General features: G+C 43.0%; 1 protein-coding gene across 1 annotated transcript; it reads left to right on the forward strand.

Annotated features, from left to right (window-relative positions):
• The first annotated feature begins 3,536 nt into the window (after positions 1–3,536).
• On the forward strand, positions 3,537–40,269 carry CYP17A1 (cytochrome P450 family 17 subfamily A member 1). Its single transcript, XM_077455294.1, has 8 exons — positions 3,537–3,889; positions 6,667–6,805; positions 24,515–24,744; positions 26,053–26,139; positions 28,083–28,295; positions 29,873–30,042; positions 32,108–32,211; positions 37,684–40,269. Exons 1-8 carry the CDS (start codon positions 3,575–3,577, stop codon positions 37,959–37,961), a joined length of 1,536 nt encoding a protein of 511 aa, XP_077311420.1. The 5' UTR covers positions 3,537–3,574; the 3' UTR covers positions 37,962–40,269.
• Positions 40,270–72,089: the final 31,820 nt, after the last annotated feature.

Genomic DNA, 72,089 nt, shown 5'->3' on the forward strand with positions numbered 1-72,089 from the left:
CATGCTCTGACCACCTCTGTACCATGTCCGCATGCTCTGACCACCCCTGTACCATGTCCGCATGCTCTGACCACCTCTGTACCATGTCCGCATGCTTTGACCACCTCTGTACCATGTCTGCATGCTCTGACCACCTCTGTATCATGTCTGCATGACCACCTCTTTACCATGTCTGCATGCTCTGGCCACCTCTGTACCATGTCCGCATGCTCTGACCACCTCTGTACCATGTCCGCATGCTCTAACCACCTCTGTACCATGTCCGCATGCTCTGACCCCCCCTGTACCATGTCCGCATGCTCTGGCCACCTCTGTATCATGTCTGCATGACCACCTCTGTACCATGTCTGCATGACCAACTCTGTACCATGTCCGCATACTCTGACCACCTCTGTACCATGTTTGCATGCTCTGACCACCTCTGCACCATGTCCGCATGCTCTGACCAGCTCTGTACTATGTCCGCATGCTCTGACCAGCTCTGTACTATGTCCGCATGCTCTGACCAGCTCTGTACCATGTCCACATGTTCTGGCCACCTCTGTACCATGTCTGCATGACCACCTCTGTACCATGTCCGCATGCTCTGACCACCTCTGTACCATGTTTGCATGTTCTGACCACCTCTGCACCATGTCCGCATACTCTGACCACCTCTGTATCATGTCCGCATGCTCTGACCACCTCTGTACCATGTCCACATGCTCTGACCACCTCTGTACCATGTCCACATGCTCTGACCACCTCTGCACCATGTCCGCATGCTCTGACAAGCTCTGTACTATGTCCACATGCTCTGACCACCTCTGCACCATGTCCGCATACTCTGACCACCACTGTATCATGTCCGCATACTCTGACCACCTCTGTATCATGTCCGCATGCTTTGACCAGCTCTGTACCATACCATGTCTGCATGCTCTGACCACCTCTGTACCATACTGTGTCCCCATGCTCTGACCACCTCTGTACCATACTGTGTCCTCATGCTCTGACCACCTCTGTACCATGTCCCCATGCTCTGACCACCTCTGTAACATGTCCCCATGCTCTGACCACCTTTGTACCATATCCCCATGCTCTGACCACCTCTGTACCATGTCCACATGCTCTGACCACCTCTGTACCATGTCCACATGCTCTGACCACCTCTGTACCATGTCCACATGCTCTGACCACCTCTGTACCATGTTCACTGTCAGAAACCATGAATCAGACTGAGACAGAAGTACAATTAAATCACACTTGTTTATTAATAAAAATAAAAAAGGTAAATAGAAAAGCGTAGTCAAGCATAGCCAGAGTCCAGTAACCAGATTGTGTAATCAGCCAGGCCAAAGTTCAATAACCAGATCGGGTAATCAGCCAGGCCTGAAGTCAGGGCTCCAAGTAGAGCAACTGCAAGCAGGATAAGGAGCCAGGAGGGATGTCAGCAAGCCAGTCTTGAAACAAACCGCAGGAGATGGTTCCTTGTGATGTGACCAAAGCGAAGGCAGATGAGAAGTGAGCAGGGAGGCTTTAACTAGGCAGGTCAGACGAGCATCATCGGGAACAGCTGGTAACTTTGGAGAGAGATGAGAGCTGGCAATTAGCCGACAGCTGAGCGGCCAGTCCAGAGAAGGAAGGGCTAAGCCAGCCCTGACAGTCCACATGCTCTGACCACCCCTGTACCATGTCCACATGCTCTGACCACCCCTGTACCATGTCCACATGCTCTGACCACCTCTGAACCATGTCCGCATGCTCTGACCACCTCTGTACCATGTCCACATGCTCTGACCACCTCTGAACCATGTCCCCATGCTCTGACCACCTCTGTACCATGTCCCCATGCTCTGTCCACCTCTGTACCATACCATGTCCGCATTGTTTGACCACCTCTGTACCATGTCTGCACATTCTACAGTGCAAGGGGGAATTATGCAGACCCTGATGTAATTGCAAACTCTGGTGTAAAGGGCAATGTAGTGGACTCTGAGAAAAGGTGGTCTCTGGTGACCAGAGCCCCCCTTTTTACATCACAGTTCCCCCTTAGATCATGATCTGCAGAGTCCCCTTGCACTGTAAGGAGGAAGCCTGTACACTGATGTATGGAGGAACTCTGTGCTGGCTGGGTTATATTAAAGCGGAGGGCCACCCTAAACAAAAAAAAATTACATAAAATTGTTCCTAAAAATCTGAAAAAAAAATGTTTTTTTTTAACTTACCAGAAATGGCTGTTGCTAGGCAGATCGTCCTAATCTGCCACTTCCTATACCACAGTGATCTTCGAGAGGAAGTTAACCCTGATGAGTTTACTTCCTCTTTCATTCCCTGCAAAGGCAAAGCATAATGGGCTACTATGCATCGAAGTCACCGCTGTCCCCTGTAGTCCTCCGCATCCATCTTCTCGGTGGGTCTCGCAGCTCCGCCGCTGTCATACGGCGAAGCCGCAATGACGTCACTCCCGCGCATGCACACGGGAGCCGAGACGCGTGGCATTGAGCGGCATCTTCGTTATCGAAGATGCCATGCACAGTGCGCCTGCGCGCCGCTGTCTACGGCGCATTGCGCCGTAGACAGTGGTGCCCGTCTTCGGGTAAATATCTCCTAAACCGCATAGGTTTGGGAGATATTTCTTGGACCTACAAGTAAGCCTTAATCTAGGCTTACCTGTAGGTCAAAGTGGTTTGTAAGGGTTTACAACCACTTTCAGTCTTCTCTTCCTCGCGTTGTCTTCTGGGGAATGGGGCGCGCTGTGTTCTGGGAGCTGTGTGTGTCCCAGAACACATCCAGCCATTCACAAAGTGCTGCGCGACTCGTGCATGAGCAGTAGGAAACGGGCAGTGAAGCCGCAAGGCTCCACTGAGCGTTTCCCTTAGAATGGCGGTGTCGGAACCCGAGAGCCGAGGGATGGATCGGTCTCAGGGAACCTGGACAGGTAGGTGTGCTTATTATCTCTGCTGGTCCCCGCTGTGTCCTGGGAACTGTGTGTTTCCCAGAACACAACGGGGGGGGGGGGGGGGGGCATCTGCAGCGGTCTTGTCCCGGAAGTGGGTGCAGATACCTGGATTATCCAGGTAACTGCACCCCCCTCACCCCTGAAAGGTGCCGATTGTGGCACCGGAGGGGGGGAGGGATCAGATGAGCGGAACTTCCACTTCAGGGTGGAGGACCGCTTTAAACACATTGCCAATAGCACTAGCTACATGTTTAGAGTTTAAATATTGATATTTGCACTGTTTAGCACTGAAAACAACCATTTTAGGTACTTATGCGATGTCAGTAAAAAAATTTGGCTCTGCAGGACATTTCATAAGTATTTTGCCAGTAAAACAATGGTGCTGTTTGTAAATTTTGTTGTCTTGCCAGTATATTTTAGTTTCGGGGGTTTGGCAACACTGATTTAGAACCTGGGATCTTGGAAAGTGCATAAGAAACACATTTGATTGATTACTGAATAAGGAGATAGAATACTTTGAGTAGTCAAGGGTTAATAACCAGTGGGTTCTGATTGGCTGCAGAGGAAATCCCCCATAATATTTATTTGGCAAGAACACTGTAGTGATCATTTCAAGGCAATTAAGACTCCAGCATGATCGTGTGGCTTGGCTGTGCTTTGCTTCTAGTCTCAGTGCTATTCCTCATCTCTGTCTGGAGAATGGGATCCAGGAGCCATGGATATGTAAAGTACCCCAAGAGCTTACCATCATTGCCTGTCATCGGAAGTTTACTTCACCTTGGAAATAAGCTGCCTCCACACATCCTGTTCTGTAACCTGCAGAAGAAGTATGGCAGCCTCTACTCCTTTATGATGGGTTCCCACTATGTGGTTGTAGTGAATAACCATGAGGACGCCAGAGAGGTCTTGCTGAAGAAGGGCAAAACATTTGGTGGGAGACCCCGCACAGTGAGTATCACAAAACCAAGAGGTGTGCAATTCATAGATCAGGATGTTAAATAGGATCACAGTGTTTATTTTTAGGTTTTGCAATTTCTTTAATACTATATACATTATGTTGGTCTGTGTTTAGTTTCTTAAAGATAAAGCATTAAAAGAAAAGTTCTGGGGCCACAGAACGTAAAGGCTGAGTGCCTTTAAAAGAAAAAAACACACACCACTAATGCCCTGTACACACGGTCGGACTTTCTGACGACAAAATCCCTCTGATTTTTTCCGAGGGATTTTGGCCCAAACTTGTCTAGCATACACGCGGCAGCACAAAGTTGTCAGAAAATCACGCGGTGACGTAGAACACGTAAGACGGGACTATACACGGGTCAATAGCTTTCATCTCGTAATTTATTCTGAGCATGTGTGCCACTTTGTCCGTCAGAATTTTCTACACACGATCAGAATTTAAACGATCGGATTTTGGTGTCGGAAAATTTTAGATCCAGCTCTCAAACTTTATGTGTCGGAAATTCAGATGGAAAAAGTCCAATGGAGCTCACACATGATCGGATTTTCCAACAACACAATCCGATCACACATTTTCCGTCGGAAAGTCCGAACGCGTGTACGGGGCATTAGACAAAAAATTGGCTAGTTTAATAAGATCCAAAGTTGAAGAGCCATGTTATAAATAGCAACCAGCCAGACCCCATCTCTCTTGACTACAGTAAACTGAATGTAGGTTGGTTGCTATAAGTTACCATATTCTACACCCCCTAGACTCTAGTAGGACTCATTTGCACTGGAATATGCTGCAACAACCTGCTTGAACACAGGGGAAAAAAAATGCTTCTGCCTCATTTGTCTTTAACACAATCCACATTTTGTGTTGTGTTGTGCTGCAGGGCCGAGTAGCAAAATGAATGTCACCTCAACACATTGCAACTGAGCTTCATATGCTACTATGCATTGCAGTAATCATAACAACCCGATGGTGTGAATGGACCCTAAGGATAAGTTTATATTACCAGCCCTTGTTCAGCAATGAGCCCCAGCATCCTCTACCTGTCGGCCATAAAACCACAAGACCCGATAACTCAGCTGGGAGAAAGTTATTTAACTAAAATAAGCTATTTAGTAACAGCCATTAATAGTAATAATAAAGAACCCCTGGACCTAAAACAGGACTGTATTTATTGAAACCTGAAATGGACAGTTGTTGAATACAATACAGACAGTTCTCCTGAAAGACGAGAATTAAAACTCCTTTTTGTGGCTACAATAGTGCCATTACATATTACTCATAAACTGTTTTATGGATCAGAGTTTTCTTTTTTTCTTTTATAATGACAATGAACAAGCACATAAAAGACTATTAGCGGATATTAAAGCTGACGTTTAGGTAAGGCAATTTATTACATAGTTACATTGATTTAGATTGGACCAATCTAAGTATACATGTGCCAAAACTGTGGAATCTTAATGGGGTAGGGAGGCACGGCACAATCTCCACCTCGTCCAGTTAAAGAACTCTGCATTAATTGAGAAAATGCAAAGTGTTCTCTGAATGGTGCCCATGCTGAGCAGGTGCCCTTCTGTGTTTAGTGAGCAGCAGGGCAGCCATTCAGATTGGACCAGCGGCAATCACTTCAGGCATGAGCAATGTAACTGCCACAGTTCCCAACTCTGTTTCTGTCCACCTGAGAGTTTTGGGTGCCCCTACCCAACTTTGCATTTTATTTTTTTTATTATCAATTGTTATTAATATTTATCATTACAAGAAAAAGACAGAAACAAAACAAAAAACAATTGTTCTACTTCCATCAATATTCTAATGCATAGTATCCCAGTTTATATATATATATATATATATATATATATATATATATATATATACATATAGATATATATAAAGGGAGGGGGGGGGGCATGGCAAGGTGAAACGGACAGGGACTACTTTTCATCTCTGCAACAAATATTCCTTTCCCATAGAGTGGTAAACCATTTATGGAAAGGAAAGTATTGAGGAGTAAAAGTCAACATTTGAGTCCATACATAATCCGTACAGTCTGATAAATTAAAAAAATTAAGTAGTCCAGTATACAGCAGAAAGGGAAAACATTTTGACTTACAAAGGTCTACCCATAGCTGGCTGAGTAAGTTTTTTATAAGTTGAAATGCATTATCTATATTCTATTAGTTGTTCATTTTAACTTGTAGCACTTTGAGATCTTTTTGATGTAAAGTGCATTATAAATAAAATCTATTATTATTATTATTATTATCAAATGTATGGGAAAGACAGGAGACCAGTACTGGCTCATTTGTTTGGTGTATTGATGAGGGTTTTCAGTGGGATGTAAAGCTTGGTATAGACTATTGTTGTTTCCCGTTCAACTCAGCGGGTTTAACGAAAAAAAAAAAATGTCAGCTCCGGACGGAGCCGCTTTACTCACTAGGCAAAGTAAGTACAGCGATCTCCCCCCTGAGCTGTTGAGTTCTGACAGGTGGACAGTCCTCCACCAGAACACTCCAATCAGTGCTCTCTGCCATTGACTGAGAGTGCTGATTGGGAGTCGGTTGGCTGCTGGTTTTCCAGCATGCTTATCAGACACATGACGGCCGGCTGGCTTCTGCTGGACAGACCGAAATACACACAGGCCGAATGTTGGTCTTATTTTTTTTTTAACTGGCAAATGTCTGCCGACATTCTGCCTGTGTGTACCTGGCTTAAGAGTTACAGAAATGTGATAGTCACTGTGTAATATGCCTAATGTTTCTTTAATTTTAAGTTGACAACAGATATATTGACAAGAGATGGCAAGGACATTGCATTTGCTGACTATAGCCCAACCTGGAAGTTTCACCGCAAAATGGTCCATTCAGCGCTGTGTATGTTCGGTGAAGGGACAGTTGCCATTGAGAAGATCAGTGAGTATGCAGACATCACGACAGCTTTGAGACATGACTGCAAATATGAACTAAGGCAGGCAGTGGCATTGCTAGGAGGTGGCTTTTGGGGCTATAGTCCCGAATCTGGAGCCCATAGCCCAGAGTATCTGAAGGGGGAGGGGAGGCTCTCTGGGGACCCTGATGCAAGTGGGGGGCTCTCTGGGGACCCTGATTTTAAGGGGGGCTCTCTGAGGAAACTGATTTTAAGGGGGAGGCTCTCCAGGGACCCCCGATTTAAGGGGGAGGCTCTCTGGGGGCCATAATGTAAGGTGAGGCTCTCTGGGAACCCTGGCGTAAGTGGGGGGGCTCTCTGGGGACCCTGATGCAATGGAAGGGGGCTCTCTCGGGACCCTGATGCAAGGGGGAGGCTCTCTGGGGACCCTGATGTAAGGGGGAGGCTCTCTGGGGACCCTAATGTAAGTGGGGGGCTCTCTGGAGATATATACACACGTATATTACTTGATATATATATGTACGCTCGCCCAAGCATATGACTTTCTTTACTACACTGCCATGAGCTCTAGCCCCAGATCTTTTGTAGACCTAGCTCCTGAAGGCAAGCCTTAGTTTCATGAACAAGCAAAATCATTGGATGAACTCCTTGAGGCGAGATTCACATGTGGGTGATAAAATTACGCCACACCAAAAGCAGGGTACTTTCATTTTACAGGTGGAAGTTGTGTCCAATCATAACACAGATTGCTAAAATGCCTGCATTTGGATTCAAATTAAATACAGTAATGAGTTACTGCTTTGTAAATTCTCTGTTTATCCCAAAGTGAAGCTCAGATAGAGGAGACCGACTGCCACATTCTAGATTAATCATAAAATAGCTAGTAGTTAGACATAGGCCCTACACCTAGGTTATCTCAGCCATGGAACTGTCAAGTGAGGTCATACTTTGGTGTTTATATGTACTGTACATACCATATGGTACTAAATGTGGGAATTTCAGTGCTGGATGACATTATCCTTTCATTTATAGTAGCCGATGCTAGGCATTTGCATGGGTATCGGTACTTGTGCAAATGTACTGATACATGAAACCGATACCATCTGACTTTTTTTTCTTTCAAGCTGTCAGCGAGATTTGCCAGTTAACAGCTGAAATGTAAAGAAAAGAATGTTGGCAATTATTGGTTGTTAAGAAACAGAGCCGCCGCATTAGGTAGCACTGTGGTAGGTTTAGAGGGGGGAAGCCGTACCGATGCTCTTAGACCGGCCGTACACTAACAGGCAGCAGAGTACTACAGCTCCCACCATGCAGTGTGGGCCTCATGCTGGGAGCGAGTTTCCTAGTTATTGAGCAGGCAGGCGGGTGGCCCCTTCTTGGAGCTTTGTCATTGCTGGCTATGACTGCTGTAGCAGGGCTATGTAAGTGAGCCGGGAGTGTGGTTCGGAGTGAGGGCAGAGCTGGCATAAATGGGGCAGTACAGGACAGCAATGTCTTCCCAGACTCTAGAGCTCTTCTAGCATTAAGGTGCGCTGGAGCTGTTGGTGTTCAACTTTTCTGCTCATCCTCACATCTGGCTCTGCAGGCTTCTGTATGAGAATGGAAGGGCCATGGTGTATGGTGAGTGAAGGAGCCGGCACCTTAAGGATTAAACCTGGGGGGGGGGGGGGGGGCAGATTACATAGACAGGAAAGAGAAGTCCTCTGCTGCATACTCATCAACCTTGCGCTTCTTCATCCTAATTACCCCTGTGCATCTTCATCCTCACTTATCCCCCTACAAGCCCCCACCCTGCTCTCACCCCCCTACTCCCCCCCACCCTACCCTCACCCCAACCCCCAACCAAACCCCTCCCCTCACCTTGCCCTCAACCCAGTCTCACCTAATTCCCTACCCCCTCCCCACCTCCAAAACCACCCCTCGACCTACTCTTCCTAGGCGATGGGTGTCAGGAATTGGTATCGGCGAGTACTTAAATAAAAGTATCAGTACTCGTGTTAAAAAAATGGTGCATCCCTAATTTATAGAAGCACTGTCCATAGCAAAATTCATAACAAAATTATAAAAACTTTTCTCCTGATAGTCATCTCACAGATGAGCAAATCTAAATGATCTTCCTGAGGCCAATAGTGTTTTTCCTGTTCTCCTCCTGTACAGAATGTACTGCCAGAGAGCAGAATCTACTGTAAGTTGGTAGGCACATGCAAGTAGTCTATGAGGGTATCATGCACTGGACACCATATTAAATTATCTACCATTGCAGTAAATGCATGTAACATGCTGATTGTTTATATTTAGTCCTCCCATTGTAATGGCCATAGTGACAAATAATAACATTTGCATATTGATGACATTTGTTCTATTTTAAAGAAAACCTTTACTGAGAGCGTATAGGGGCTTCCAATGATGACCTCTCCTTCTGAAGATGCTAGTTGACTGGCTGTCATGCTGCTGCAAACTGCTGTAATTTTGTAATTTTCACTGTGCTGGAATAAGAAAACAAATGTGGAGCCTTGACTTTCCAGATATGTATTCATATCAGGGACTCTGAAAGTTCTGAAGTAACTTGTGGCCAAGTATTTTTAAAGGCCAGCAATGGCTGCTTCCATATTTCTCTCAGCACAGTTACTTGAGTACAACTCTTAAAGCGGAACTAAAGTTCCAATGTTGTTTTCTGCAAACAGGAAGGTTCTTTATTGTAGAAGAGACATGTAATGTCTCTTCTGCAATAAAATACACTTACCTGCCTGTTTGCAGCATCCCACAGCATGTAAATTGAGCTGCACATGTGCAGCTCAGCTTACATTGGCTGGCCCTATCTCTGTGTGTCAGAGAGTGGTCTCCTGTTTATGTGCAGGAGTGATGTCACCCCTTGTCACCCAATGAAGATGGCTGAAAACCGGCACACAGGAGAAGATGCCAGCGCTGTCAAGGGACAGGACCATTGGAGAAAAGCTAAATATAAACTGCCTTTAGTTCCAATTTACAAACATAAGATTCTTATGTTTTACAGTCCTGGCCTTGTCTCCCAACAGGGACATCACATTTAGTGTTCTTACTTGAAAAATGTTTAGATTATTCACCTGATATGGTGTACGTATTTGTCTGTTAGCTAGTAGCATTTAGTTACATTCAACAGGGCATGTTCTGGGCACACAGCCACACAGCATTGTGGTAAGAGCTCTTCTGACATCTAGTGGTCAAGTTGTTCATGACATACAGAGTAAGGCCACCCCAACTGCTACAGATATTCATGTTCACAGCTCAAGCAACAGGTTGTCTCCCAAATATTAATCAATCTTATAGTTACATAAGAGGGGTCATCCAAAGGGACTAGTTTGGCTGACACAGAGGGAGCCTTATACCGAAGAGTTGGAACTACAGGAGGGATTAAGATACCGAATATCTGGAGTCCGGCGTTCTCCCTATATTGAACTGTATATTGAATGTGTTCTTAGGAGTCTGGAGTTCCCCTTTTAATATGTTCTCAACTACTTCAGTATTAGGCAATGTTGTGAAATTATGTGCGAGATGTGCTGCCAAGTGACGTCTTGACTAGTTTGTATGAATAATTAGTTAAAGGGATTGTAAAGTGAATTTTTTATTTTTTTTAAATAACAAACATGTTATACTTACCTCCACTGTGCAGCTCGTTTTGCACAGAGTGGCCCCGAACCTGCTCTTCTGGGGTCCCTCGGCGGCTGTCTCGGCTTCCTCCCGCAGGTGCTTCTCACGTTCATGCGAGCTCCCTCGCATGGTGAAAAGCATCTGCGGGCGCGCTCCCGTGATACAGCTGGCGGCCATAGCCGCTCGCTGTATCACACGGCCCCGCCCCTCGGCGCTCCGCGTCAGTGGATGTGATTGACAGCAGCGCGAGCCAATGGCTGCGCTGCTTTACATCCATCCACTCCAGCCAATCAGCGGCCAGGCTGAACGGTGGAAAGGACGTCGGGGGACGAGCACGGGACTTTCGAGGGGTCAGGTAAGTAAAACGGGGGGGCTGGGGGCACAGGCACTGTCAGATGTTTTTTCACCTTAATGCATAGAATGCATTAAGGTGAAAAAACATTTACATTTACAACCCCTTTAAAGATGACTTGTGCTTTGGTATCATGCCATACATAGACAAACGTTCTGCAATCTTTGTATAAAAGCTGAAGTTATATTTGTATCAGTGCCATGCCCAATTGAGCTGTGGACCAGCTACGCTGCAGCTGTATCTGTTATCCTTATGTATAATTGTAATTCCGCGTACACACAGTCAGATTTTCAGACGGGAAATGTTGGATGTGAGCTTGTTGGCTGAAAGTCCGACCGTGTGTATGCTCCATCGAACATTTGTTGTCGGACTTTCTGCCAACAAATGTTTGCTAGCAGGTTCTCAAATTTTCCGCCAACAAAATTTTGTTGTCGGACTTTCCGATTGTATATACACAAGTCCATCGCACAAAAGTTCACGCATGTTCGGAATCAAGTACGAGCCACGCTCGGTCTTGTAAAACTAGCATTCATAATGGAGATATCACATTCGTCACGCAGCAAATTATGAAATCTCTCAATGCAGCGCATTCTCTTCTTTATAATGCTAAAATAATGAAGTTGCTTTGATGCTGATATTCACAGAGTTATGACAAATGTGTTTTTTATTAATTCTTTTGATTTCCTGAATAATATTTGTTTTTGTTGGGGTTTTTTTCTCGTGATCTCCAGAATAATATTTTTATTTTTTTTCTTGTGATCTCCATGTTGGTGTCCCTTGTTAATTTGACATTGTATTTTTGAAAATGTACCTGCCTACTCACAAACAAACTGTCCTTTTTGAAGTAAAACACATATCCAAGTATTTGTCAAAACCAAAATTTAAAATTTAATAGGGAGCACAAGGTCATAACAAAATAAAGAGGAAGGCAACTGGAGAAACAGTTGGAATTGGTGAAGTCTTTGTACCCCAGGGCAGACATCCATTATTTTACTGTCAAAATTGGTAACCTGAGGAGTACATTTAATAGGGAGCGCAATACGGTCCAGGAGATCGGGAGCAGCAGTGGATGACATATATTTCCCGAGGCTGTGGTCTTACAACAGTCTGCGTTTTTTGCCAGACCACACCAAACCCAAGCAATCACTCTCAACACTTCCTTCACGCTTCCTTCCATGCTGCTGTGGTGGGTTAGGTGGCTGTGGTGTTGGTGGTGTTACTGGAGGAGTATGGTCCAACTCACACAGGTGGGTTTGAGTTGTGAGTTTGCCCCTCGTCCCCTTGTTTAGGGCCTTCAAAATTATTTCTTCACAGATTGTGCTTTGACCCTCCCCCATGTGTCCTAGTTTGCTTGCAGTGACACATCCAAATGCTCTGTGGACATCAGGGGTTGTGGTAAGTGCCACAGTAGCCTATTTTAAGAAAACAGCCAAGGACTCCTCAAGATTCCATGCCTTCTTGGTCCTTTTGGTTGGAGGTCGGAGGGGGGGAACCTGGGATTCTGTTGGGCTGCTTGCCACGGCCTCCTCCTGACTGAGACTTTCCTGTGTATGAAAATGCACAGTGTTTTCCATGTATTCTAATTGCTCTAGTTCACACCATGCAGTCAGTTTCTGGTCAGTTTACGGTCAGTTTCTGCACCAGAACTGACTGTATTGGTGCAGAAAAAAATGTAACTGCACAGAACTGCATCTGGTGTGAACTGGCCTATACAGTCAGTTCCGGTCAGTTTCTGCACCAGAAACGGACTGCATGGTGTGAACTAGAGCCATTGGAATACATGGAAAACACTGTGCATGCATTTTTAGTGCAGAAAAAAAGCACACGGAACTAAACAGAACTGTGTCTGGTGTGAACTAGCCCATAGTGCAGAAAAAAATTGCATGGAACTGCTCCTGGTGTGAACTGGCCCTAATACAATACAATAAACATTAAGGACCAGTTCACACCAGATGCAGTTCCATGCAGTTCTGTGCAGTTCCGTTTTTTTCTGCACAAATACAGTCAGTTCCGGTCAGTTTCTGCACCAGAAATTGACCGGAAACTGGGCAGAAACCGACTGCATGGTGTGAACTAGAGCCACTGGAATACATGAAAAACACTGTGCATGCATTTTTAGTGCAGAAAAAAAGCGCACGGAGCTGCATCTGGTATGAACTGGCCCTAATACAATTTAGTGTGTCAGATATTGTATATAATAATTTTCCAAAACTCTGAGATATTCATATGAAAAATATTTAACTATTTCATTACATTGAGAAAAAAATATACATTGTTATATTATTTATTGATTTTAATGAATTCTCCATCTAAATCATGTAATATTAAAGATTTTCTTCTTTCAACTTCATAAATGTATTTAACTTCTTGTGAAACTCTTATAACTTTAACCATATAATTTAACTATTTTAGTATAAAGAAGAAACAAATATCAAATTATATTGCTTTGTAATATAAATTAATAAATACAATTTCTTCCATTCCTGGAAATTTCAATAACTAAATAACTTCTACAATGTAAGTTTTTATACATTATCCTTGACACTGAAAAATTATAAACATAATAAATAATCTTCTCATCTGTAGATACATAAAAAAAACATAACTTTCCCATTATTTGATTGTCATATTTTTATATATTCTATCTTTCTATTTTTCTATTTATCTATCTAATAATTTTCTTTAAATTTAAAAAAAGACATATCTACAAAAGAAAATTAGAACAAGTATCAAATTCTTATAAAAAAATATGTTTTCCTAAGAAATTTTAATTGTTCAATGTAAACCATTCTAGACTGATAATCCTTTCTGTGTTTACCCATCTTATTCTTATTTATTACCAATTATTTATATTTTTTACCAATTCTTTTGAAACAAAAAACTATAATTCGGGGGTCAAATCCTGGGGAAAAAAGTGTGGCAACTCTCACCCAAGGTCCACTCCCCCACCAAAAAAAAAATGCTAATCTCAAAAGACATCCTGTCATTAACTCAAAAAGTTAACAAACCCTATGTTTAGAAAATAATAGCGTTTCTAAACTAAAACTATAGCAGGTAAATAAGGCACCCAATCTTTACTTTTTTCTTGAATCATCTTACCCTATTTAGGCTTTATAATACTATTCATACGTTTTACAATACCTGAGAACAGCACTATTGCAGGCGGTTTTAACCCTCTCTCGGCTGCTAGCAGCCAAAATGCACTGCAAATCCGACGGTAAAACGCCGCTAAAAATATCGGCGTTTTACCGCCGATGCTATGGACTCGGCAATGTGAAAGGGGTCTGACTGTCAGTCTTAGCAACCATGCTTTGTATACCATTCACTGTACAATTTGGTAACAATTTTGTTTCTCGTTTTTTATAATGTTTAACCTTTTTACCACTTTTTAAACATATTTTATTTGTACATCTGCCAAAAGTCATGTGCACTACGTTATAATATGACTTTCCTGATTATAGTAATGACAAAAAATTTGTTTAGGGGACAGTCTTGTGAAACTCACAGATTGGGCCCTGCCCATGAACTGCGATTGGCCATTTCCCCAAGAAAAACTCCTCCCCCAACCAAAGTCCTTACTTTTACCAGAAATACTAATTTACAAAGACTTTTAACAATAGTTTTTTTTTTTTTTTTTTTTAGATTGAACAAAACTTTCATATTTTAATATTTTCTCTAGGTAGCCTTAAGTAAATTAGAACTATCTACTACTTTTAATTTCATCCAAGTTTGGAAATTTTTGTAAAAATTGCTCTATCCTTAACTTATTATTTCCTGCAACCAAAGCTGTAGGATTTTTGTAAAACACTAAACACCATGTTGTTTTCTATTATCTCAATTTCATACAGTTCTTTCCACAATCTTAATCAATAGTTTCTCTGAAAACTTGGTTCTGCCCCCATTTATGTGTTTTAGAATGACCACGTATAATAACATAGATTTTCTGTTGAAAATTTAAGCCCTGTTGTTCGGGGCCTAAATATTCATAAACATTTACATGCAGCATTAAACTTAGTTTCCTTATTAAAGAACTTATTTCCACTTTGGCATTAATTACCTTACTACTGCATGTATTCCCAATAGTACAGGGACAAACTTCTGAGCCTTCAGATGTTAACCATCCCATGTTATCCTTTTATATATTGTAGTCCTGTGTACACTTAAAAAAAAAAAAAACAAGAAATGAATAATGTCTTAGCTTTGTCTGTTGTTTGTTGCCTTTTCTTTCGCTCGTTGCTTTTTCTTTCATTTGTTGCTTTTTCTTTGAAGAATCATTTTCTTGTTGCCTTGTTCCTTGAATTGTGTGCCTTTCTTTGCCTTTGTCCTTGTACCTTCCATCTTCAAACATTAAAATCCGACTTTCATATTAGCTCACCCAAAGAGTACATCTGCCTGTTGTACCTACAATGGTGGCTTTTTCAAATGACGTGAAGTCTTAGTTCCTGTTTCAACACTTTTTTTCTTCTTGGGCAACAACCCAATATTCTCTTATGTGAGACTTTCTCACCTTCTTAGGAACTAACCTTGGCAGAAAACCTCACGTATGTAATGTTACATTTACACAAAGTCCTGGATTTCCAAAATAACTGGCAGCATACTGTCCAAATGGCCTTGTCGATCAACTTCATAAGCTGGGTCATTTTTTTTTTTCTTCGTACAAAGTTACAAACTTTGGCTAGAGGGGAGAAAAACAGACAAATAAAAACTCACCCTCGACTTTTACTGGACACCCAAACGCCTCTAATATCTACTATCTCAGGGGCATTTCTGGATGAATAGTAAAGTGTTTGTGTAAATATGTCAGTGTCTTCTCTCCTAGAGGGTGTGTAAAGGAGAAGTGTGTCTGTCTTTATCCAAGGCCACATCTCCACCTTACTTTTAGGAATTTGTTTCATATTAGAAATTGTAGAATCCTTAGTTCATTCGATACTTCAAGAAGAGTTTGTTTTATTGTTCAGAAAGATATGGTAACATATGGTATGGTGATGGCTTCAGAAGGAGGCAGAGATATCAGATGTTACATTCTCCAAAGTGTAGGGTTCCTTCCCTCGCTTGCCACCTCTCTTTCTAACTACCATTCAACCTCCATTCTTATACTGTTTCATAATATTATGTCAGCATATCCTAGAGTAACACCCATTCTTATATGGCTTCAGTCTAAAGATAAGTAGCATAACTATTGAGGCCCCAACTAGGAATGATGCTCTGTTGGACCTGGTAATCTCAAACCATGCAGAACGTATTACTAATGTTCAGATAAAGGAACATCTGGGTAGCAGTGACCATAACATGATTTCATTTGATGTTAGCTGTAAGCAAAAATCAAATACGGGAAAGATAAAAACACTTAATTTCAAGGGAGCAAATTTTCCAAGGATGAGGGCTGCTCTCCAGGACTTAGACTGGGAGAGAATATTGGCACCAATGGGCACAGAACAGAAATGGGAATTCTTCAAAAAGACTGTTTGTGATTCCCATGGGCAATAAGTTTAAAAGGTTAAAAATAAAACCGATGTGGCTCACGGCCAAAGTTAAAAAAGCTATAAACTATAAAAAAGAGCTTTTAAAAAATATAAAAATGAAGGAACGCTAGTGTCATTTAAATGTTACAAGGAATATAACAGAATATGTAAAAAGGAAATCAAGGATGCAAAAATTCAAAATGAAAGACGGATTGCAAAAGATAGTAGGACAAACCCCAAAAAATTCTTAAAATATGTTAATAGTAAAAAGGTTAAGTCTGAGCATGTAGGCCCTTTGCAAAATAATCTGGAGTGGGTGACTGGGGAGAGAAGGCTAACTTATTAAATACTTTCTTCAGCTCTGTGTATACAAAGGAGCATGGGGGAGCTCATGTCCATAATGGGGGTGGTACTGACGCAGCCCCAAATCCACAATGGCTCATAAGTGATATGGTCCAGAAATATTTGGACAGAATAAAGGTGGATAAAGCACCTGGACCTGATGGCATCCACCCACGGATCCTAAAAGAATTGAGCTCTGTAATTTCAAAGCCATTGTATCAAATTTTTAAGGACTCATTAATGACAGGAATAGTACCACTGGATTGGCGCAGGGCCAATGTGGTGCCTATATTTTTAAAAAGGGAACAAAGTCTTTACCAAGTAATTATAGACCCGTTAGTTTAACTTCTATAGTTGGGAAGATACTGGAGGGAATAATAAAAGACCACATAGACGAGTTCTTGCAGGAAAAAAATATTTTGAGCAACAAACAGCATGGATTCATGAAAGACAGAAGTTGCCAGACAAACCTGATTTCTTTTTATGAGGTGGTAAGTAAAACCTTGGACAGAGGGGTGGCGGTGGACGTGATATATTTGGATTTTGCAAAATCGTTCGATACAGTTCCGCACACACGGCTCATGTGTAAGGTAAAGTCTACAGGTTTGGAAACATCAGTTTGTAAATGGATTGAAAACTGGCTAAAAGACAGAATTCAGAGAGTAGTGGTTAATGATTCTTACTCTGAATGGTCTAAGGTTATCAGTGGTGTACCCCAAGGATCAGTGCTGGGACCCTTACTTTTTAATATCTTTATAAATGATATTGGGTCTGGGATCAAAAGTAACATTTCCGTCTTTGCAGATGACACCAAGCTATGCAGTGGAATAACGTCCTTACAGGATGTTTCCAATTTACAAGCCGACCTCAATGCTCTGTCTAATTGGGCGACTATGTGGCAGATGAGGTTTAATGTTGAGAAATGTAAAGTTATGCACTAGGGGGCTAAGAATATGCATGCATCATACATGCTAAGGGGAGTACAACTGGGGGGATCCATAGTGGAGAAGGATCTGGGGGTTTTGCAATGCCAAGCTGCGGTTTCCAAAGCGAGCAAAGTCCTTTCCTGTATTAAGAGAGGTATGTACTCCAGAGAGAGAGATATCATTTTGCCCCTGTTTTAATCATTAGTAAGACCTCATGTGGAATATGCCGTTCAGTTTTGGGCACCAGTTCTCAAAAAGGATATCGGGGAACTGGAGAAAGTACAGAGAAGGGCAACCAAACTGATAAGAGGCATGGAGGAACTCAGCTATGAGGAAAGATTAGAGGAACTGAATTTATTCACTCTTGAGAAGAGGAGATTAAGGGGGGATTTGATCAACATGTACAAATATATAAGGGGTCCATATAGGGAACTTGGTGTCGAGTTATTCACTTTACAGTCAACAAAGAGGACAAGGAGGCACTCTTTACGTCTAGAGGAGAAGAGATTTCATCTCCAAATACGGAAAGGTTTCTTCACAGTAAGAGCTGTGAAAATGTGGAATAGACTCCCTGCAGAGGTGGTTATGGCCAGCTCAGTGGATTGCATTTAAGAAAGGCCTGGATTATTTCCTAAGTGTACATAATATAACAGGGTACTAAAATTTATAGGTAAGGTTGATCCGGGGAAAATCCGATTGCCTCTCGGGGGATCAGGAAGGAATTTTTTCCCCTGCTTTAGCAAATTGGATCATGCTCTGCTGGGGTTTTTTGCCTTCCTCTGGATCAACTGTGGGTATAGAATTGGGTATATGGGCTGGTATGATATTTATTATATATTTCTTTTTTTGGTTGAACTGGATGGACTTGTGTCTTTTTTCAACCTGACTAACTATGTAAATATGTAACTCCACCCATTGTCCTGACATAGTAACTCAGAATAGAAGTATCTACACAGCAAAACCTCTTCTCTCTGTCATTTTTCCCTGTGTGTTCTGTAACTTCAGAGACTAACCCTAATTACTTTATAACATTCATGTGTTTCATATATTTTTCAGAAACTTTTATCACTTAAAATATTAATTTAACTCAAAATCTTCTAACAGATACACAGGCTTCACCAATTCCAACAGTTGATCCAGCGCTGCCTTCCTCTTTTGCTTGTTCGAATAGTCCCTGCATTCAACTTGCCAGAGACATGGCAGCTCCCTGTATTTAGCTGGGCAGGAAGTCAGGGTCTGAATTTATTTACCATTTTATCTGCAAGACACAACACAAGACAAACCCTAATGTTAGGCTTAACTCTCCTAATTTTGTCCCAATATAGGCCTTAATCTATAAGCAGTATAGGCCACTAACCACTGATGCCCCGTTACAATTGTACCTTCGTTTGAACAGTCGGCGCCAACAATCCTCCGTCCTCCACTCACAGATCATATGTACGCCCGTGTGTTATGCTTTATATACACTGTGCATGTGCATGAAACTCCGCCCCGTCCTTTGTAGTGTATCCCCTGCCTCTTCTCTTCAGGGCAGTGGCAGAGACACAGCAGGTGTCTGCTGTTATTAGCAATGACGACAAAAGCCTGGAGCAAGGCAGTTCCAGATCCAGGAGGAGATATAAGGCCTCAAATATGTCCTTTGAAGAGATGGTGGAGATGGTGGACAGACTATGAAGGGAAGCATGCACATCCATTGATCCCCCATTATGGGAGCTAGCACATGTTGACACACTGTGGCTTATTTAAAAAAAAAAGCAAAATCACTTTGCAATACAAGTGCTCTTGAATGCTCACTTGTAGGGCAAAGTGGATTGTCCTTTCTGTATTAAGGCCCAGTGTGTCAACATGTGCTAGCTCCCATCATGGGGGATCAATAGATGTGTTTTGGGGGTGCAACCCCTTCCTCTCATATACTTTAGTTTGGAGGAAGGGGTTGCACCCACAAAACGCATACATTGATATCCCATGATGGCAGATAGCACACGTTGACACACTGTGTTTTGTGGCTTTAGAAAAATAGATGCAGGGAAAATACACACATTTTAGGAATGGGATCATGTGGGAAATGCAAATTTTGAGTCCCAATTTGTGTGCATCTTCAAAATTTGGCTTTTACAGAGGTGAGATCACCCCATCCGATGAAGGCAAAATCAACACAGTTTTGACATACTAATGTCTCATATGGCCTTCTCTTTAGCAAAGTTGAACTTTGTAAGTTCCTGAGTTGGGAATGTGTATGTTATGGTTTTAAACATGCCTGTTTAGCCACAAAAAAGGGCTATATACTGTCAAACATACATGTTATACACCAAGATGTTGGTTTGTAAAAAACCCTTTTATAACACACATGTGAATGTGCTTGGAGTAAAATGTTTTATACTCAACAATGTGTGGCTTCTTCTTACAATGTTCAATACCATTTTTGTTAAAGTTGGTGTGGTTACAGTGGCAATGGGGGTTATTTACTAAATGGGTTTGGCAAAGTCAGCAGATCAAGTATTAGTATTGGTTGACTTAGCGGTTGGGGGGAGGGAGGGTTCCAAATAAGTTTTGGCCCCCCCAAAAAAATCCTCTTGCACTACATAACATTTGGACATATTTTATGGTGTGTTTAGGGTAAACACTATAATGAAGCTAACAAAATACAACCTAGTCAATGTTAAGTGACTAGGCTAGGTGTGTATGGGCCCAGGATAGCATGCTGGGGAGGTTAGTGAAAGCAAATATGCATGAAGGACAAAAAAGGAACATTAAAAGCGGACATTCAAAGCATACTACAATCATGGTAATTATGGAATGATGAAATAAATACAATACATTAGCAAACATTAAATACATAGAATGTGATGTTAAAGGATAAATCTTACCTTAATATAGTCCTTTTGCAGGACCTGAATGATGGCATAACAGGTCTCTGGAATAATGATTCCCAGAGCCTGGGGGGAGATCCCAGTCATGAACTTGATGTCCTGGAGACTTCTCCCCGTCGCCAAATACCACAAGGTGGCAACGAGCCTTTGTTCAGGAGTGATGACTTGCCACATGCAGGTGTCCTGCTTCATAATATAAGGGGACATAAAAGCCAAAAGACGGTGAAAGTCGGGGTCCGTCATCCGGAGATAATTCCTGAAATCATTGGGAATATTCTCCTGGTGCTCCGGCAACAAAGGCATAAGAGAATTGGTCACGATTAAGCAACCAATTCTTGGTCCAATAACTCTTCCTCCCCCTGCTCATGGACTGGACTTGGGTCAAAGCAATAACTCCAACACCAAGCCCAACAACAACATGAACTCTACAAAGAGTACGTAATTGCAACATGGCTAATAAATGAATGGCTGCTCAGAACAAACTGATTGAACGCAATGAATATCAAAGAGAACCTGAGAAGAACAAACTGAAAATCAGAAATGAGCGGACAAGAACTCACTGAAAATCAGAAGCGAACTATAAATAGAACGCACTGAAAGACAGGAACGAACTGACAAGTACACGCTGAAGAACAGATACAATTCGACAAGCACAAACTGAAAAAGCAGAAACAAACTGAAAAGCACGAGGCTGAAAATCGCAAATCGTCTCTCACCAAACTTCTACTAACACGAGATTAGCAGAAGGAGCCCAAAGGATGGCGCACTGGCTATTGAACTTCCTTTTTATCGGCTTGTGGTACGTGTTTTACGTCACCATGTTGCCACGTTCGTAATTGTTGGCCAACATTTGTGTGACCGTGTGTATACAGGACAAGTTGGAGCCAACGACATTCAAACAAAAATCCATTGTTTTGTTGTCGGAACGTCCGATCGTGTGTATGGGGCATTATTCTGAAGTAAACTTGTATCAAGCAAAGAATGCTTCTGGATTGTTGGTGTCTTTAATTCCAAAGGCCAACTTAACAATATATATTCATATTTTTTCAATACTATATTTATACATTAATAGACAGCCTGTGACTCAGAACCTATTGTAGACTTATACCCAAGTGTATAAAGATACGCTGCGGTACCTATTTAACAAGCTTGTATATGTGGACTCGGTATTTAAATATTTACACCCTGGTGGAGATTCTGGGTTGCAGTCATTTGTGCCCACTGCTTAATGGCCATAAATTTGCACAATGGTCCCCACAGTCATCTGTGCTTTGTTTTAATTTACTTTGATACATGGGTACCTTACAGGTGCAGGAACCAATAAGAGTGTTTTTTCATTTTAGAAGCAAGAACTAGTGAACCTGGAAAGTGCTTGTTACAGAGATTTTCTAATATTATTATTATTATTATAATACATGGTTTATATAGCAACAACAGTTTACGCAACACTTTGCAATGTAGAAGGGGGGGGGGGCAGAACAATTACAGTACAGTTCAATACAGAAGGGCCCTGCTCATAGAGCTTACATTCTAAAGGGAGGGGGTGGTGGTACAAAAGGTAATAGATGTGGGGAATGATTTGATGGGGGTGGCTTGGGGACAGTTGTTAGGTGGGTGTGGGATAGACTTCCCTGAATAAGTGAGTTTTCAGGAATCTCCTAAAGGTTGACAGGTTAGGGGCTGATCGGACATACCGGGGCAGGGTGTTCCAGAGGATGGGAGAGGCTCTGGAGAAGTCCTGAAGGAGAGCATGGGAGGAGGTAACAAGGGAGCTAGAGAGCAGGAAGTCCTGGGAGGAGCGGAGGGAACGATTTGGGCAATATGATTTATTTAATTTCCAAAGAATGTTTGGTTTGGTTAATAAATTGCACTCTGTATCTATCTAGTGCAGGACTGAGGGAACAATGAACTCTGACAGTATATTTCAATCATTTAATAAAGCTTTCTTTTCAAGTCCTGCACCTTAATCCAACAAGAGGATGTTGGTTAATTGTTATGGTTAGAAAAATAATAAACAGCAGCAAGAAAGACGTTTGAGTGGTATATAGAATAGCGCTGAACAAAAAATTTTAGAACTTAGAATTACATACATGATATACATTTTCCTTCACCTTTGTTCTTATGCTTTCAGGCACTCTTGTTTTCCCCATCCATTTTCTCTTCCTTTCATTTGTCTTGTCCAGTACTTATCATTTTTGTTTTTATTCACAGAATCACTTTTAGTCCAACACTTTCACCGCCTTTCCTTCTTTGTTCTTTTTCCTACAGTATCATCTTTTCGTTTTTTGCTATATAAAGCTTTTTCATTTTTTATCAAGTTGGACAAATGGAGAAAAATATGAAACAAAAAACAAAACAAAAAAAACAATTTTTAATTAGTCATTGACCATTTATTATTTAATTACATTTTCACATAGTAACGCTGTAAACACTATTTCTTAAATCTGCAGATGGCACTGTAGGTTGGAGAAGTTGGTTTGTAAACAAGCCTTCAGTGATCACAATAATTGTGGTCACATGATTATCAACCACGTTGAATTGTTCCAGACCTTTTATTTGTGACACCATTGTCTGAGGTCTGGGAGCCTGCACAGTTGTGATCTCTTTAGTGCTTCAACATCAACTCTAAGCCCCCGTACACACGGTCGGAAATTCCGACCACAAAATCCGTCGGATTTTTTCTGACGGATTTTGTCCGAAACTGGTGTTGCATACACACAGTCGGACAAAGTTGTCGGAAAATCCGATCGTCCGGAACGTGATGGCGTTCGTCCGTTACGACGGGACTACGTTCTGGCTAGTAGCCAATAGCTTTGGCCTCTTAGTTTGATCTGAGCATGCGTCCACTTTGTCCAATCGGAATTCTCTACAAACGATCGGACAAAGTCTGATCGGATTTTGTTGTCTGAAAATTTGAGATCCTGGTCTCAAATTTTTTCCCGCCTTAATTTCCGACGGAAAAAGTCCAATAGAGCCCACACACGATCGGAATTTCCGACAATATAATCCGATCGGACCTTTTCCGTCGGAATTTACGTCCGCGTGTACAGGGCATAATGGGACAGAGAGCCTAGGACTGAGAACATTATTTAACAGATTGCAAATTCCAAACAGTTATGCGCTACGTTACCATAGAGTGGACCTTGGGGCAAACAGCTACATACATAGCTAAAACAGATATAGGTAAACTAATTTACTTGCCAGAAAATTCACTAGGATTGTTCTGGACATCTGTTTAGCCAGGCCAGGCACCCTTGGCAGACACATTAGCAAGGTTTATGATCTTCTGCGCATTTCAACATTACAGCTTGGTCAAAGACTCACCCCAGCATTCTATCTAGACAATGAAGAAGCAGTAGGCGAGGACATTCCTGTTCTCCTGTACCTTCCACACATTATAGCACAAGGTTTGTGGAAAAGGACGTGACTGCAAATGCCACCAGCAAACCAGACCATGAGGATTCCTGTGCAAAAAATAAGGCCCATGAGGATTCTTGTGTAAAAAATAATTGGTTTAACCCCATATTTATTTATTTTTTCATCACTTTTCCTTTATTTTTGATTTTCAAAATAACAGATAAGCTTCCAGAGTTCAGTTCCTCCTTAAGTTGCATACATTAATAAATCATTAAATGTATATTTAAATAAAATAGTCAAGTGCCTTCATTTGATGATTATCATCCACTTGCAATCACATATGCAGCAGCACTCAGACTAAGAGCCAGTCAAATGTGCTGACAAGTAGAGGGGAGAAGAGAGCAGAGGGATTCCCTTATGAGCCTCCTGTCGCTTTTTTACTAATCTCTGAAGGAACCCTGGTTGAGAATAACTGATCTACAACATTAGCAGGGAAAAAGATGGAACCTGTCCAGCTGTAATGTCTGGAATGACTGGGTAAACCCGAGAAAAGGAAAGACTAATACAAATATTTTTGGGGGGGGGAAAACAGCTCTCGTATATATGCATTTCATCTGTTTATTTAGCACTTTGCCAGCAGTTCAGCTTTAATGTATCTAGATTGAAAACTTATTATTTGAAGGGACTTCTACCAAAAGATAAAAGCTTGAATCACAATAATAGCCAAGGGATTGTAAGAGCAGAGGCATGCCTTATTTTACCCAGATTTTGATTGTGGAATTATTTTTCTACCATAAAGTTTCCCGTGAAGCTGCCTCGCTGTGTCAGACTCTCACCTTCTCCCAGACAATCCCTTTGGACATGGCTCCAGAGCTCATCCGAGCTGTCACTAATGTGGTGTGCTCCTTGTGCTTCAACACCAGATACAAGAGAGGGGATGCAGAGTTTAAGACCATGCTGAAGTACAGTAAAGGCATAGTGGATACAGTGGCTAAAGACAGCTTGGTGGACATCTTTCCCTGGCTTCAGGTATGACTATAATATGTACATTTACTATGCTTTAGCTATGTTTTATCCATGCAAAAATACTTACCTTTCCTTCACTCTCCTGCTGTTCCATTCAACAGTCAAGGACAAAAAAATACCCTGTACTTTTGGGTATGTGACATCTCTGGGCCAGTCACCAAGCACCAGTGTTATCACATTGTAAAAGTTCATATCCTTGTATAAGAGTCTCCTTCTCCCAGAAAAGTTCAATATGTGCTGCTGGAAATGGAGGAAATAAATGTATGGGCAGAGTATAAGTTCACATTAAATTAAAACTATAGCCTACCATTATAAAGTATGTTCTGCAGCATTTAATAAGTCCATCTGCCCTTATAGTTTTTGCTGAATCCCCCTGCACAGTCCCACAAACACCAGTTGATCCCACCAGTGAACTCTGCCCAATGCAGCATCCTGCGATGGTGTGACATTAATGCTGCACTGCTCCTGAATTCAGAGAGTTGGCACCCTTATGTAGGCTGTTCCTGCTTGCATTAAACCAGGAGGCTTAGCTATCAGCATCGTCAGTGCTCACTCACAAGCCTGTAAATCAATGCCTGTCCAAATTTAGTCCTGCCCTATGCTTTCTGGGTGGACAGCACTGCTTCTGTTGCTTAATCCCTCCCACTGTGAGCTGTAGTGTCTGGGAAGGGTAGCGTGTGAGACACAAATGATGAAGGATTTGGATCAATCAGGAACTGGATTTGGTATTTGGAGTATCATACAGGAAAATGTATTGGTGCTTTAAAGCCAAATTTCAGCTGTTTATTTTATTTTTTGTTGGAAAAAGACTCTTCAAAGATCCTGGAAGATGTATTGTTTTTGCTACCTATGTTCTCATTGGAGAGAATTCCCTTCCTTTATTCTCAGGGACAGTTAGGAAATTGGACTCTTATCTCTGGGGACAGAAACAACATAAAAAATCCAGACAGATCTTCAAACTTTACTCTATTCAGAGCTTAAAAAAAAATAATCTCGAACTGGATGTTGTCCTACAAAGTTATACAACATAAAGTATATGCTTCCATTTGCACCAGCTGTGTTATCAACACGTGGGCAGGAAAATAAACATCCATCACGTATTTACAAGAATGCCAATGCTGCATTCCACCATGCCCCATTAACAACTAATGCAATAGTTAGCAGTTCTGTCCTATTTGTAATTATGGTACCCCAAGCAAAGACACAATATAAATGGATGTTGTATCTATTGAGATCACATATTTTTATATAGAATGGTGAATTATTGTACATTTGCATTAGGTTTCCCAATAAATATTTTTTTTCTGGCAGATATTTCCAAATAAGGATCTAGACATTTTGAGGCAGTCAGTGGCAGCTCGAGACCAGCTTCTTCAAAAGAAAATAAATGAACATAAGGTAGGATGGATTGTTAAAAGAAAATGTAAATCTGTGCTGTCAAAGACAAAATAAATTGTGTCATACAGTATATATAATATTATATACTGTATGACACAATTTATTTTGACAGTATTAGTATAAATGTTATTGTATTTTTTTTTTTCAATGAATACAAGGTATTCTCTGATTAGAAGAGGTAGAGAGAAAAGGCAGATTATGTCACAATCTACATAGTCTAATTAGAGAATCTTTGTATTTATTGAAATAATACAAAGGCATGCTATGAATGTCGGTAGTGCCAAGCAAGTAACCCTCTTTGTCTAGTGTACAGTGAGGAAGCCACTGAAGCAGGACCTGGAAGAACACGGCTATCAATTTTAGTGTGGACCACTACAGTGATTTTCAGCACTCCCAGCAGTTCTCTAAATATCAGATATAGATACTTACATTGAGCCAAGCTGGGCCAATGTAAGTTGGCAAACAAGTTAATTACAGGTCTTACACCTTAAGCTAGTTTAAGCACTTCCCGACTGGTGCACGACGATGTACGTCGGCAGAATGGCACGGGCAGGCATATTGGCGTACAGGTACGTCCATTTGTATTTGCCACCCTGGCCATCGCATGTGCGCCGCCGCCGGCGTGCTCATGTGCCGGTCGGGACCCCCGTGAGTCCGGGCGCGGGGCCCGCGGACTCAATCGCCGCGGGTATACCCGCGATTGTCTCACGGGGAGGCTGAATTGGGAGATGCCGTTGTAAGTGACACAGATCTCTGCTCCATGTGATTGCAGCAGAGATCAGTGTTCACTAGCACACAGCCCAGCCCGCCACAGTTAGTAACACACCCCTAGGACACACTTAACCCCTACACTGCCACCCCTGGTTAACCCCTTCACCGCCAGTGTCATTTACACAGGAATCAGTGCATAGCACCGATTGCTGTATAAATGACAATGGTCCCAAAAATGTGTCAAAAATGTCTGATGTGTCCGCCATAATGTCGCAGTCACAATAAAAATCGCTGATCTACGCCATTACTAGTAAAAAAAAAAAATATTAATAAAAATGCCATAAAACTATCCCCTATTTTGTAAAGGCTATACATTTTGCGTAAACCAATCAATAATCGCTTATTGCGATTTTTTTTGTACCAGAAATATGTAGAAGAATACATATCGGCCTAAACTGAGGGAAAAACAGTTTTTTATATATATTTTTGGGGGATATTTATTATAACAAAAAGTAAAAAAGAATGCGTTTTTTTTCAAAATTGTCGCTCTATTTTTGTTTATAGTGCAAAAATTAAAAACCGTAGGGGTGATCAAACACCACCAAAAGAAAGCTCTATTTGTGGGAAAAAAAAGGACATCAATTTGTTTGGGAGCCACGTCGTACGACCGTGCAATTGTCAGTTAAAGAGACGCAGTGCCGAATCGCAAAAAGTGGTCTGGTCTTAAGCCAGCAAAATGGTCCGGTCTGAAAGTGGTTAAGGGGCTGATCAAGAGAAATCCAACAGATTGCTCTAAACAGCAGAGAAGTAGGAATTCCCTGCCATCGATTGTATTCAGACAGCCAGCACTCTTGGCTGTCAGAATACCTGAACAGCAGCTGCATCTGATTGGATGTAGCCACTGTTCAGCCGACAGTTTTCCATCCGGCTCCTTCAATTTTCAGATTAAAGGATGCTGGGAAGGATGGTGCCAACAGTGCCTTCCATAGCTCTAATTTTGGGATGATTTAAGTGGAACTGGACGAAAAATGCTCTGTGTATGGCCAGCTTTAGTATAAGAACTCAGAGCTTTGCTATCTGTGTTAAACATGATTTTGCTGTTACCATAATACCTAATTTATTCTTTCTTTAAACCATATAATAGATTATAAGGCAACAACAACCAAAAAAACAACAACAAAGTAGATTTGTGTTTTTTGCATTCCTTTTAACCATTTTATTTTACTTTGTAGGATGCATTTTGTGATGAGACTGTCAAAGACTTGTTGGATGCTCTACTGAAAGCCAAACTAAGCATGGAAAACAATAACAGCAATGTATCACAAGATGTGGGGCTGACGGAGGATCACATCCTCATGACTGTAGGGGATATATTTGGAGCAGGAGTGGAAACCACATCTACAGTTTTGAAATGGGCTGTGGCATATTTACTGCATTATCCAGAAGTGAGCAAAATTAGTTGATTATATAAAAACAGAACACAGATATAATTGATAGTAAAGTCAGGAAAAAGATTTGGCCCTAATTGTAAATCCTTCCAGTGAGAAAATTGTTGGTCATCATATAAATATGCTAGTTGCCTGACTCACTCTTTGGTTTTAATGCTTTCTGAGCCACTGTCCAGGAACAGGTATGAAAATCAAAGTCAAGGTAACGGCTAGAGTCAATAAGCTCATTTCTGATATTTTGAGACGCTCTGAGATTATTCAAAATTCGTTGACAGGCGTACTAGACCTGCTTCAATCTGTTTTTTTATTCCCGTAGACTTGTATAGGAAGAGAAGGCCTTAAAGCCTGGTATACACTGGTATGTTTTCCTTGTTCAACCCAGCGGGCTGGACAAAAAAATAAAAAATAAAAAACTGGCAGATCACAGTAATAAGTGATATTGGTATGGTGATCTCCCCCAATGTGCCTTTGTATTGTGACAGGGGGACTCGCCCCACTCCCAATCTGAACACACTTATGAGCCCTCTCAGCCATTGGCTACAAGTGCTATTCAGATTCTGGTTTTCCAACATGTCCCTTCAACAAACGCCAGTAGTTAGATTGGTTTCTGCCAGACAGGCAGCTGTACACACTGACTGAATTTCGGATTTTCAGCATGTGTGTACCCAGCAATAATAAGATGTGTTCCCCACAAGACTAAAATATGTAGCCAGTGAAGCCAGCAATTCGGAAATCAATTCTGAAATCATTGGGTCATCACGACAGCTAACAACTAACATTTTCAGATAGAGTGGTCATCAATGGTATCCAGTATATTAGAGTGGTCATCATGGTATCCAGTATATTTCTCTTCGCTCATTTCCCATGATTGTCAATTCATCAAAATCTGTGATAAGTTTAATGCTTGGGCTTTCCAGTCTTGCCTTGTTATACGGAGCAATTAAAGTGGTTCTAAAAGGCAGAAAGGTTTTATTTTTTTTACCTTAATGCATTAAGGTGAAAAAAAAAAAAAAAGTTTTGTATGCACCCCCCCTCCCAATATACTTACCTGAGCCCGATCACAATCCATCGCTGTGCCCCAGATCAGATTCATTCAGTCTCTCTCTCTATTGGACATAGAGGCAGCATCAGGAGCCATTGCCCAGCAATCACAGTCAGTGAGGAGAAAGCAGGGGGCAGGGCTGGGACATGCCGTGTGTGTCAATGGATACACCGAGGTGGGTCGGGAGCGAGCCCGCATGAGTGCTCCCACAACAAATAGGTTAAAAGATGAATCTGGAATGCTGTGTGCAAAACCGTTACACAGAGCAGGTAGGTATGATATGCTTTATTTAGTTTTATTTAGTTTTTTAGTACATTTAGAATCACTTTAAAGAGAATCTTATATGGGTAAGTGCTCAGATGTGAATACATATATCAGATTCTTGTTAGCTGTTTTATGCTAAGGTTAGTAAAGGGATAAAAGTACCTGACTGAAATTGAACAGCAGTGTCCATGTCTGCTCATTTAAGTCATCATTCTGTTAATTTTTAAGTGAGTGAGTTACTATACTGTATGTTTGTACAACAAATTAGGTCCAGAAGAAGATCCAGGAAGAGCTGGATGCAAAGGTTGGATTTGGACGATATCCACTCCTTAGTGACAGGAAAATCCTACATTACACAGAAGCCGCCATCTCTGAAGTGCTGCGAATTCGTCCCGTATCACCACTGCTTATTCCACATGTGGCTTTACAGGAATCCAGGTAGAATTTACAATAGGTTTGGTTAGGACATTTCCACTTTGCAACTAAAATGCTTCTGAAATTTTATTTAAGTTATCTGAATTACAATTTTTAACTTGCATAGTCTGAGTTTAAAGCGCCATTATCGCCTCCTGTCCTTTACAGCTAATGTAGTTGGCATTGTATGGTCTGCTTGATCTGCAGCTACCATGATGTGATCAGATATGACACCAGCCAGCTGATGCCTGGACAGTTGTTTAATAACTAACATAAGCACAATAGTAACTATAACAGTTATAATTCATGGAAAACCTTAAGGTCTGGTTTACACTATTGGGTGGGAATCACACCTGTTCCCGCATCCAAAACGAGCTGCTGTTTAAAAACGCATAGGGCTGCCATTAATTCTTCTATCAAAAAACTCACCATGTTTGCAGGTGTAGGAACCAAGGGGAAATCTGGAATTTTCTGGCCACTGCATTTTCAAAATGGTGCAGGAACTTTTTTGCCACAGCAGCTCATTCAAATAAGTGAGCTGCTGTGCCCATGCAAATGCAGCCTGCAGACTAGTGATAATGTGACCAGGCCTAAATGTAACTGATTTAAGAAACAGTTAAAGTGGTTCTAAATGCTCACCATTTTAAACCTTAATTTATTCTCTGCCAGTAATTGTATCTCCCCTCACCTCATATTTCCTTGAGCCCTCTCTCCATCCAGTGCTGTGCCCATCTGTAGCTGCTCTCTCCTCTCTCTCTGCTCACAGAGACAGCAGTTATAGTCATTGGTTCCGGCTGCTGTCAATAAAATCCTGTGAGCAGAAAGTGAGGAGAGTCAATAGACAAACAGTTTCCTAGGGTGGCACAATAAGAAGATGAGGGGTCTGGAGCGCCGATGGGGAACCCAAGAAGAGGAGAGGAGGAACTGGGGCAGGTAAGCATAGCCTGTTTGTTATCCCCCCCCCCCCCCCAAAAAAAAAATCCTTCACAAACACTTTCAATTGGTGGGTTTAATTCTAATTTACGTTGAACTATCAGATCAATGGAGGATGCAAAATCTGGTACAGCTCTAGAAACCAGCTTCTAACTTCAGCTGGTTCAATTAAGCTTTGACAAAAGACCTGGAAGCTGATTGATTTCTAGCAGAGCTGTCCCAGATTTTTTTACTCTCCAGCTTTAGTAAATGGACCCCAAAGAGTGAGGTTGGGGCTGTTCCTACTTTCTAAGGAAAACAAACTGAAAGACTTTGAACATCTTCCATTTCCATGATTTAACTGGATTTTAAAGTAGATTCCAAGTTAATAATCAACTTTAGGTCTGCTGCTTCGGCAAAATAAATGAGGAGCTTGCAGAACAACCAGAAGTTTCCTTTTAGGGTTTTCCTGCACTAGAAAAATTCATAGAATGATCACACAGCTTGCTTTAGACAGCATATTGTGTGTGTGTGTGTGTGTGTGTGTGTATATATATATATATATATACACACACACGCACACATATACATATACATATATACATATATGTGTGTGTGTATATATATCGTGGCTGATTGTTAGCTCTGTGTTGTCCTGGGCTCAATTCCCATCAAATGGCACAATGTGTATGGAGTTTTTCCATTTTTCTCTCTGGGTTTGTGTAGGTTTTATTCCACAGTCCAAAACTATACTGACTATATTGTACTGTAAATCAGCTGCCTAGACTGGGCCTGACCGATCAAACAGATTAGCTGCGTTGACTGGTCCTGATCTATCAAACCAGTCAGCTGTCTTGACTGGTCCTGGCCTATCAAACAAATCAGCTTCCTAGACTGGTGGTCCTGGCCTATCCAACAGAACGGCTGCCTAGACTGGTCTTGGCCTATCAAACAACAAATCTGCCTTGATTGGCCCTGGCCTATCAAAGAGTGGTAGGGACATTAGATGTAAGCATCTTTGGAGGAAGACTGGTATGCCTGGTTCATCATTCTCAGAAAAGCTCTTTGAAAGTTATAAAGATACTGCTGATAAAAACAGGTACACCATATGGACCTTATGTGATTTAATGCCTCCAGTATTTTCAATACTAATCATATATATATATATCTTGGACAGTATTGGGGAATATGCCATTCCTAAAGAAGCCCGTGTGGTTATTAACCTCTGGTCTCTACACCACGATGAGAAGCAATGGGTCAATCCTCATCTCTTCAGTCCAGGTGTGTATCATTGTACAGTCAATGTAACAAACACCACCATGCAAAACTCTCTAATACTCATAATAGGCCAATTTATAAGTAGCTGCGATCATTAGAATGTGTCCCCACATTATCTGTGTACTGTGCCAAATGTTCCATAATTTATATGCGCTTTGTTGTCAAAAAATGTAGCCAGAATGTGGTTGTATTGACTGCACAACAACAGTGTATAACAAGAAACAAATATTTTTATTCAGGTCTGTCCATGAAAAACCAATATATCAGTTTTTAGTGGATTGCAGAGTGCAATAAAGGAGTTTTGTTAAACAATCTCTAGGTTTGCCCACCTAAATTATGAGGGCCACCAGCCTTTATCAGTGTTTATCTTTTATTTGTTCAGGGGGTAGTCCAAATCTATATCTTGTGTTTCAGGTACATTACCATTGACCTCTATATAACATGCATATTAACGAAAGCACATCAAAGATGCAGCATGCAGGACATTTTAAACACCCCTCACATAAAACACACAGGTGTGATCTGTGCATTGTATTATGAAGAATACAAAAAAAGAAGCAAAAGTAGGCAAACTAGAAACCCTATTCAGAGTTTCAGAGATGGAGAAGAAGCTGGTGAATTATTCAGCCAACAAGTCAGAGCTCTTCCTATCATTTATGCCTGTATCAAAACCTATGACAGCCAATCAGACTCAAACTTTTATTGCCCCGGTGTGAATTTTCAGTGCATTCTTGTAATCACTCAAACTGACCCAGTGCTTCAGTTGTGACTATGGCTGCGTATGGCCTCAGCTAGACTGCTACGGTCACACCCAGTGACACGTTTCACCATGCTTGCCAAGGTGGACATATATCCACACATCTGAATTAGTGCCTGGCACCTGCTCTCACTTTCTGAATACGGATAGGAACACCTGGTATCCTCCAGCTTTGAGCGGCGCTCCTAGGTTACACATGAGCATACTGGAAATCAGTTGGTTGCCATGATGTGCTTCAGGCAGCTATTTACTCAAATTATTTTACAAGTGACTGCAAAGCTGAGAACATTGCACAGCCTTTACTTATGCCCGATTCACACCTATGCATGTTTGCAGTTTGCATATTCCAGGTCATTTCGTGTTTTGTTTAATACACGTTTTTGATCCATTGAATTCTATGGAACCAAAAACCAGAAAAAAGTCTCTGACCCTTTTGATAAAATGCACAGATGTGAACGTGACCCATAGGAAACCATGTTAAATGGACTGTAGTGCATTTCTGCAAAACTGAAATGCACTAAAAAATGCATAGGAGTGAACCAGGCCTTAAAGCTGAACTCTAGGAAGATATAAAAGACACAAATTAATATAGCTCTCTAATCAGCAGTAGACCATTAAAGACCCAGTCTTGCTCTGTGTGTGTTATGCCGCGTACACACGATCAAACAATCGGGTGGAAAAGTCCGGCAAACTGAAGTCCGCCGGACAATCCCCCCGTGTGTAGCCTCCGGCATACTTTTTTGACCCGAAAGTACGGCGGACTTAGAAAGTAGTTTTGCACTCCAATCTTCCCGCCGGAATCGCATTTCGGCGGACAATCCGGCCGTGTGTGTGCCAGTCCGCCGTTCTTTTGAAATGAATGGACTTTTCCCGCCCGGAGAAAAGTCTGCTAATTTCGAGCGCGTCTCCAGGTAGGCGGGGCCCACGAAGGAGACGTCGCTGGCCCCGCCACCTGGTATGGACTTAAAGGGGAACCCCAACGCTGAAAAAAATCGGCGTGGGGGTCCCCCAAAGTCCACATCAGACCCTTGTCCGAGCACGCTACCCGGCCGGCCAGGAAAGGGGGGGACGAGTGAGCGCCCCCCCCCTGAGCCGTACCAGGCCGCGTGCCCTCAACATGGGGGGTGCTTTGGGGAAGGGGGGGCCCGCGCGCCCCCCCCCCCCACCCCAAAGCACCTTCTCTCCATGTTGATGAGGACAAGGGCCTCTTCCCGACAACCCTGGCCGTTGGTTGTCGGGGTCTGCGGGCGAGGGGCTTATCGGAATCCGGGAGCCCCCTTTAATAAGGGGGCCCCCGGATACCGGCCCCCCACCCTATGTGAATGAGTATCGGGTACAATGTACCCCTACCCATTCACCTGTAAAATAAAGTACAAAAAAAAACACAACACACAAGATAAAATAGTTTATTGCACAGCTCCGGGGGTCTTCCGTCTTCGGGGGCCTTCTCGCCGGACTCCTCCGCTATCTTCCTCTAGCTCTTTTACAGGCAGTGGCCCGGTCTTCTGTCGCCGCCGCCTTCCGTTCTTCTTCTTCTTCTTCTCCTGGAGATGTTGACTCAACGCTCTCTCCGGCCGCAATGCCAGGGACGCGCTGCGCAGCGACTTTTATAGGGACAAGGGGTGGGGTCATCGGTTGATGTCACATGGTGACCCCGTCCCCTTACGATGTCACAGTCCCAGAGGATGCTAGGACTGTCGCCATGTGACATCAACCCATGTGACATCAACCGATGACCCCGCCCCTTGTCCCTATATAAGTCGCCGCGCAGAGCGTCCCTGGCATTGCGGCCGGAGAGTCAACATCTCCAGGAGAAGAAGGAGAAGAAGAAGAAGAACGGAAAGGCGGCGGCGACAGAAGACGGGGCCACCGCCTGTAAAAGAGCTAGAAGAAGGCGCGGTGGCCCGGCAGAAGAACCGAAGAGGGGGACAAGACCCCCGAAGTTGGAAGAAGAGGTCGCGACGAGGAAGAAAGCCGGGCTCCTCCGCTAGTAAAAGAGCTAGAAGAAGATAGCGGAGGAGTCCGGCGAGAAGACCCCCGAAGACGGAAGACCCCCGGAGCTATGCAATAAACTATTTTATCTTGTGTGGTGTTTTTTTTTGTACTTTATTTTACAGGTGAATGGGTAGGGGTACATTGTACCCCATACTCATTCACATAGGGTGGGGGGCCGGTATCCGGGGGCCCCCTTATTAAAGGGGGCTCCTGGATTCCGATAAGCCCCTCGCCCGCAGACCTCGACAACCAACGGCCAGGGTTGTCGGGAAGAGGCCCTTGTCCTCATCAACATGGGGAGAAGGTGCTTTGGGGTGGGGGGGCCGCACGCCCCCCCCTTCCCCAAGGCACCCCCCATGTTGAGGGCACGCGACCTGGTACGGCTCAGGAAAGGGGGGGACGAGTGAGCGCCCCCCCCCCTTTCCTGGCCGGCCGGGTAGCGTGCTCGTAAGGGACTGATGTGGACCTGGGGGGACACCCACGTCGTTTTTTTCCGGCGTTGGGGTTCCCCTTTAAGTCCATACCAGGTGGCGGGGCCAGCGACGTCTCCTTCGTGGGCCCCGCCTACCTGGAGACGCGCTCGAAATGAGCGGACTTTCCTCCGCATGTGTGGGTGAGTCCGTTCATTTCAAAAGTAGGGCGGATAGTACGGCGGAATTAGTACGCCGTATTAGTCCGCTGAAAAAGTGCCGCGTGTGGGCAAGTAGCCCATTCGGAAAGTCCGACGGACAGTCTGGCGGGAAGTCCACCAGACTAAGTCCGTCGGATAGTCCGCTACGTGTGTACGCGGCATTAGGATGCCATTTACAATGAATGGCACCCCAACATGCTGTAAAGTACAGCACAACGCACCACAGCACACCACAACATGCATGATGTGCATTGTGGTACACTGCATTTTGAAAAAAGGTCATATCCCCCCCCCCCGGGTTCCCATCTCTTTAAACACAAACACATATGAATTATACAAGTTCTGATGCTAATTTAATGCAGAAAAGGCCACAGAACTTGTGTAATTAATATGTGTGCTTTTAAAGGGATGAAGTGGCAACCCTACCCCCCCCCCCCAAAGCTTTCAGCTGCTTTATTGAAATTTATACACTCTTTATACTTTCCCCCACTGCCACACCTATCACCCCTGACTGTCCCCTGTGTCCTCCTCTCTGTGCTCCTACGGTCCCCCTCCGTGTCCTCCGTGCTCCTCCATTTCTTCTCCATGTCTTCCAGTGCCCCTCTGTGCTTCTCCGGCGGTCCCCCTTCATGTCCTCTCTTCTCCTCTGATCACCTGCATGTCCTCCGGTCCCCCCTGTCCTGGATCTGTCAGGATGGAGAGCATAGGAAGAACCTGGTAAATCTGTCATTTACCAGCTCCTTCCTTTTCCCTCTGTCCATTCATAACTGAGTGTTTACGATGTCTCAGTTTATGAATGGAGAGGAGCCTCTGTCTCCGTCCATTTATCTTCAGTGCGGCTGAGGCTGCAGAGAAAGGGACTGGGGAATCTCTGTCCTCAGTCCCTTTCTCTGTCTCAATGGGGAGATGTCAGGGGTCTGTTTAGACTACTGATATCTCACCAAACCCCCCTCCCCCCCCAACAGGGCTCATAAGAAAAAAAATAATAAGAAAAAAATTGTAATAAATATTTAAAAGGTAAAATTGTAAAAAACAAAAACAAAAAAAAACAAACATTTGTTTGACTTTATAATCATTAGTGGGGTCTGAAATGAGTGATGTTTGTTTTAAACCATAGTGACGAGAAAAATCAAAGCAGCCGGCTTGAACATTTTTCTGAAATGAACACATTTCTTAGGCCGCGTACACACGGGCGGACTGTTCGCCCAACTTTGTCCGCTGAACAGTGTTTCAGCGGACAGTCCGCTCGTGTGTGGGCTTCAGCGGACAGTTTCAGCGGACAGTCTGACGAACAAAGTTTTTCGGAATTTCCGTAAGACAGTCCGCTGAAACTTGGTTTCAGCGGACAGTCCGCTCGTGTGTAGGCTTGTTCGACAAACTAAGTTTCGCGCATGCTCAGAAAGGATTTACACGGCGAAGATTGCATTGCAGTGTATTGGACGTCGTATTTCTCATCCCGTCGTACGTGCCGTTCACGTCATCGCGCACGCTTTCAGCGGACTGTTCGTTCATCGTGTGTGGTCAAGTCCGTTCATGCAAATTTTGAGCGGACTGTTTGTCGGATTGTTTGACGAACAAAGTTGGGCGAACAGTCCGCCCGTGTGTACGCGGCCTCACAGTGTATCTGCCTTTCATTTGTTAAAGTCTGTTATTTCCAAACTTTAATGTTAAAAGCAAGCAAAAAGTATTTTCAAATGACCTTCCGCGAGTCATTGAATGTACTGAGAATTTTGGTACAAATTTTCATTTGAAAGTTTCGTACTACAATTTTTAATATCCACTAGTGTACAGCCAATGTTGTTGCTCATTCATAGTACAGTGAGCAGAATGATAATGTGACACAAAGGACACAAATTTTTCAATAGTGGGGTCAACCTCTGGGTATACAGTGGGGCAGGGGTGTGTTAATCACTGTTCATATGTTGGTATTGGGACTGCAGCACCATGTTATTTCAATACAAGAGTCACCACGCAGGAGATAGAAAAAGATCTCCTATGTCCTTGCTGAAGTCGCCTTCTGCAGAGGACCAAAATATTGCAGGGCTCGTGATTACATAATGCCTAGATCTCAACATGAGATTTTTGTTTTCAGATCGATTCTTGGATGAGAATGGAAACCGTGTGTACTCCCCAAGTCAGAGTTATCTCCCCTTTGGAGCAGGAATACGTGTGTGTCTCGGGGAAGCCCTGGCCAAGATGGAGGTCTTCTTGTTCCTGTCGTGGATCCTTCAGAGGTTCACACTGACGGTTCCAGAAGGAGATCCTCTGCCAGATCTGGAGGGGAAGTTTGGTGTTGTGATTCAGGTGAAGCCGTTTAGAGTCATCGCTAAGCTGAGAGAAGTGTGGAAGAACATAGAAATCATTACATAAATCCCATATGGTGCCACATTTCATATCATGTTTAACATCCCTGTAAGGATGTTGGCTTGATGGCATTTCACTTCTAAACTTCAAAATGTAATGTGTTATTCAGATAGGAGTTTTCTGCAAAATCGCTTTCCTTTATTGTTATATAATATACCACCACTAAGTTCCTGACACATCCTGTAAATTATATCTGTACACAGTCTGAACATTTTTAGCTACTTTACTCTTATTTAACTGTTAAATTATAAATTTTGTCTGGACACAGACGACACTGTTTGCTTTGATGGCACCAACAACTGAAAGTGAACTTTGGGTAGAGGTTGTGGTTTCTGGTTCTACACATGGCGGTAATTAAGCCAGGCAGTTTACCCAGGCATATATTGTATGTGCCTGTTGGTGTCTGTGCATCTTTCACAGGCTCTTACAATCAATTTTAGCCACAATCTGCATCTGTCAATTCTTGTGAGTGTGTTATGAACAATAGAGTTAACTTTTCAGTTAATCTTGAAAGCTGAAGATGTATGTTGGTCCATCTTCGGGCGACATAATTATACATATCTCATACCCAACTGATGCAAATCACTGTAGCAGTCACTGATACTACAGCGATAGCATCAGTCTTCCAGGTCCAGTGCCAAGCAGATTCCCTTCTGCAGGTTAACCACAGGTGGTCGTTTGCTCGGGACACTGCCAAAGTTTAGACAAAGCCTTGTATTTCTTTCAAAGAATACAAGGCATTCTCTGATTGGATGAGGTTGAGAGGCAGGGTGGTGACATCACAATCTCCACTTCTACCCAGAGAATACCTTGTATTCAATCAAAAAATGACAAGATGTTGTCTTAATGGTGGTAGTATTGTGTGAGTGACCCCCATGAGTAATATGCATAAGAGCAGCCATTTAATATTGGACACAGAAGATAGCTGCTATCACTGTAGAAGTGGTGAATACTACAGTGATTTGCAGCTTACACAGGGATTGGTCAGACATGAGATATACATACTTATAATGGTCCAAGCTGGACTAGTGCAACTATGCTATAAAAATAATTTCTAAACCTCAACTTTAAGGATGTTTGATTTTACTTCAAAGTTCTATAGCCTTTTCAAATGCATATCATGCAGACTTATGACATAGTAGGATGTGTATTATTCCATAGTTCATTTGCTTTTATTTTGGACATATTAGCACAAGTTCTTTGTCACCGATATTTCATGGTGGTATTTATCTGCATGATAATATAGTCTTACCATCTTGATAGTATACATTTTTTGCCTGCAAGTTTTATTTTGGAGTAGTAAGCTGCTTACAAACATAATGTGTGTGCCAAAGTTTCTATTTGCAAAGGCCTCCTTCAGTTAGCATTTTGGGCCCCAATGAACAAAACCCTTACCCTGACAAGACCATGGAGGCCTGTGTGTCCAATTGGACAATGCTTATACATCTCATTTATTAAGGCTGGGTTCACACTAGGGCAAATTCGATGTGGGTTTCCATGCATCCAATTCGCATAACAGGAGATTGTGACCGGTGTGGCGGTTCCAGATTGGCTTACACAGCAGTCCTGTGCATCTTTGGCTCTGCTTCAGGTCCAAATTTAGGCAAAAATTTGTCCCTGAAACGGAGAACAAGGACGCACCATATCCCTTGCCGTGAGCTGCATGTGAAGATAATGTGAACCCAGCCTCAGACGGGGAATCAGCAGATGGCCCTGATCTTTGTCTAAATCTGGGCATAGAACAACAGATTCCTCCATCCACACATGCAAGGTATATGATGGATAGTGGATGGAGAATTGTTGCCACCCCACCCTACTCCGGAACACTGTATTCTGACAGCACGACCCACCATGTCAGAATAAAGTGATCAGTGGCATTCACATATAGGTCTTTTATGTTCAGCCTTCAGGCTGAACAAAAAAGATCTAAAAGGTTCCTCCATTCATGCTATACAGTGGGGATGGATGAATATAAAGTGCTGGCCTGTTGTTTTCTGACAGCCGTCCCCAGCAGCTGTCAGAATACTCAAACAATGCCTGCATCTGACTGGATGTAGCCACTGTTCAACTGAAAACTTTACACCTGGCTCCTTCAATTTTTCAGTCAAAGGATATCAAGCAAGAGGATGCCAACAGAGCCACAAACAAAGCAAATGTTGGCCACTTAGTGACCCACTTTATTTCCACTGTTTTATTTATATTGTACTGTTCAAAATGAATGTCCATTATACAGTATGTTTACATGTATGTTGGATGTACATCTTTAACACCAAAGTACAACTTTTGGTAATAAAGATAATTTAAATAACTAAAACCACTGTGTGATTTTTGCCTTTTTGTTTCTATTTTTTACACATATTGGGAACAGAGCCATGGGACAGCAGGCTGGAATTTTATTCAATAACTTGAAATAAGACAAGCAGACAGGTATTTGGATAATAATGGCCGCGGTTGTTTATTACTGGTTTCAAAATATTGTACATAACTCATCAAAACTTATCCAATAAACTTAAAGCTAGCCCAGTCCCTATGGCTCAGGCAGCAACACAAAATACCCAAAAGGGCAGGAGGACCTAAGGCCAACTGCCCACAGAACCCCAACCCGCGGCCATCTCAACACAATAACTTAAATCTACATTGAAGATATCCAAGCCAATATCAGACAGATGGATGCCATCCTGCCTGAAAAGGCCGGGGATACCCCCTTCCAGCTCCGTGTGCCTAAAGGATAGCATTCCCAATCTTGATAGCAACTTGGATACTGCCCTATTCACTCTCTTCCTGATTTTCTCAAAAGGACGTACAGAAGGATAGGAAAGCCAACTTATCCTCTGCACAATTTCTGAAAAAAACACTACTGAATTGGAAAATGATAACTGTATCTTCTGTAGATCATCCCTAATCTGAAAAATAAGGTCCAAAGTTTTACGGTAATCAATATCATTACCACCTAGATGAATAATTAAGATATCCGGAGAGGGAAAATGAAGAAGAAGCTGTGAAATAAAAGAATTTAGGTCTGACCATAACATTCCCCTCTTTCCACACCAAAAATCTTAAACTTAGAAGCATCCAATCCTAAATTGCTAGTATAAACTCGTTGCTGAGCTCTCAAATTCGCCCAATAGATGAAGGAGTGTCCAATCATCCACACAATGCGAGTGTTACCTGAAATAAATCATAGTATTGCGTTAGGACTAATATAAAGCAAGTACCTATCCGACTTCCATCTACCAATCTGCTTAATAGATCTAACATCAAAACCCAATCTAGCGGCCTCTGTAGCTGCTCCAATCCGAAAAGAATGCGACGATAAATGTTCTTGATCTAAATTTAAGGTCTTCAAACATCTGAAAACACATAAGAACTGGTACTTAGTAAGGGGTAACCCTGATTCATGAATGAAAAACTTAGAAAACCCCAAAGGCCTAATTGATGAATATTGACGTATTAGAGCCACCGGGCAAATGCTAGTACTAATACACATATCTAATGTTAACCAATTACCTTTACCTACGTAATCCGTTTTGGATCTGCTAATTAAAATTTTTAATGAACTTTCAAAAATAACAACTTCAGACATGTGTATTTGAACAAGCTCAGATACCCTAAGTGCCGCAAAAAACAGAACTGAAAAACCCGCCCGAAAGAACCGATTCAAAATGAGAAAAACAAATTTTATCCGTCACGGAGCAAAGCTCACCCAGTACTAGAGGAGTGATGGGCTTCCTTGAATCAGACCTAAAATTATTCCTTTTGTAACCTTTTAAAGCTTCTTTTATAGAAAAATACTGCATGCAAGACGGCATGTTATTTAATTTCAAGAAAAAAGAAATTCCCGACAGCGTTTTATGTATGTACGACCAAGAATAATTCTGTTCAAACAAAGAACCAAGAAACTTCAATAACAGTATTTCAGACACGGAACCCAACGGTTCACCTAATATGTTTAAAAATTCTTGATACATAAACCAAGCAGACTGATATCCTGCCCAAGTAGAAGGTGCCAAAGAATTGATAATATAAACAGAAATGGGCCTTAAACCAGGTCCCATAAATTGATTGGACAGGAGTGTCCCACTCGATCCGCCTCCGGAAATAGCTTGATAAAACGCTCCATCTGTGAACGAGACAATGCATCCGCCAAATCATTGTCCTTACCTGGTACGTGTACAGCCTTCAACCATATGTTCAAACTTAAGCATTTAAATATCAGGTATCTCATAAGGACAATGACTGGCAGAGACTTAGATGTTAAACAATTAATAGCATACATTACTCCTTTATTATCTGTACGTATCAAAATTATTTTATTTTGGAAGAAAGCACCCCAAATTTCAAGTGCAACAATGATAGGAAATAGTTCCAAAAAGACTATGTTTTTAGTGTAACCCTTCACTACCCAAGAGACATGCCAACGTTCAGCGCACCAGTGCTTCTGCCAAATTGCGGCAAAGCCATGCGAACATCAGTAAAGAGAAGGAAATCAGAATTTAGAATGAAATCCCTCTGCCACAATGCCCTGCCATTGAAATGAGAAAGAAACTGCAACCAAACTAGCAAGTCCTCTTTCATATCACTGGATAATCGCACATGAGAAAAGGGGCACTTTAAACCAAAAATAGCGAGGTAAAGTCTCCTGGAAAATACCCCGCCCACTGGCATGACCCTTGAAGCAAAAGCCAGAAGGCCCAAAAGAGACTGCATCTCTTTCAAGCAGACTTTTTTCTTCCTGACCAGCTTTAACAATAAAGAGCTAATCTTCTCAATTTTTTCTTCAGGTAACCTGAACTCCATTAACTCAGTATCAATAATAATACCTAGAAATTCCAGACAAGTGGAAGGCCAAATAGTCTTCTCATGAGCCAATGGGATACCAAAATGGTTGCAAACCTCAAAAAATGTCTGTAATAAGTTAGCACAAATAAAAGAATCCTGAGGGCCTAAAAATAAAAAATCATCTAGATAATGAAATAAAAATTGTGACCCGGAAACGGCAGAAACTACCCACTCTAAAAATGAAGAGAAAGACTCAAAATAAAAACAGGACAAGGAACAACCCATAGGTAAACATTTATCAAAATAAAAGTTACCGTTAAAGAAAAAACCAAGGGAATTAAAAGATGAAGGATTAATGGGAAGTAAGCGAAAAGCTGACTTGACATCCGCCTTTGCTAAAATAGCTCCCTTCCCCAACATTCTCAATTTTACTAAAGCATCTTCAAAAGAAGCATATGAAACAGATGACATGCTCTCATCAATTTGGTCATTAAGGGAATTTCCTTTAGGAAAAGATAAGTGATGAATTAATCTAAAATAATTATTTTCCTTTTTTGGAACTACACCTTAAGGGGAAATCATGAAATTTTTAAACGGAGGGAAAGAAAAGGGGCCCGCCACCCTTCCTTCTGAGATTTCCAAATTAACCTTATCCAATACTACTTGAGGAAATTCAGATACCGATTTCAAATTCTTAACTATGGTACAACCCTGACCTTGAAATAAAGGCAATAAGAAACCATCCCTAAAACCTTCAATGAGAAGATGTGCCTTCAACTTGTCTGGATACACCTGAAGCCACGGGAGCATTTTTGCTAAAATCACTGGTGTGTGTGCGATTTTTGAAAAATTTCCAGATTGCAAATTTGTTGCTGACATTTTTTTGAAACATTTTGAAACTGAGTGCGCTCCAGCACAAAAGGCACATTCATGCATGTATTTACATGAATTGGGCCATTTACACTGACTATCGTTGAAGTTGAAACAAATTCCTCTTTTGTAACCTGAAGCATGTTGAACTGGTGGTGCTGAAATTGGCCTTGCCACCGTTGGCCTCTGGGGCAGAAAAAGATTCAGCCAAAGGCCCACATCTTTAGCTCCCCAGTGCAATCTAGGATGAATGGATAATTTCTGACGAAATGCTTCATCATAATTAAACCACGCCACTCCACCAAAATTTTTGTATGTCTCAATTATAATATCTAAATGTTGAAATAAACCCGTACTTTTCTCAGGTGATTTCTCACAAAGCGCACCTGCAAAAATACAAAATGCTTGTAACCAATTATTAAAGTTTGTTGATACAGGTCTACGTCTATCCTCATCCTCTTTCTTCTCCGATTTATTAATGAAATCTTTAGCGTAAGGGAGAAATGACAGAATATCCAAAAATTCCCCTCGCAAATTTTTTCCTTAACAACCGGAGATAAATGAAAACGTAATGGAAAAATATCACAGGGCATGGATTCCTTTAAACAAATTTCTGGCAAGTTCTGTGACCTAGCATTGCTATAAGACATATTACTAATTTGCTCTAAACTAATTGGTAAATCTTGAGCGCCATTAGCAGTAACGCCACTAGGTGGCGACCAAACTCCCATAGCTAAAATATCAGAAGCTAAAACATTATTTATCCCCTTCCCGCCGAGCGTACGCAGATATGCGTACTCGGCTTCCGGGGGGTATACCGGGATGATGCCCGCACCAGCAGGCATCATCCCGGTACCATTTTTTTTGTTCAGCTAGCAATTGGCTATTATGCCGGAGGAGCGGGTGGGGACATCCCCCCTCCCGCCGCCTCCCGCCGCTGTTACCGGTGCTCCCGCTCGATCGGGAGCACCGATTCAAGATCCGGCGCCTCCGGCTCCGGCTGCCGGGGAGGAACTGGAACGAAGCCGTAATCGGCTTCGTTCCAGCATCCTAATCATAAACACGGAAGCGACGTCATGACGTCACTTCCCGTTTACTCGGCTGCCAATGGCGCCGGTTTTAAAAATATATACGGTATTCAGAATCGCCGTTTTCGGCGATCTGAATACATTGACGTGTAAAGGAGGGGTGGGGGTCTTTTAGACCCCTGATCCCTCAAAAAAGAGTACCTGTCACCACCTATTAGGCCGCGTACACACGCGCGGACTGTTCGCCCAACTTTGTCCGTCCAACAGTTTCGGCAAACAGTCCGCTCAAAATTAGCATGGACGGACATGCCCACACACGACGAACGAACAGTTTGCTGAAACCGTGCGCGATGACGTGAACGGCACGTACGACGGGACGAAAAATACGACGTCCTATACACTGCATTATAACTTTCGGCGTGTAAATCCTTTCTGAGCATGCGCGGAACTTAGTTTTGACGAACAAGCCTACACACGGGCGGACTGTTCGCTCAAACAAGGTTTCAGCGGACAGTTTTACGGAATTTCCGAAAAACCTTGTTCGTCAAACTGTCCGCTGAAACTGTCCGCTGAAAGCCCACACACGGGCGGACTGTCCGCCCAAACACTGTTCAGCGGACAAAGTTGGGCGAACAGTCCGCCCGTGTGTACGCGGCCTTACTGTCACAAGGGATGTTTACATTCCTTGTGACAGCAATAAAAGTGATCAAATTTTTTATTTTTATTTTTTAAAACAATTTATTAATTTTCAAATAAATAAAAAAAAATTAAAAATTTAAAGCGCCCGCCGTCCCCGCGAGCTCGCAAAGCAAACAAAACGCATACGGAAGTCGCGCCCTCATATGTAAACGGTGTTCAAATCACACATGTGAGGTATGGCCGGGATCGTCAGAGCGAGAGCAATAATTCTAGCACTAGACCTCCTCTGCAACGCTAACCTGGTAACCGTAAAAAAAATTAAAGCTTCGCCTATTGAGATTTTTAGGTACCGTACTTTGTCGTCAATCCACGAGTGCGTGCAATTATAAAGTGTGATATGTTTGGTATCTATTTACTCGGCGTAACATTATCTTTCACATTATGCAAAAAAATTGGACTGATTTTACGGTTTCGTTTTTTTTTTATTCATGAAAGTGTCCCTTTACCCAAAAAATTGCGTTTAAAACACCGCTGCGCAAATACCGTGTGACATAAAATATTGCAACAGTCGCCATTTTATTCTCTAGAGTCTCTGCTAAAAAAATATATATAATGTTTGGGGGTTCCAAGTAATTTTCTAGCAAAAAATATGGATTTTAACTTGTAAACACCAAATTCCAAAAATAGGCTTAGTCAAGAAAGGGTTATAGCTGGCTGACAAATTGATTTCTGAATGGCTAATTCCTTAGACACTTTTGTTAATAATTCCACAACATTATTCAATAGAACATTAACAGAAGGATCATTCATACCTGTACTACCTTGTTGTAAAGCAGGCTCACTATCAGGCCCTGCTTCACTGATATTCAGCATGGACGGTTGCCTAGGAGATGCCTGACGCTGTGGAGAGGGAGACCACTCCCTCAGAGAGGTTGCTCCGCCTCCTGTACCACCTTCGACCCCGCCCACCGCTTCATTCGATGGAGCTCTTCCGCTCAGCTGGCCGCTCCGCCTAACCGCTCCAAGCCTTCCCCCGCCCGCCTGCCCTCTGCTATGGTCCTGAGAAGGACCAGCTCTTTTATGTACAGCAGGGCGCGTCGGGGTAGGAGAATAGCTCCGGCGGGGGTTTCGCTTTCTCTTCGCCGCCCCATTCGACCGACCTGGGGCGGCGCTTCCTTGCTGACGCGCCGCCTCCTCCTCCACACCTTCGGCATCCTATTCATCCCGCAGCGACAGCTCCCGGGCTTCCACCGCTGGCCTCTCTTTTCCTCTCTCCTCCGGACCAGGATAGCGGACAGGCGGTGTAGCTCCCACTGGAGCCTCTTGACACGCCGCACAGGGTAATTCTAAGCACTGGCGAATCCAGGCTTCTCCGCCGTCCTCTCCAGTCCACTCTATCAGTCGCCGAAGAAGGCTCATCTTCTGGCCACAGAAGAGGCTGTTTGTTCAGGGAAAAATCCCAGAGAGAACACCACAGCTCTTCTGAGGTGAATGAGCCCCCTCAGCGGAACCCCCTTTATATAGCCCCACAAACCCCAAGAAAACTGGTTTAAACCAGTTCTTCCCGGGCTTTTTCACATGTCATGAAGAGGGGTCACCTGTACCCCTCCTCAAAAACATGTGACTAACAGCTGTTTCCCCGCTGGCCACAGGCTCTGCGGGGAACTTGAAACAGCTGATCCAGCCGCTCTCCCATGAGGAAAAGGGGGGGCAAGAAACTGCCCTCTCCCTTTTCCTGTCATTCTGAATTTTTCTATGGGACTTGGTTAGTTGTTAGGTGGAAGATTGTCATGAAACATATTACAGTTAAACTGTAACAGATACAGCATTTCATATGTTTATATGAATGAATGAATAAATGAAATACTTGTATAGCGCACAATGCGAACTGAATCGCCTCTAGGCGCTGTGGCGAGCTTTGATCATCTGCTAAAAGAGGAAGGTCTTGAGTTTTTTCCTAAAAGCCAGGTGATTTTCTTCCAGGCGGATGTTGATTGGTAGAGCATTCCATAGCTGAGGCCCTTGGACAGCGAATCTCCGATCCCCCTTGGATTTATACCGGGCTTTGGGCATGAGGAGGAGGTTTTTGTTGGCTATTCGAAGACTGCGGTTTGGTGTGTAATGATTTATTTTCTCCATTAGGTATTGCGGAGCTTCTCTATGCACGCATTTGTGGGTGAGGCAAAGGGTCTTGAACGTGATCCGATTTTTTACGGTTAGCCAATGTAAGCTCCTCAGCGAAGGAGAGATGGATTCCCAGGGTTTTATTCCTGTTATCAGCCTTGCCGCCCTGTTTTGGATCAGTTGTAATCGCGCAAGTTGATATTGTGGTAATCCTATGTAAAGCGAGTTTGCGTAGTCCAGTCGTGAATTAATGATTGTTCCAACTACCACTGCTTTGTCATTCTTTGGGATAAAAGGGATGAGTCTGCGAAGCATGCGCAGCAGATGGTGAGATACACTGACTACAGATCCTATTTGCGCATCCATTGACATTTGTGCTGTCATGGTTATGCAGTGATCTTCCTGTGTTTGCTTACCTCCCCTCATGTCTTCAGACTAAGTGGCCAGCCACTTCCACCTGGTGGTTTTTATAACCTCTCCTCTAAGCATGGCTCCACCCCAGGCCCTATCAGGGAGCCCTATATTAACCTGTGCACTGCAGGCCATCAGAGCTGATCAACCATTGTGTATTCCTTTGTGTGTTAGCTTCCTGTTACCTGCCGTGTGCTCTGCTACTATTTTCCGGTACCAACTTTGGCGTGTCTTGACTATCCCCGTTTGCCTGTGATCCTGACCTTTTGGCGTGTACCCGACTATTCTTGTCTGCTGGTGGCCCCGACCTTGGTTTTGTCCCTCACCATCCCTATCCTCCTGTTGCCTACTGTGGGTGTGAGCTGGGGGACCCTGGGGGTCGCGACCTGGAGCCAGTTGCAGCCAAGTCCATCCTCACCACCAGAGGCGCTGGTAAACACCTGCTGGCTCTTAGACTCTGCGCCCCAGGGAATCTTACGCTCTAACCCCAGTGGGATCAGTCCCCCATCTGCAGCAGTCAGCCGTAGGGTCCACAACCTTGCGGTGCACTCCAGATCTCTACGATGTGCACCTGTCACCTCGCCTCTAGGTGACCTGACACCCGCACTCTATGGGGAAATTGGATGGCAACGGACTGCCTGTCTGTTGTTATTCGATCCGCCATCCATCTGGTTTTGAGGACCCACTAAATGCACACTGTTTTAGGCCTTTATCTTCACTAGAGGAGGTTTGTTTAACATCTGAAAAAATAGAGAAAACTATCTCTCTGGCACATACTTGGTTACAAACTTCAGGAGATACCGAAGCAAAAGGTTTTGGGAGGATACGTTGAGCACCACCTTTAGCGATGATCAGTGGCTTAATGCTTGTGTGTTTGCACACAAATGTTCGATTAGCACACAACACCAAGAGACTTCCTACAAACTGGTACAATGCTCCATCTAAACTGCATAAATGGTTCCCCATGGTATCAGATCTATGCTGGAGATGCAATGAGGCAGAAGGTTAGATTTACCATATATGGTGGGAATGTGACTTGGTACGTTCATTTTGGCTAAAGGTTTGTGACTTAATTAAACATATTACTGAGACTTCAATTTCGCCAACGGCTGCTTGCTGCCTATTAAATATTTCAAAAGGTACAATTAAAAGATTTACGCAATCTTTAACAGGATTTCTTCTTACAGCTGCAAAAGCCCTGATTCCCAGATATTGTAAGACCACAAAAACACCCTCTATCAGAGAGTGGCTACTTAACATACATGACATATACGGCATGGTGGAATTGAGAGCCATAGCACATGAAAATATAGAGAAATTCTATTTCTACATTTCCACTACCGAACCTACATGGTTACTTTAATCGTACTTATGACAAACATAACAGTGTCTAGTTGCAGCACACTTTTTTGTTCTGTTTTGTTTTCTGTATGAACAAGATACAGAATGTGGAAATCGAACATGATTGAGTGACCCAACCGGGTTATTGTTTTACACATAAGATATGTATAATGAACAAACTTAAGTGATGGATAGTAATCCGACCACTGTTTTTTTCAATAAAACTTTATTGCTAGAAAAAAAACAAAAAACACACAGTCCACACTATATTGCAATTAAATTCTCCATATACTCCGTGGTGTATGAAAGGAATGAAAAGAGCCTGTCCAAATAAGAGGAGTTCAGGCTGTCACAACATGTGAAGAAGCGGGGGGAAACACACATCCCTCTTCAAACTAAACTCTTACCAATGTCAACTGTATCAAAAGCAGACTTTGTCTCTCTCGCTCTCCAATCACCAGGAGGTTTGAATCACGCAGCGATAAGCTCAATCCAGGACAATGAAAACAAAAACTCCTGTGTAATCTCGTTTAAACACTTTATTGTTTTCCACACTTAAATACCCACTAAATAAATAGCAAACAAGGTGTGGACACGGTGTCCCCAAGTGGTGTGCTGACGTCACTGCTGGGTGTCATAAAACCACACACTGACACGTTTTGTCATACACGACATAACGCCCTAAGATGATGTTATGCTTTGCATCTATCTCCTAAAGTTCTTGCGTTAAAAACAAGAAAGCTTAGACTTCTGTAGAATACACAACACAATACAACACAACTCGTAGCTTACAAAAATATGCCTACAAATATAAGCAATAAGTAAGGCTGCTTTCACACTGGGGCGGTATTCAGGCGTTACAGCGCTAAAAATAGCGCCTGTGTAGCGCCTGAAAAAAACCGGCCCCTTTCACTCCAGTGTGAAAGCCGGAGGGCTTTCACACTGGAGCGATGCGCTGGCAGGACGGTGAAAAAAGTCCTGCTAGCCGCATCTTTGCAGCGGTGAAGGAGCGGTGTATTCACCGCTCCTAAACCGCTCCTACCCATTGAAATCAATGGGACACCGCGGCGATACCGCCGGCAAAGCGCCGCTGCAGCGGCGCTTTGCGGGCGGGTTTAACCCTTTTTCGGCCGCTAGCGGGGGTTAAAACCACCCCGCTAGCGCCCGCAGACCGCCGCTAAAACGAAGGTAAAGCCCCGCTAAAAATAGCGGCACTTTACCGCCGACGCCGCTCCCGCCCCAGTGTGAAAGCAGCCTAAACTAAACCGTTACTCAACTTAGGGTTTAAGATGTAATGTCCTTCATGGTTCCTCGCTCAGTCCTTTTGGTGGAATTTGATCACCTCTGTGGGTTTTATTTTTTGCTAAACTAATAAAAAAAGACCGAAAAGTTTGAAAAAAACAAGTTTTTCTTTGTTTTTGTTATAAAACTTTGTAAATAAGTATGTTTTCTCCTTCACTGATGAGCACTGATAAGCTGTACTGATGGACACTGATAAGGCAGCACCGATGAGGTGGCACCAATGAGATGGCACTGATGGGCACTGATAGGCAGTACTAATAGGTGTCACTAATATGCGGCACTGATGGGCATTGATAGGCGGCACTGATGGGCACTCATAGGTGGCATTGGTGTGCACTGAAAGGCTGCACTGATGGGTACTTATGGGTGGCACTGATAGATGGCACTGATGGATGCCACTGATAGATTTCACTGATAGGCATCACTGGTGGCACTGGCAGGCATTTTACATTGGCACTGATTGGCATTTCCCTGGTGGTCTAGGGTGGCATACCTGGTGCTCCAGTGTGGTGGCGATCCCTGGTGGCCTGCAGCTACAAGGATTTGCCCCCATAATTACAAGGCCATTTTTTTCTATACAGCACTGCGTCGCTTTAACTGACAATTGCGCAGTTGTGCAACGGTGTACCCAAACAAAATTGATGTCCTTTTTTTTGCCAAATAGAGCTTTCTTTTGGTGATGATTGATTGCTTGATTATTTGAACACCTCTGCGGTTTCTATTTTTTGTGCTATAAACAAAAAATGGCCGACAATTTTGAACAAAAAAAAACAATATTTTTTAATTTTGCTATAATAAATATCCCAAAATGTTTCTAAAAACAAATTGCTTCATCAGTTTAGGCCAATATGTATTCTTCTACATAAAAAAAATATTGCAATAAGCATAGATTGGTTTGTTCAAAAGTTACAGCGTCTACAAAATAGGGGCTATATTTATGCCATTTTTTTTTTTTTTACAGATGGACAGATCATATATTATATAGCGTATACTTCCGTATGATGGAAATGCCGGCTTGCGGAAGAAAGCCTCAGATTGAGGCTTGGAATACACCGTTCAGTGGCTCCAGGTGATGTCGTCATTAGTTAAGGACGTGTTTCGTGAGCATGCGCACTTTGTCAACTGACAAAGGAGTGCGACTTGAAAGGACATCCAAGTGCGCATGCTCACGAAACGTGTCCTTAACTAATGACGCCATCCCCTGAAGCCGACTGAAAGGTGTGTTCCAAGCCTCGGTCTCAGGCTCTCTTCCTCAAGCCGGCATTTCCATCATACGGAAGTATACAATCTAGTTCACAGTGCGATCAGATGGCCACATTCCATTCCGGGGAAAGTGTCTACACAAGCTTATATACAATGCCTGCCATTATTCTGCTAAATGTGAGTGCACAATTTGTTGCATATTAAAATCTTTTATTTTAACTACTGCACCCAGAAGCGCCTCTCTACTTGTCTATTTCGGCGGACAGATCAGACACCTTTGACACCTGTTTTGGGAACATTGACATTTATAGAGTGATCAGAGCTGAAAATAACCACTGATTACTTTTTAAATGTCACTGGCAGGGAAGGTGTTAACACTAGGGGACGATCAAGGGGTTAAGTGTGTTCCCTATGGAGTGTTTCTAACTGTATCGGGGCTGGGCTGACTGGAGGAGGAGAGAGATCCCTGTTCCTAATTACTAGGAACAGACGACACCTGTCCTGGCACAGACTATAAAGCTATTTAGAGGGAAATATCGAAAAACACTGATTGTCCTTCACAAGTTCTTTAACACACTTTACACTTTTTTCAGCATTGAAGGCATGGAGGTAACCTGCCGTTTCACAAGGCCTAGAACACTTGGGGTCCATGCCCAGTCCATAGGAAAGCTCTGCTATGTAGTGGGCCCCAACCCAAGGTCCCTGTCGCTGAGATAGGTGGACCATACAGCCACCAGTTCACCCATCCAATACAGCCTCCATCACCAGCCACCAGTGTCTCCTCTCCCAAACTGGCTGCTTCTCCTTCCTTTGTATTTATCACTCTCCAATAACCAGAAGGTTAACACAAGATGTATACTTCATTCCACATTCCCACAGACTGTAGGATTTCACTCACTTGTCATTCCCAATTATAAAACCAGTCGATTCACTTAACCAGCAGCTGCATTTAGGGCCAATTCACACTATGTGTGGTGACAGACGTTTTACAGCATGGTAAAACATCTGTCGCCACAGGGACACACAGGAAACAATGGTTTCCTATGTGCCTAGGGCTGCACTGCAGTGTACTGTGATAAAATGCAGACATGTTGCATCGCACTGGCCCAAAATGCAATGCAATGTCAGGCAGCGCATCACGTTTTGTACACTTCAAATTAAGCTTGTGCAAAAAAAAAAAAAAAAGAATAGTGTGGTGTGCTGAATTGTGCCCCACATTTCCCCCTAACCGGCCAGCAATGCAGAGCAGTCAAAGCATTGAATAACTTCCGCTGCTCTACAATATTGTGTGAATTTGCCCTCACTGAGTACAGATTTGTCATTACAACTTCTTTCTATACAGTTTAACCCAGCAATCACGAGACAGTGCAACAGGCATTAGATGAATGGTGTTCACTTTTAGCTTTGACAGAGGCCTTAGAGCTATTCTTTGTCATACCTTTTAATAGTTTCCATTCCATGGTCATTTGCTCACTACAGTCCCAATGGTATTGCCCAGAGTAGCCCTTTCTGGGTTCCCCGCTGTTGATCTTGGCGCTTCTTCCCCTCTGTCTGCTCCACAGCAAACTGCTTGCTATGGTGATAGACATGCAGGCTCAATTCTTACCAGGCTGTGTGTGTTTATAGACACACACACAGTGTGGCTCGGCCCGGCCCCCTGCTTACTGAATTTGACTGACAGCAGCAGCAGCCAATGGCTCCCAAAGCTGCTGAGTCTTCTGTGAGAAGAGAGAAAGGAGAAGAGATGCTGCAGACTGTCCCGCTGACTCGCTGACCTGCAGTACGTGAATCTTCTTTTCTGACCCCCAGTATAGCCGCCTCATGGCTTCAGGTCTTAGAAATCCTCTCAGATTTCTCTCTTCTTCCTCGCTGAGAGGACGGGCTATGCGGGTTGTGATTAGAGTTCTCCTAAGCGTCCCTCCTGACGGGGTACATTTAGGAGATTAAGCTCCGGGGATATCTAAGCCCTGGAGCCGTGAGACAGCTATACCAGGGGTCAGTTAGAGGGAGGAGGATCTGGACAGCCACACTTCAATATAAACGCCTTAAGCGATGCGTAAACTGTTGGCGCTATATAAATCGTGAATAATAATAATAATAATAATAATAATAAGTAGAGGTCCTGGCTGCTAGGCCCAAAGCCTGGGGTATATCCAGGAGGCTGCCAGGCCTGATGAGGCCTATACAGGTGTTCAAGTTTATGCAGAGGAAAGCCTGCCAAAGATCCGGTAACAATTCTAGAGGGATGGAGTTCTAAGGAAGCACCAGGAAGAGGACCAGGTGGCTATGAAGTGTCTGGGACTTCAGAGAGAACTCATCCAAGGGAATCAGTGGATGAAGCAGTGAGTAAAGCTTAGTTGCTAAAGGAGACAGCTTCTACTACAAAGTACAGATGTGCTGGTTCAGCTTAAAGGCTTTTATTCCTGTACTGCTGTCTCCTTTACTTACCCTATTTTTGTCTAAGGAGTCTGCCTATTGCTGATCGTTACCAAAGGTGTCCTGTGCCCTATTCCCCCCTCTCCCACATTTTTTCCCTGTTGAGAAATAAACTTCTGTATTGTAGAAAGCATAAAAGTGACTGGCGCCCAACTTCTTTCTTGTTCATCACCCACCATGCCCATGAACCTGCACCCTGAGGATGTGTCAGCCATCCCTACCCCCAGTAGTCATCATCAGGCTGCCGGAAAGTCGGGGGCCAGGGCTACACATAGAATATATTAACATAGAAAATCTTTTGCCTTTAGAATCACTTTAATGCGGAGCATGAATTAGGGTAAAAAAAACTTTTTGCCTTTAGAACCACTTTAAATATCCCAGGTAAGAAAACTCAACAGGCCAAACAGCATACACACCACAGCAAGTTAACCCCAAAAATACCAGCAAAGTATTTTACATACAGAGCATCTCTAATACACTTGGCACCTGCCTACACATATACGGGAGCTTTTTTTTTTTTTTTTACCTGTCAAAGAATTGGTATTTCTGTTCACCCAGCCCCGATAACAACTCTGCCACACAGCAAAGTCCTGTCTGGCAGTGCAGAAGACCTGATCTTTCTCTGGAGCAGGTCTGTAACTTCTAAAGTAGCTTTTAGTAAAGTATAAATAGTTTATTTGGACCAAGCTGGTCCAAGCAATCTATTACCTTCACTAGCAGATGCAGTAGCTGGGCGTTCTTTATAAACTGTATTTAGCCTTAGCTCCGTACAGCATACAGTGTTGTGTTTGGTCAGCAGGATGGGAATTTGACGTTCTGCTCCCACAACAAAATCAAGTGGGGCTGAGTGCTGCTCAGCCATTCACAGAGGGACTTTGTATTCCAGGGGTGCCCGACCCTTTGAAGAGCAAGGGCCACTTAAGCCACTTCGTAACCAGTTGCGGGCCACAATGAGCAGAGTGGGCAGATGACAGCTCCACGTCCACTCTGCATATGCAAAGCAGACACAGACACAGACCACTCTTCTCTTTTGGCCCTCTGATCTGATCAAATGGAAGGGGACGGATCCACTTCTGTTTTTTTAGCAGATCCGATTGGAGGTAGGCGGGTATGAATGGACACAAGTCTGTTTACATCTGCCACTCCAGAGAAGTGAATGGAGGGTCCAATTAGGTCAGACACTGATGGTCTGTGGTCTACCCACACTGTGCAGCGCAGTGCACCTGTGTCTTTCCTGCGGGTTAGCTGTAATTTGCCATAGAATTCTATTATATCCTGAGGTGTGGTGTACTTTCTGAAAGTGCACCAAACCCACAGGTAAAACCAGAAGTATATGGCTCAGTGCAGGTAAGCCACAGGTGCTCTGCACTACACCTGCAGATCAGTAACCACTGCAGAACAGATATGTCCCTATATACACTTTGATTTTAGTAATAAACTTGCTGTCCCAGGCAGAGTGCATTTGCTATAACGCCACCTATGACAGGAGCCGGTGCTATACAGGAAGCATTGGCTTATGTAGCTCTGTTCTGCAGCTGCTTGCTTTCTCTAACGCTGGCTTCTGGCGCTGATACTCTGGCATTGCGGGTAGGCAACATGTAATCTGGGCTTGCCAAGCTGCCATCCCAGATCAGGAGGTCATGGGCCAAATCATTGGGCTCCATGGGCCACATGTGGCCCCCGGGCCACTGGTTGGGCACCCCTGTTGTATTCTAATGCCCTGTACACACGGTCGGAAATTCCGACGGAAAAGGGCCGATCGGATTATATCGTCGGAAAATCCGTTCCGTGTGTGGGCTCTATCAGACTTTTTCTGTCGGAATTTCCATCGAAAAAAATTTGAGAGCAGGACCTCAAATTTTCCGACAACAAAATCCAATCAGACTTTTTCCGATCGTTTGTAGAGAATTCCGATCGGTCAAAGTGCCATGCATGCTTAGAACAAATTACGAGACCAAAGCTATTGGCTACTAGCCGCCGCAACGTAGTCCCGTCGCAACGAACGAACGTCATCACGTTCTAAACGATCGGATTTTCCGACAACTTTGTCCGACCTGGTATGCAACATCAGTTTCAGACAAAATCCGTCGTTAAAAAAAAAAATCAGACGGATTTTGTTGTCTGAATGTCCGACCGTGTGTACGGGGGCTATGAATGAATACAAAGCTTCTTTTCTTTGGCTGAAGTGGAGAGGCAAGCAGGTGACCTCATAATCTCGGCCTCAGCTAATCAGAGGAGGCTTTGCATTCATTCACAGAATACAAAGCCCCGCTGTGAATTGCTGACCAGTGCTAAGCCTAACTCAATTTTATCCAGGAGTGGGATGGGAAGCTCCCTGCTGGAACACAATGCTGTACAACGTATTGTGTGTGTGTGTGTGTGTGTGTGTGTGTGTGTGTGTGTGTATATATATATATATATATATATATATATTTATATATATATATTTTGATGCCCTTCGACCAAGACAGATTTGAACCACAAAAGTTGCATGAGGTCCAGTGTGAAGTTTCACAGTCAGTGTCAGTGATGATTTGGGGAGCCATATCATCTGCTGGTCTGGGTCCTCTGTGTTTTATCAAGTCCAAAGTGTTTTGAAGCGAATCGCAGTTCACACTAAAGAAGTTGGAGTAAAACAACCCCAGCATTGGTGTCTCAGTGACAGAAATAATAACTCCCAACATTAGTGTTAGTGGGTGCAATAATAGCCCCCGACATTGGTGTCAGTGTACAAAATAGCAGTCCCCCAGACTTAGTGTCAGCAATGATGAGGACCCCCCCATCCCATTACATTGGTGATCACCGGCAGTGAAATTTATGCTCAAAATATGAATTCTTGTGAATTCATTAAGCTCCCCATGTGATCTATTAAACCCCTTTATAGCATGTGAGTAAGTATAGAGCAGAGGAGATAAAAAAATGCTCTGCTGCATTGGTGCAATAGGAGTCTTCCCTGCTCTGATCCTGCATACACTGGGCTGGGGCGAGTTATGCCTTGTACACACGACCGGTTTTCCACTGAAACTGTCTCGTGTACACCAAAGTCTAAGCGTGAAGAACGCAGTGACATACAACATGTACGACTGGACTAGAAAAAGGAAGTTCAATAGCCAGTAGCCAATAGCTTCCGTCTCGTACTTGCTTCAGAGCATGCGTCATTTTTGGTCCGTCGGTACAGCATACAGACGAGTGGTTTTCCCAATAGGAATTGGTTCCGTCGGAAATATTTAGAACATGTTCCATTTCTAGGTCCGTCAGAAGTTTTGGGAAAAAAAAAAAAAATCAAAAATCAAATGAAGCATACACACAATTGGAATATATGATGAAAAGCTTCCGTCGGACTTTTTCTTTCAGACATTCCGCTTGTGTGTATGCGGCATACGAGGCAGATTTATGTAGTTTGTGACAACAACACCTAGAAGATTCCACAACTTATTAATGTAGAGAATTTGACACCCGGCTTTTTTAGCACAATAATGGTAATTCCCCCCCCCCCCCCCCCAATTTTACAGTGTCCGTAAAATAATTGTCTCCCATTCTGAGCAAAATGAAACCACTTGCCACTGTATGAAACTCTACTGGCATCTTGTGGTCAACTATGCGTATCGCAAGTATGGGACCATTCCAGTGTTATAAACTGCCATGGACAATAACAGTTCAAACATCAGGACATTTTAGATATGTAGCGCTGGGCTCTTTAAAATAAATTCCCAGCAGTGCTGACAAAATAAACACAGAAAACTTTTTTTTTCTTCTCTCCTGTGACGGACAGCGGCAGGGAGAGAGGGGACCGGACTGTGCCCGGACTGGCTGTTGCTACAGTTGAAGAGGAAAAAAATGGAGATTGAACATCACCTTATTAAGGAACACTCTGGACTTAAAAAAAATAAAAAAAACTTTAATGAAAATAATTAAATAAATTGATGCAAAAAAACTACCACTAGTGGCAAAATTAAAAAATGACGTTATCAAACAACTTAGAGATCTGCCGGCAGCACCTTTCACCCAACTATTGGGAAGCAAGCTGGCTTTGCAGGTCTTCAATTCTCCCGGGCTATTGTACTTGTAACTGGAATTGACAAGCATGGACTACACACAGCATGAGGATTTGCTACAACCCCCCACCCCTTCTGTGAGACAAGAGATGGTGAGCATACTGATGAATAGCGGCTACATCCTGCCCAGTGATTGCTATATGGGTATATAGTGTTGCATCCTCATCAGTATTTAATCACCCAGTGACATGTGGCTATAAATCCCCTGTCAGGGGGTTCACTTACAGCAACGTTTGTGACTGGTTCTGTTGTTCATTTATAGACCTCATTCAAGGTATAGCCATTAGCCAGCTACTCCCCATCCAGCCAGCAATACCCTCATTGCGGTTCTGAACACTCAGCTTCAGCGGCATTCTATGTGGATTGTTATACCCTTTGATTTGAGAAATTCCAGGGTTGGTCTCTGTGGATTGCTATAGTTATGCAGTAATGTTTGTCTGTCAGCTTACCTCTCCATCTGTTCAGATTAGAAGCCAGCCACTCTCACCTCGCTGTTTAAGTAATCTCTCCTCAAAGCATGGCTCAACCCCAGCCCCTATCAGGGAACTCTATATTAACTTGTGCACTTCAAGTCAGCTCTGCTGATCAATATTGTGTGCTCTTTGCTCTGTGTCCTACATCTGATCCTGTTTACCGATCTTGGCTTGTTCTTGACTATCCCTGCTTGCTTGTGACCCTGACCTTTTGGCATGTTCTCCGTCTATCCTTGTCTGCTAGTTGCCCTGACCTTTGGCTTATCTCCTTACTATCCCTTGTTGTCCTGGGCTTCTGCTTCCTCTCTGTCCTCCTGTAGCCTGCTGGGAGACCCTGGGGGCCGCAACCTGGAGTCAGTTGCAGCATGGTCCATCCTCACCACTAGAGGCTCTGGTGAACACCTGCTGTCTCTTAGACTCTGTGCCCTGGGGAATCTCATGCTCTAGCTCCCAGTGGGATCCATGTTGGTGCTCCAGTGGACCTGCCTTCCTGAACCACCCAGAGTTCCATCCGCAGCAGTCAGCAGTAGGGTCCACTGCCTTAGCGGTGCACTCCAGACTCCATGGAATCAGGTGACCTGACATGGATAGGGTGATTTAACATTGGAATAATCTCATCCATTTTTTTCCCCACTGTCCCACTTTTCCCCACTGTCTGTGGAAATGCCCATGTATCCCCATAGACGTGTGGACTGAATGTGGTGGTTGTATGAGGTGTGCTGCTAGATCTCCGAGATGTTTGACAACACTGTCCGCAAAAGCAGGATAGCGGACGCCCGCTGTGGGAGCTTGCCTGCGGGTCCCACGGACTTGATGTCTGCCGGTGGCCCCATGATCATGGCGAGGAAAGGCAGAATGGGGAATTGTAAACAAGGAATTTCTCTGTTCTGCCTAGTAACAAGACAGAGATCTTCTGTTCTTATCATCTGGAACAGTGATCTCTGTCATGTCAGTGATAGCCCACCCCCCTACAGTTAGAAAACGCTGAGGGAACACACTTAACCACTTGATCACCCCCTAGTGTTAACCCCTTCCCTGCCAGTGTCAAAGTAATCAGTGGCCATTTTTAGCTCTGATCGCTGTATAAATGTCAATGGTTTCAAAATAGTGTCAAAAGTGTCTGTTCTGTTTTCCCAATAAAAATCACAGATCACCGCCATTACGAATAAAAAAATAAATAAAAAAATGCCATAAATCTACCCCTTATTTTGGAGACGCTATAACTTTTGCGCAAAGCAAATCAATATACACACTTTTTTACGAAAATAACGTAGAAGAATACATATTGGCCTAAACTGAGGAAGAAATTTGTTTTTTTATATTTTTTTGGGGATATTTATTATAGCAAAAAGTAAAAAATATTTTTTTTTTCAAAATTGTCAATCTTTTTTTGTTTATAGTGCAAAAAATAAAAACCGCAGTGGTGATCAAATACCACCAAAAGAAAGCTCTATTTGTGGGGGAAAAAAAGAAAAAGGGACATCTTTTTTTTTGGGTACAGTTAAATCGATGCAGTGCCGTATTGCAAAAAACTCTTTGGTGATTAAGGGGGTAAAATCTTCTGGGGCTGAAGTGGTTAATGTTGGCCCTAATGGTAGTTTTTTGCATCAATTCATTTAATTATTTTGATTAAAGTTGTTTAAGTCCAGAATGTTCCTTAATACGGTTTCTTGGTGATCTTCAATGCCCATTTTTTTTAGTTTATGCATGACCTTAAAGTGTTTGTAAACCCACAAAAAAAAAAAACGGCAAGACAGAGCCATAATGAGCTAGCATGCCCGTAACAGCACACTAGCTGAAGCAAGGACACGAACGAGGCATTGCTTCAGTTGCGCATGTGCCGATGTCGGCATATGCTGATACAGGGGATATCTCCTAAACTGCACAGGTTTAGGAGATATCTGGGGTAGCTACAGGTAAGCCTTATTATACACTTACCTGTAGTAAAAAAGTGAATTGTAACGGTTTACAACCACTTTAAGGAACCACACCTGTTAATTTAGGTGTGGGCCCCAGATTAGGGATTCGGTTCTGACCTTGAACCGCCCTGTGCATCAACAAATTATTGGTTTTCCTGGGTGTCTTTTTATATGTTTTTGAGTACAGCTGAAGAGGACCTTCCCCATGAAACCCTGGAGAAGGAGGACTCCTGATTAGCTGCCTAAGCCAGGCTGGTTCCCAATCGGCTGTGGGACATTTTTCAGCCTTTCACCACTGATTGAAGCAGAAGATCCATGTAGGATCTGATAAGAAGCCTCTGGGACCCATTTTAGAGAGCCCGGGAATCACTTGGGGAACAGGAGTGCCTGGCCAGTATAATATATTCCCGAGAAGTGTTCTGGGAGTAGAGAAAAAGAATTGAGAACTTTCTGTGACTGCTATTACAGAGTCTAGGAGCTGAATTGTACTGTGTGTGCCCAGAGAGCATTAGCATTTCACCAGCCAAAGAGGAACCCCTCAGGACTTGAATCAGTCATCAGTGGTAGAAGTTTCCAGCCACCATCTTGTTTCCTTTAGTGAGTACTCCCACGCAAGGGCCTCATCACAGGCAGACTCTACACAGTCCCACTGGCCAGTGGTTAGGCAGGACAACTTTGCATTAGGTAGTCTGTATCGCCTTTGAAAAATTCCATTTGTATTGCTGTACTGTGCTAGATTGTCAAGGGAAAGAAAAGAAGAAAAGGGCAAATTAAAATAGCATATAAACAGTCACAAGAGGAACAATGACAAGAAAACAAGTCATAGCTTATGAAAGTCCATATCATGTAGTTAAAAAAACAGCAACTGTAGAAGGCAGCCCCATTTGAAGACTAAGAAGCAGCAAAGCAATCTTCTAGGAACACTGGAAATGGAAACAGAGACGCCACTCTAAGTGCAGTATTAAGAGTGCTTTAATAAAAACTTAAAATTTGGTACTCACAAAAGTACACTAGCAATAGGCGTGTAAACAAGAAATTGCCACGCTTGCCAAACATCCATGGAACTGGAGGACGGTGGTATTCAGTAGAGCAAGCTGGAACATACACTGCTGACACTTCCGGTCAGTGGAACGCATGCCGACAACCAGGGGAATGACATCACTATCAGAACCGGGCCATATGGCCAGGAAAAGGCCCTGAATCACGCCTATTGCTAGTGTACTTTTGTGAGTACCAAATTTTAAGTTTTTATTAAAGCACTCTTTTAATACTGGACTCAGAGTGGCGCCTCTGTTTCCATTTCCAGTGACACTAGTTCTTGTGAACCTGGTGACAATCCCTCACTTTGGAAGGATAACCTGTCTCTTGCTGTTTTAGCTATAGGACAGGAAGTGAAGGAAAGTCTTGCCAATGGGAAACAGATGGCAAAACAAACTGCCATTCCAAAACCACATAAAGATCCTCTGTTCTGTGAATTGTACTGTCCTATTTCTTTAATAAATTCCCATGTTAAAATTCTAGCCAAAGTTCTTGCCCATAGATTGAATGAGGTAATCTCTACTATTGTACGAGCCCAGAAAACATTAGTAACCTTATTCACACCTATGAGTTTTTGCGTGCAGGCACAGCAGCCCATTCAGCATATTTAAAGAAATGGGCTGCTGTGCCTGCGTTTCCGCAAAAAAGTGCACGCACCGTTATAAAAACATGGGGAAACAGGGAAATTACATAGCCTTCTTGACCATGTGAATTTCCTGCGTTTCCCGCACATGCACTGCAATTTTACATGCTTGGGGGTGCCATTCAGAATGAATGCCAGCCCTGTGCGTTTCTGCAGAGCAATGCATTTTCACTGCGGGTGCTTGCGATTCCCACAGCCACGCGCAGAAGTATGAACCTAGCCTTATGGATACTATAAGCAGCCATGCTGATGCACATTACGCAGGCGTGGCCCACCACTGTCACCATCCAGAAACCTATCTTAAAGTGATATTAAAGTTAATTTTATGCACATTAGCTATTTTCCTCTGGGACATTTAAATGTTATACTTTGTGGGCTGAACTTGGAGTCTACTATACAAACTACTACTTCCATCTCCTATTCCGCCTTATGGTTGCAGTTCAAATTAGTGTGCAGGATGTCCACCTTAAGCCTGAGCTTAAAACTGCGCTGATAGAAGACAACCATTCTCAGTTGATTTCTATTGATTTACTATTATTCTCTACACCTGACATGGATAAACTTAAAGCAGAGCTCCACCCAAAAGTGGAAGCCCCGCTTATCTGCTTCCTCCCCCCTCTGGTACCACACTTAGCACCTTTCAGGGGGAGGCAATGTGGATACCTGTCAAAAACAGGTACCCGATCCCACTTCCGTGCAAGGGCCTACATCATTTGCCGCTCCTCCTCATTCCCTCTGCCGCCTTCTGGGAGACACACAGCTCCCATAAGACAGCGTGACCATTCAGAAAGTGTAGCGCAACTCGCACATGCGCAGTAGGAAACAAGCTGTGAAGCCACAAGGCTTCACCTCCTGTTTCCCTTGGTAAGGACGTCGGCACCTGCCCCCGAAGCCGATGGACGGGTTGGCTTTGGGTGCCGACATCGCAGACTCCCTGGATGGGTAAGTGTCCTTATATTAAAAGTCATCAGCTAGATAATTTGTAGTTGCGGAATTAGCTTTACCTAACATTTGTACCCCAAATACTGGTATATGTCTCCTAGGAGACTTAGAAGATGAAGAGCTTAGAGAATCCTGAAAATCTACACTGTTCCATGTTTAATGTTGTATGTTTATTTAAATTTAATAAAATTACCTTTAAGAAAAAAAATGTATTTTTTTTTTTGGCTAAAAAAAATAAATAAAAAAAAATAAAGATGGTGTACTTACAGTACCTGCTCTGTACAATATTGCACAGAGTGACCCCTTACCTCCACTTTCAGAGTCCCCCACTGGCTCTGTCCTTAGCTCCCAACTGTCCCCGATTTCAAGGGACTGTCCCTGATTTGGAGCAATGTCCCTCTGTCCCTCATTCCACCTCATTTGTCCTTCATTTTGGTCTGATCCATATAGTTGTATATACTGTAAAATGCATTTTTTATCTTTAAGTATTTCCCCCGTGTTAAACCTTTCATCCAATTTCTAAATTGCTGCATATGTACATCTTAAAAGCCAATATAAAGGAATGGCAGTGGTAAAAAAAAGCACTTGTGGATTTAATTATACTTTTTTTTGGTTAATTCTCCTTTAAGGAGGTGTGGCCGGGGGCATGCCCTATGTCTACATATGTTTTTTTAGTAGGTGTCCCTCATTCCTATTCCAAAATGTTGTGAGGTATGCTCTGTCTGCTCCTCCTTTCCTGTGGGTGCCCCCTCAGCAAGCTGAATGCTAAGTGGCACCTACGTGAGTGTGCTCTTGATCCGAGCTGTGTATCTCCATAGACACACCTAGCCCGCCCTGATCCTTCCGCTTATGACTGAAAGCAGTAGGAGCTAATGGCTCCGGCTCCTCTCAAAGTCTTCTGTGAGACCAGAAAGTCAGCGGTGCAATTATGCAGCCAGGGGACAGCACTGAATCGTGATAGGAGACAGGCGAGTGTTTAGGGGTTGGAGGGGGGGGGGGGGGTGAGGATGACAGTTAGTTCTGTTTCTTATACCTTAAAAGTGAATGTAAAATCACAGTATAAAAAAATAGCATCTACACTCAAAAAAAAACAAAATATCAAATATACTGATTCATTGAACTGCAGTTCATGGACTTTATATGCAAATCCAAAGTACAAGAAAATTACAAAGCTTTATTGATGCGCAAAAGAGAGTTTAACTGCTTCAAGTCCGCCATATAGTGACGGACAGGTGAAAGCACTCTTGTTCTGAGAGGATGCCATATGACATCCTCCCAATCATAGCGCACAGCGTGGTGATCGGTTGTGCGCCGTGTCTCTAGAACACAGCCTATCATCTAGTCTCTTTATCATGTGATCAGCTGTGTCCAATTACAGTATAAACAGGAAATGCCATTTCTCTGCATTCCTCCCCTCATGCTGACAGCGCATGAGGAGAGGAGAGCCAGTCGATATATAAGTGTCCTGATTATCAGCGCAGTCCCAACAGTGCCGCCAATCAGTGCCCATCAGGAATGCCTATCAGTACTGCCTATCAGTGTCCATAAGAGCTGCCTATCAGTTCCTATCAGTGCCCATCAGTGCAGCCTCATCAGCAGACATCAGTGAAGGAGAAAAATTACTTATTTACTACATTTTATAACAGCACTAATAAAAACTTGTTTTTTTCAACATTTTTGGTCTTTTTCATTTATTTAGCAAAAAATAAAAACCCTACTAGTGAATAAGGATGAGCTCAGGCGTGTTTGCATACTCCACATGCAGAGCCCGCCAGGAAGTCGGCACATCGCTAATCACAGGCAGTGAGACATTGCCCGATCTCTGCAGCTGCGCATTGGGGCAATGTCTCACTGCCTGTGATTAGTGCCGACTTCCTGGCGGGCTCTGCATGTGGAGTATGCCAACAGGCCTGAGCTCAGCCTTACTAGTGAATAACTACCACCAAAAGAAAGCTCTGTCAATTTAAAAAAAAAAGATAATCTTTTTGCTTGGGTACAGCTTTGCATGACCGAAGCTGGAAATTGGACTGGGCAGAAAGGGGGTGAAAGTGTCAGGTGCACAAGTTCTTCAAAATATTTAAAAACATACTAGCATTTTACACCCCAAGTCATTAAAGGTGGTGGCTTAGTACACATCGCCCAACAGATCCAATTACAGATCAGATGTCCAATTGGTCATTATCAGCTTCTCCTGTCTGCAGCTTTAATAGTGTCATATTACAGGCACTGTTGGTAATTATTACGCTTGTTTTAGGTTTAGACTGCACACAGAGTTAAAAAAAGAAATCAGACTGATGTTAGGAGGTGGGGTTTGAGAATGCTTAACCGTTTGCCGACCGATGCCTGTATATATACGTCGGCAGAATGGCATGGCTGGGCAAAGTAACGTACCCGTACATTACTTTGAATTTCCTGCCGTGCGCGTGCCTGCCGCAAGCTCGGTGTAAAAACAGAATCTGCCTGTTCTACCTAGTGACAGGACAATGATCTTCTGCTTCCTGTCATCAGGAGCAGCATCAGTGTTGTGTCACTGCTAGCCCATCCCCCAGACAGTTAGAAACACTCCCTCAGGACACACTTAACCCCTCCTTGCCCCCTAGTGGTTAACCCCTTCACTGCCAGTGACATTTTTACAGTAATCAATGCATTTATATTGCATTGATCGCTGTATTAATGCTAATGGTCCCAAAAATGTGTCAAAATTGTCCGATGTGTCTGCCATAATATCGCAGTCACGATAAAAATCGCTGATTGCCGCCATTACTAGTAAAAAAATTAAAATAAAAATGCCATAAATCTATCCCCTATTTTGTAGACGCTATAACTTTTGCATAAACCAATCAATAAACGCTTATTGCAGTTTTTTTAACCAAAAATATGTAGAAGAATACGTACTGAGGAACTGAGGAAAAAAAAAAAAAGAGGTGATCAAATACCACTAAATAAAGCTCTACTTAAGGGGAAAAAAAAAGGATGTCCATTTTGTTTGGGTACAAAAGTGACGCAGTGCTGAATCACAAAATGTGCTCTGGTCAGGAAGGGGGTAAATCCTTCCAGGGCTGAAGTGGTTAATAAATAATGAAAGATCAGAAAGAAAGTAAATAGGAGTAAAAAAAAAAAAGATAAAAAATATTAACCACTTGCTGACCGCCCTATAGCGGTTTTACTGCTACAGGGTGGCAGCTCTGAGCTGGATCATGTACTGTGTATATTATATATATATATATATATATATATATATATATATATATATATATATATGTTATATATGCAATCCTGCACTTCCACTATGTGCGTGTTGCCAGCGGGCTACTTCTGCCCTGCCCTGTGATTATTCACAGCAAAAGCCGATCTGTGGGTCCCAATCACTTGATATCTGCCAATACCTGCCGATCATCGCACAGAGACTCAGAATGGAGCTCTGCCTATGTAAACAAGGCCGATCTCTGTTCTGACAGGGGGTGAGCAATGGATTTTGTTTTCCTGCAAAGCAGGAACTAAAATCCATCTCTTTCCCTGGTAAAAGCAGCACATACAGTACACTAACACTGGCTAGGCACACAGTTAACCCTTTGATCGCCCTAGATGTTTAACCCCTTCCCAGCCAGTCATTAGTACAGTGACACAGTGTATATTTTTAGCACTGATCACTATATTAGTGTCATTGGTTCCCACAAAGTATCAAAAGTGTCAGTAACCGATTGTTACCCCCAATATCAGTTCTATAAGTTGCTCATCACCGTCATTACTAGGTATTAAAAAAAATCCATAAATATATATATATATATATATATATATTTATTATTTTTTTTTCATATGCTATAACTTTCAAGTAAACGAATCAATATACGTTACTTAATATTTTTTTTTACCAAAAACTTAACAGGGCCTAAATTTATGAAGAAATTTGATTTTTTTTTAATTTTTTTTTTATATATATTTTTTCAGAATTGTTGGTCTCTATTGTTTATAGCACAAAAAATAAAACACAGTGGTTGTAAAATATCACCAAAAGAATGCTCTATTTATGGAAATTTTATTTGGTTACAGCGTTGCATGACAGTTAAATTAACGCAGTGCCATATAGTAAAAAATGGACTGGTCATGCATGAGGGGGGGGGGGGGGGGTAAATCTTCCAGAGGTCAAGTGGTTAAAGAAAATAATGATAAAATAAAAGCAGGATAGAAATGAAAATATCTGACCTGTAGCAAAGCTTTGTATAAAGTGATAGGACTCATTTCACAGTGCTAACATAGGAATAAAGATCTTTATTTAAGCCATGGGATTGTAAGTTTTAAATATCAATCAAAATAACGGTCACTTTAATAATAAAAAAAATAATTTTGTATGTGAGATCTGTATACTGAGCCTAGAGGCTGAATTCACAATGCTAACACACCAGATGAAAGGTCACTTTAAAAAAACGGCAGTTATTCTTGGCTGAGTGCCAGAGATCTAAAAATAGAACGTCAGTTACTCTTGGCTGAGTGCCAGCTGCCCCTATATATAAGAGCGAGCTCAGTAGGATTCTGCCAGTCCTAGAGTGTTTACTGAACAGAGCAGACCTGTTTTGTTTTCTCTGGCGATATTTTGCTTGCGATTTTATCCTAGCGATTTAATACTAGCAATTTCATTTTAATACAATTGTATTGTAATTTCATTCTTGAACCCTTCAAGCGTGCTTGAATTCTTCAGAATGAGATTTTTTCAGTGTAAAAAAGCTGTTTATCACAATAACACCAAAGATAAACAGACCACTGGAAGACCACCTATGGAAGGAGGTATCATTGAACAGCCTGCAGATACCCCAATCAAGAAGCCTTCAAGAATGAAGAGGGCTCAAGTTTTTCTCCGTGGCTGCTTTAGAGCCGCCGCTGGATGCTTTTGTGTCAGCTGTAAAGCGTGTGGTCCACACCAGAAGACAGACTGGACTGGTGAGTATTGAGAATATTGCTAGATTCATTTTCTACTTTTCCCCATTGATGACAGGTGACATTCCCATATGAACATATGTATAGGGATGGCCATGAACAGGGCACAGTGACTGGCACACATGGTCCTGGATAGACATACATTGGAACAAGCAGTGTGGGGAGTAAATCACATAGTGAATGGGAAGGAGACAAGCCTGGTCCACATTAGAATTGCTGGGTTGTGTCTTGTAAACACCAATCTGCAGATTATTGTTCCCTTTTCATTGGGAAATGATTAGGACTGTTAGCAGCTCTCTGGTCTCCTTGGACTGTAGAATGATGTCTGTTCATTTCTAACAATGAAAGCCTCTTCCACAGATCCACAACGATCAGAATCAGAGGGGGGGGGGGGGGGGGCGGTCAGGTGGAGATTTGTGTCCTGCATAATTTCTATATCCTCACCCCTGACAGTCTGTATACAATATGGAGCTGATAATTATACCCAATTCCTGGTGTTGGGTATCATAAATTAACCATTGTGTACAGGGAACCCCTCGGCTCACCCCCACCCCTCTGCCAACCAACCTTTTCTTATTTTAACAAGCTTTGCATGCCCATTACTACAGGCTAGGCTTTATCCCCTCTGTTATCACCTGGTATTCTGGCCAGTGACACACCCATTGTATTAGAGTGCCTACACTCTGGATGAAGGAGCACAGGGGGCACAGCAGACAGCAGCATTGCGAGTCTGGAAGGAGGGGAGTGTTAGAATTACTAGCAGATTTAGATATACTAACAAATGGAAGCCAAATTCCAACTAATAAAAGCTGATCATTGTAAGCACCCCTGCCAGTGGTAAATGGTTTATCTTATCCCTTTAACTCAGGGTTTCTTGGAGGAACCATTTGCAAAAAGTATGAGATCTTGTGGAACTCAAATCTACAGCTCAGGGAACTTTGGATGTGATCATGTAGATATATCAACAATATTTGTAGAAATATCATTAAATCAGGGTTTCTCATCCAGGGTTCTGCAGAAAATCAACTTTGTGGCAGATGCATATACATCCAATTTTGTTTCAGTACTATCAGTGAACATAACATCCCACCCCATACACAGCATATCCCTCCATACACAGCATCAATGGAATAAGCTGTCCTGCAACTTTATTACACATTTGCACATGCACAGCATCCCACCCCATACTCTGCATATCCCTCCATACACAGCATCTCACACCATATACAGTATCCTACCCCATACACGGCATCCCATTCCATGCACAGCATTCTATACACGCCATCTGTATCAGCAACATATGCCTGCTCTCTCCTCCCAGCGCCACCCTTTGAGTTCACAGGAGGCATCGGGTATCAATGCAAGCTGATAGTACTCACTATAAGTGCGCATTGAAAACAATATTTAGCGGATATACATCTGCCACAATGTTGATCTGTTGTGGAACCCCTGAGAACTTCTGGCAGAAAAATTCTGCTCTTACGAATACATTTGCAGCACAGCTTATTCTATTGAAATTCAATAAACTTACTGGCAGCATCACCAGATAAACATAAGGAATGACAGCCTAAAAAAGAAAACTAATGCAGCTAGAACATCTAAAGCCGCGTACACACGTAGCCGTCTGTCCGACGTACTTAGTCTGGCGAACTTCCCGCCAGACTGTCCGTCAGTCTTTCCGAACGGGCTACTTGCCCACACACAGTACGCCGTATTAGTCTACTGAAAAAGTGCCAAGTCCGCCGTACTGTCCGCCCTACTTTTGAAATGAACGGACTCGCCCACACACGCGGAGGAAAGTCCGCTCATTTCGAGCGTGTCTCCAGGTAGGCGGGGCAAGCGAAGCATGCGTCGCTGGCCCCGCCGCCTGGTATGGACTTAAAGGGGAACCCCAACGCCGAAAAAAATCGGTGTGGGGGTCCCCCCAGGTCCATATCAGACCCTTGTCCGAGCACGCTACCCGGCCGGCCAGGAAAGGGGGGACAAGCGAGCGCCCCCCCTCCTGAGCCGTACCAGGCCACGTTCCCTCAACATGGGGGGTGCCTTGGGGAAGGGGGAGCCGCGCAGCACCCCCCACCCCAAAGCACCTTGTCCCCATGTTGATGAGGACAAGGGCCTCTTCCCGACAACCCTGGCCGTTGGTTGTCGGGGTTTGCGGGCGGGGGGCTTATGGGAATCCGGGAGCCCCCTTTAATAAGGGGGCCCCGGATACCGGCCCCCCACCCTATGTGAATGAGTATGGGGTACAATGTACCCCTACCCATTCACCTGTAAAATAAAGTACAAAAAAAAAACACAACACACAAGATAAAATAGTTTATTGCACAGCTCCGGGGGTCTTCCGTCTTCGGGGGTCTTCTCGCCGGACTCCTCCGCTATCTTCTTGGAGCTCTTTTGCTAGCGGAGGAGCCCAGCTTTCTTCCTCGCCGCCGGCCACTTCTTCCGACTTCGGGGGTCTTGTCCCCCTGTTCGGTTCTTCTGGCGGGCCCCCGCGCCTTCTTCTAGCTCTTTTACAGGCGGTGTTCTGTTTATTTTGTCCCATTGATATTTAGGATGTTGGCAGAATTATTGATGCCACACTCTACCCTCTACACTATTTTTCTAATATATCAACACAGTGTCAGGCTGGTGTAAGACCCCCATAGTGGAAGACCCATCTCCTGTCTGATCTCAGGGATGACATATGACACACAAAAAGAGAAGGATTCCCCTTGGGGTAGGACTCAAATGGTAGTTAGAAAGTTATGTAAAGATAATCATATATTTATTAAGATATAAAAGATATTAAAATACAAAGATAAAAACATGAATCATGGAGTGTACATATCAACCATAACGGATATCGCAAGTAGTGGAAATAGATGGCAATGAGTTGACTCCTTCACCGAACACATTTCAGATTCTACAAGAGATACGCCTTCCTCAGGGGTACACAGAATATAAAGACTCTATAATGCGAGTACAAACAATCAAATGTCTATACCTGTCAATAGCAAATACTGTGGTATTACAAAGATCTATTGAATACAACTTACAATTGCAACCATCAGATACCTATAGCGACAATCCATAAGATTAAAAGCAACATCAAAAATAGCGCAGCAGCCACGGGAGACCGTCATCACCCTTGGAGACCCAGTGTAGAACAATATGCAATATAAAGCCTAAAAATCATCAAAAGAGGGACTCACTACATGTGGGACATGAAAAAGGAACCAACTGAGGCCCATAAAAAAGATCCTACAATGAAAAAACGAGAGAGAGATATGACAAAGATGTGGAGAGACACAGAGTATGTGCAAAGTATATTGTATACCTGTATTGCCTAGATGTATAAGAGATCATAGGTTCATATGCATACCTGGGTATGTGCTCAGGGGCAGGAGTGGAAGACAGATGTCCGTCTTCTAATTATAGTATAAGGGAGACACTGAAGGGACAGAATATATATATGTTTACATTACTACTAACACTGTACCGCAGGTGCAACAAACTACATCAGCATCAGTGCTATATATGGTTCCAGCTTCCACCAGTGTGATGATAAATGGATCACACGATATTCAGAGCATATAACCAAAAATAAGTAATATATAGTTCAATAAAGTTAAAACAAATGTTCCTCCCTAATAGGTATCCTATAACATGTAATAATATGTCTGTGGACAAAAAGTACAAGCAACATCAAATCCAAATGTGCCCTGGAGTCCACAGAAATGGATACCCCACGCATAGAGGTAGACAAACATCTCAAAGATGAACCTCCAAACCAAAGGAAATCTGCCCAAAGCAAAGGCAAAAACAACCAGGCTTAGCATTATACCTTCAAAGCTGTAGAAGTCTGACTTGTGTCTCTTCAACTGGTCTCATGTGAACAGGTTGTATTTCCTATTCGCAATCATTGACCCAATTTAAATAGTGTCCAGGCATATGAGCCGACGCGCCCAGCAATTAACATCAACTGGGTGCCATCAGCACAAACGAGGACCATCACGTCGC

The sequence above is a fragment of the Lithobates pipiens genome, unplaced genomic scaffold (genome assembly GCF_037356315.1).
Source record: "Lithobates pipiens isolate NorthernLeopardFrog02 unplaced genomic scaffold, aLitPip1_a1.2 Scaffold_25, whole genome shotgun sequence".
NCBI classification, from domain to species: Eukaryota; Metazoa; Chordata; class Amphibia; order Anura; family Ranidae; genus Lithobates; species Lithobates pipiens.

Bases quoted from the DNA above. Each gene is read 5' to 3' on its own strand.
- CYP17A1 (XM_077455294.1), top strand. From the start codon at position 3,575: ATGATCGTGTGGCTTGGCTGTGCTTTGCTTCTAGTCTCAGTGCTATTC. The intron at 3,890-6,666 runs GTGAGTATCACA...TTTAATTTTAAG, and splicing joins TTGGTGGGAGACCCCGCACA to TTGACAACAGATATATTGAC. The intron at 24,745-26,052 runs GTATGACTATAA...TTTTTCTGGCAG, and splicing joins ACATCTTTCCCTGGCTTCAG to ATATTTCCAAATAAGGATCT.